Source organism: Thermobia domestica, chromosome 5, assembly GCF_964235325.1.
Source record: "Thermobia domestica chromosome 5, izTheDome1.hap1.1, whole genome shotgun sequence".
NCBI classification, from domain to species: domain Eukaryota; kingdom Metazoa; phylum Arthropoda; class Insecta; order Zygentoma; family Lepismatidae; genus Thermobia; species Thermobia domestica.
The window spans coordinates 35,905,544-35,977,632 of record NC_137458.1 but is presented as its reverse complement, the minus strand read 5'-3'; the positions used below and the strand labels follow the sequence as shown (position 1 = coordinate 35,977,632).

The 72,089-nt window shown below is 34.2% G+C and overlaps 1 protein-coding gene across 5 annotated transcripts; it reads right to left on the bottom strand.

Moving 5' to 3' along the window:
- Positions 1–27,685: 27,685 nt before the first annotated feature.
- Positions 27,686–70,279, bottom strand: LOC145685858 (glutamate receptor 1-like). 5 transcript variants are annotated; one of them, XM_081758498.1, is made up of 7 exons: positions 69,963–70,279; positions 59,892–60,004; positions 55,558–55,734; positions 48,065–48,300; positions 41,629–41,846; positions 32,961–33,211; positions 27,686–30,251 (listed from the first exon to the last, which is right to left on the bottom strand). In XM_081758498.1, the coding sequence occupies exons 3-7, from the start codon at positions 55,656–55,658 to the stop codon at positions 30,011–30,013; spliced, it is 1,047 nt and encodes a 348-aa protein (XP_081614624.1). In that variant the 5' UTR covers positions 55,659–55,734; positions 59,892–60,004; positions 69,963–70,279; the 3' UTR covers positions 27,686–30,010. The 5 variants fall into 5 exon arrangements, with proteins under 5 accessions (XP_081614624.1, XP_081614622.1, XP_081614625.1 ...); XM_081758496.1 differs by lacking the exon at positions 69,963–70,279 and adding an exon at positions 61,150–61,797; XM_081758499.1 differs by lacking the exon at positions 69,963–70,279 and adding an exon at positions 60,689–61,138.
- Positions 70,280–72,089: the final 1,810 nt, after the last annotated feature.

Below are 72,089 nucleotides of genomic sequence, written 5' to 3'. Positions count from 1 at the left end.
CAAACTCTAGCTGACCTACGTATCCTACACAGTCAGTGGATAAATAATCCACATGTTTTTGCTCTATGAATTGCGAGCATTTATTTAGGATAAATGAGCAAGTTAATTGCATAATAATTTAGTATTCGTATATAAACAACCTAATTCAATTAACGTAATTAACATATGAAAGCAGCTACAGGACATATTAGACCAGTGGAAACACGGAAATAACAGTCATTACATGGAGCAATTAGCCATTGAAGCTTATAGGTTTAAAACAGTGGGATTTCTTATATGTATTTAACACGGATTTACTTGCAAGAAAAGCTTACTTAATATAATGTCGTTAATTATGTAGATACAAGGTTTATATAATTTTATTCCAGCAACAGTTTTTTATGTATAGAATCATTCGAATATAAAGAAAAAATAATTAAATAAAAATTGAGTATTATTAAAGTTTTAAAAAATCGTCTGAGACATACCAAAAGGTAGATCTCACTGAATAGAACAAAAAATGTACGCCAGTGTGGAAATTCATGCGTAGTTTTTGAGAACTCTTGAGAAAACTTAATTATTTTGTAAATCTCAAAATTGGCACTGATCGACAATGATTTACCTATTAAGGTGAGACTGATAATGAAGTATACTCTAAAGAAGCTCTTCATGATGACGTAATAGAAACATGTCAGTACGTAGAGTGGCTCCGCAACGCTCTTGCCTGTGGTGCAAGCAGTCCCAGATTCGATTCCTCCTATCGAAAAATCTTTCAATTTAACTTCCTACCATTATGCCCTTAAAAGCTAAGGGAGACGAATGATTAAGACAAGTGAACGTTTATGGAAGAATTGGTGGAATGAGAGTGTGAAAGGAAACGGGAATATCGTGAAGGGAAAACTCACAGACATAATAATGTCCATCACAAACTTGCCTCGCTGGAGATCAAACCGGGAATCGGACTCACCAGAGGTAAGCGGTCTCCCACTGAGTCAGTCACCGTGGTACCTTCTCCTTCGATCGGAAAAGTGTAAAAATCTTTTCTGTTCAGTAATCCTGAGCGAGATTTTTCCTGGGTTTTTCTCATTCACAACAAGCAGGTGCAGGGGATGGTATCAAACATACAGGTCCCAGGCCGCTTCCTTTCTTTGCCTCTCCCCGGATAGTGTGTGCTTGTAACGGGCTTAAGGCCATAAATGCCCGTAATACACAAAAAATAGAAACGATTACTTTTCTTACTTCATTAAATCGGCCTTCAACATTAGCCGGGAAACAGACATGCAGACAGAGCAGAAAATTGAAAAAAATCAACGAAACTGCAAACCTAAGATAGAAATGCATTGAAGAGACCTTTCCCATCGCCAGGAAATCGATTTGCTGAGGTATGGACGCTTCATTGCTCGAAGAATGCCATACGAAGCTACAAATAGGACCAACGATTTGTAACATTAATCTTTCTGCCTCCAAAACTTAGTCGCGCAAGATCTCCGAGTGCGAGCTCATCCTATTTCCTTAACTACAGCACCGAAAGACAAATTTAATATGAGGAAGAAGATATCCAATACGTAAAAAGACTGTTTTACAATTCTTTGGATCCTTCAGAGTATTTAGAAGATACCTCGACGTCCTCCCAAAAAGAGGAAAGTCGTCGGAAAACATCGCCCTCACAGAAGAGAAGGGAAAAGACGATTGCTAGCCGCCTATGATGCTGGGACCCCGACTCCTCATTGGTCACCGCACAGGATTGATCTTCTAGCAATTTTGATGTCCAATGAATTAGAGGACTTTCCATTCATCTTTATGGACTAAACAAGTGCCACCGAACAACTTCTACAAACTGTGCAGTAGTGAAGTGTTTGTGTGAGTGTTTGTGCCAATTACGACGAAATGGAATCGAAAACTTTAAGTCCGTAAGTAGTAAGCATTCATTGACATAAATCTGAATCTGTTGCAGTTTCTTTACAAATGCCTATAACTCTGCTCTCCCGTCTGAATGTCTGTTCTGAGGCTAAGTGTTGTTTTCAGTCCGACACTAATCAAAATTTTCCTAGAAACTAAATTCCAATTTAGATTCATTTTAGAAAACAAAGGTACTCGTATTGAGCCTCACACATTACCTTTGCTATTAATGAATGTTTCCTTTTGCTCACAATTTCCTCCACGAAATTTGTGTACCCTTTATTTACTCTAATAATCTCCCTCGTAGAATAAACATGAGGATACGTTCTACACTTGTAGGTATGGAAACCTCATCTGGAAAAGAGCGTTTAGTGTGCGCTGTGCCTCTGAGCCCAGTAACCCTCAGCAGCATAGGCACACAACGGTATTGTTAGTGTCACATAGCCGTAAATTATTATTAAATCTTAAGTTTTAATTTCAATTGAACTGAAATACTATCAAAAAGTAAGACAGAGAGGGTGTTTCAAAATGAATATTGAGGTTTTAAGACTTTGTGGTATTTATTACATTTAACGTACAATTAAAAATAATGCATCAAATGAAAGAGGAACTCAAACAGCTTTTGATACAAGAGTTCAATGTGAGCACCATTCGTCAGACGGCACTCATCGAGTCTATAGACGAGAGAGGCCCATTAACTTTCCACCGGGATATGGCACAAAACACATTCAATGTAGGGAAGATCTCGTTGCAACTGTACCATCTCGTGGGGATTATGTAACCCCGGATGCGACAATTATGAGTATTCATCGCCACTTAGGGGTGAAATGTCGATCCATTAGGGATGCCCACGAGACAAGATTTGTGGCTGTCTCGACTCAAAAATGTGCTGTAAAAGTAATGTCTCTACTCGAAAAATGTATATTTCTCTATTGGAAGAGACGTGTCTCAACTCGAATTTTGTCAGGAAAATCCTGTCTCGACTCGTCTCGTACGCATCCCTACGATTCATCACTGAAAACGACACAATCCAGAAAAATCTTCATCGTGACGCAGCAACATTTCATTTGCAACTGCAAACGATAAGGACGTAGTTGTAAGGTGTCTCTTTAAAATTCTCCACACAGACAGTTACTGTGTAACTACAGACTCAGAGTTTGCAAAATGTAAAACACAAAAAGCTTTCTGCTCTGTAATCGCCATCTTTGCTGCTAGCGCTTTCTAACGGCAGACAGAGGAAACAGTTTATGTGCATACATCCGTACAAAATTGATTGAGTTGCTCTTTCGTTTGATATATTATTACAACCAGGGGCGAATTAAGGCTTTTGGTCGTCTGTAACCAACTATTTCAAGAAGGGCCTATGTTACGAATAATTCCAGTGCATAAATTTCGTTTGTTGCCTTCCACAACCTCATAGGCTTATCAAAACAGCGAGAACTATGCTGTTATATTTTAATGTGCTCCAAGTTCAAAATAATTAGTTCAATTACATTCATTATTAACAGTCAAATGCTCATATATTGCAGTGCAACACACAAATGCCAAATACAAGTCAAACGGTCAACTACAGTCCCTGTAGAAACACTAATATACTAAAAAGAGAAAAATCATATACAAGTAGGTACAGCTGTACAAGGCTACATTGTTAGAAAAGTTTTCTTCCTATATTTTTGCTCTTGAAAGGATTCTATTATCTCATTAAACGACATTGAAATGACAGAGATATTTCAAAGGAATTGTCATCCCAAGCTAATAATTTGGTTTGTAATAAGGCCCAAAGTAGCTCATTCCTTCAGAAAATAAGTATCGTGAAGACGCTGGTGGAAAAAGACTTAACTCTAGTGATACCGCGAGCGTAACGAGCGGAAAAAATAGCATGGGTCTGAAACCTATAATATCATAAGTTGATTACTATATTTTAGTATTAAAGAAAGGGATTTTTTTGGTGTCACCTGAGCCTGGGGGCCCCAGATCCTGGGCTCCATTGGGTCCGCCCTTAATCCGCTTCTGATTATAATTATAAGTTAATTGTAATAAATATTACACAGCCTTTAAACCTCGATATTCATTTTGAAACACCCTGTACGTTCGACTATTGGTCGCATCGAGGTTAACAAAGACCATGCTTAAGAGTAAACTCTGATGTGTAGTTTTTGAGGAAATTAACAAAAATGAACTTTTGTGGCGCTAAAAAGTAAGTCGTTCGTTACTAGTAGTAATTCATTGTTCTGCTGAAACAGATTGTTTCTTTATTTATGTTCTGTATATGCACATAAAAATACGCTGTTAACTATCACATCACGTCTTCTAGCACTCACATACACACACACTCCTAGCCAGGGACGCATCCACAGGACGTCCACCAGGTCCCGACTTCCCAGAACTTTCTAACTCAGCATACATTTGCACACTTTCTCAATAAAACCATATTTGTTTAACAGGGAAATGCTTGATAAGTATGAAAACTTGATCTTACACTTGATCGGTACTCTTTCTCTTATAAAAACAACCTATTATTTTTTTTCTGAAAATATAAGTGAAAGTATTTTATAATACTTATCGGCTACAGAAGTTCAATACTACATAAATAAGTGACTTGTACCGGTAGCAGCTGTTGGACCCCCTTCGAAGCTAGGACTTCTCCGAACAACAATTTCTGGATGCGCTCCTGCTCCTAGTATTGACACGCATATTTCTAACTGTTACTAATATAGTACCAGTAAGCTGTCATTGAGACGTGCATACGGCATTTAAAAAAAAATACCTCATACAATATTCATGTGTTCAGTAACTTCTGTGAAAAATAATGGAAATGTATGGTTTCCAGGTACTAAACGGTGTGACAAACATCTTGGCATTTGAAGGCGGCGCTCCAAGTTCCCTTTAAATGCTACTAGCAAATGAGAGGCCAGCGGTATTGCCACGTTTATTTTGTGCACATCCACGTCTATTCCCTGTCACCTGATCGCGCTGTAGTTTGTCTGCTTAGCCATAGCCACACCGCTTTACCACTTGGCAACGTCGCGCCGGAGCTTGCGTTTTATTCGTTTATCTGAAATGCCAAGATGTTTGTCACAGGCTTTAATTTTTATAAATTGCAATATAGATATGTGAAAAATAATTATTGAAAATTAGTAGAAGCTACCAATTAGAACAATGTCCGTAAAGTAATGAGACTGGCCCAACGCGGCGCCAGCACTATTCGTCAACAGCGCGCTTCACGGCGGGGGGATTTGTAATCAACGCACCAGGAAACAGTCGCGTCCGAACTCTGACGCATTGAGGGTCACAAGTAGCGGAAAAGCTGTTTTTGAGTTTTTGTCACAGCAGAGAATGTGTGAAATGGGGCGTTCGCTGGAGCAGCGATATGGGATTACAGATCGGAGCCCAGGGGATTTTTCACTTTGGCTACATTTTTTTTTGTCCAAACACTTGTTGAAGGACGTTCAGATAGCGAAATATCTTCAACGGTCTCCTGTCCGCTCTTGAACTCACTGAACCACCGGAAAACATGAGCCCTTGACAGGGCGTCGTCGTTGTGCGCCTCTTTGACCAAGACAAGCGTCTCAGAAGGGGTTTTGCCAAGTGAAAGCAAAATTTAATCACGTAGCGCTGCTGCAGCGTACCTCCATTTCACACGTTCTGGCTGTGGCAAAAAAAAAAAAAAAAAAAAACAAAAAAAAAAAAAAAACTCAGAAACAGCTTTTGCACCAAACATGGACAAACCCTCTATATTTAAAAAGTTTATTTTGTTTTGTCTTCGTGTTCTGTCCGAATGCTGATACTAACTTATTTATTTAACAAAGTTAGTTGTTGCCACTGAAGTAACAGAGTAAGAGTAGAATGATCAGTTTGTTAGCATCACGCAAATTGGACCCATTACATTGTAATGTAAGCACTTCCGTTACTCCACACGGTAACTCTTGAACGAAAGCGAATGTTTGATTTCTTTTGTAACAGATACCTAGAGCGATTGTCTCGGAAAAATCCGTTAATGGAATAAATCCGTTTACATCTTTACGAGTAACGGTGATCTTAACGGTTGATATTCATCTGCCATTTTCTACTATTAATACAAAATCTGTTTCGTATTAGAAGCGCCCTCTAGTAGTTGACACCTACCAAACGAAGCTTACCCATGATCTTTATTGAATTTAGCAGAGTTCATTTTCTCTGTAGCTATAAATGGAGAACTTTTAATTAAATTAGGAAAAAGGAGAAAGGTTTAAAGTTAAGATAAGGGATAATACGAATACAAGAACTGATTAGCCACACACAGACACACACACACACACACACACACACATATACACGCACACAAAAGACCTTCTGTTCAGCAGACGCCACGGTATGGATACGATTTATTTTGTTACACAGAATCCAAATTTTGAAACCCTAGAACGATTGATCGTGTCATTTTTTATTGGCGAAAAATTCGAGCGATTTTTGATACGCGTTCTTCGCCCATAAAACAAAATTGCTACTGTCAATTGTCCTGACAGTGAGGTTTCGAAATTTGGATTCTCTGCAACAAAATACGTATATCGAATCCATACCCTGGGGTCCCCTGAACATTTTTTTTGTATGGGTGTGTTACGTGTATCCTCCCTATCCAAAAACCGCGCAAACTTTTCCTCTATAAAAGGAATTGGCATGGTCAATGGTCCTGGCGTTACCCTGTGTGGCTGACGAATCGATGTCTGACCTTGAGCGCTTACCTTCACGTCCACCAATCTTTTTACAGCAACGTTGCCAATGTTGTGATGTGGAAATCCGATTCATCCGACAAAATGTTTGTTGTTAGAGACACGATAACGTTATCAACCTACCGCAATATTCACCCGCTGAAAGCAACTTTCAAGTGGAGATTTGGTAACAGCGTGTTACGTTCTCATTAGATCACACCAAACAACAATTCAGCTGTCGCGTAGCATGATGATTTGGTTGTCTCCTGAAAATAGATCCTTCATAACGGTTAGTGAAATGTATGTCTGAACTCGAATCGGAACATTATATATATATATATATATATATATATATATATATATATATATATATATATATATATATATTGTACTGGCAGCCCCGTAACGTGAATTCCTTTGGGGACGAAGCATACTATTTACTTAACGAAGCATGTATAATTAATATTCCATGCAATATACCTATGTTGAAACTACGTGAAAAAATCTTCATAAACACTTCGGTTTAGAATGATTTTGAACATTGAAATCTTCAACGGAAAACGGTTATTCAACCATTTCAACCATATTTTAAATGTTCAAATCTTCAATGCAACATGACTATTCAACCATTTCCAATATACAGGGTGTATCAAAAAAGACTTTACAACTTAAAAACTCATATTTACTTATTTCATTTATTTAGCTTCTAGACATAGTTTTGATGTCATTTTGTAGCAAAATACATAGTTTTTGTTAAACCTTATATCTAAAGAGATTCAATGTGACTTCCATTGGTGATGGGGTACTCATCCCGTCTGAAGTCGATTTCTTGTAGCGTTTGCACACAAAATTCCTTACGAACAATTATATCAGTGTCTTTAAATTGTTGCATCATTTGTAATTTTTACAGTTTGAGATGCAACCGTTCTTTCAACACACGCTAAACGGTCATGTGTGGGACGCCCAGCTGTCGAGAAGCACGCCAGGTTGATTTTGTAGGACACTTTACAAAGCTTTGTCTCACTTTCTCTACAATGTCTTCAGACGTACGGGGAAGACTTGAAGATTTGTTGTGTCTTACCGAATATCCAGTTTCAATAAAACCCTTATGCCACTGAGAAATAGTAGGCCTACTGGGAGGATCTTTAGCATACTTTTTACGAAAATTACGTTGCATAGTTGTCGCAGACTTGGATTCTTCAAACCAAATCACACAGCTAGCACGCTCAGGAAGAGTAAAGGCAACCATCTTTACTGCAACTGCCGCTAGCGCTTGCAGTGGCTTGTTTCTGAACTAGCGTACTACGTGAGTCAAAACTTGATGTATTTTGCTACAAAATGACACCAAAATCTGTCTGTAAGATAAATGAATAAATCAATATGAGTTTTCAGAGTTGTAAAGTCCTTTTTGATACACCTGTATTTCAACGTCAAGAAAACGTATGTGTGCTACATGGAATGACGAAAAGGACGGATTGGTAATTTAGTACAGCGTGGATTAAGAAGTTAGTGCACCAAATATATCATGGATCCTTTTCCTTGAGAAATATGTAAAGATAGCTCTGACTGCCTTTTACTTACTAGCCCTAAATAAAAGATTGGAGAGATTGGGAGGAGACGGAATAGCGGTGGAAAATAGGATAGTTGGGCTTCTGGCTCTGATAGTTCTACCATATTGCTGGAAACGTCAGTACTACTGGGAGAGATAGAGAAGAAAGCTTCATACAAGCAGAAACCATCTTAAATGCTTATTTTAGTTTCTACATGGGTTTTTCGCTCAAGTTGCCTAATTTCTTGTGGGTGTTTTTTTTAAGTATGTGGTTGCAGTTTGATGCTCTATACACATAATGTTAAGTTGTTAATTAATAACACCATATTAATTAATAACACCATATTAATTAATAACACCATATTAATTAATAACACCATATTAATTAATAACTGAAAGTTATTATTTCTAATGGTTAGTTTACATAGGATATAATTACTCTTGGTCCAAATCTTACTTAAATTGAACAAACACAACACAACAACTTGCCAAGGGAGGAACACGGGGTTTTGTCTGTAGTTCAAGATGAGATAAAGTTTTCTGATATCAGGCGTATATATAAAGAAGACGGATCGAGGAGGATGGTGTCCGTTGCCAGTTCTGTTCCTCTGGGCATTTTACTCACATAAAAAAAATAAAAAAAAAACTTGAATGTTACAGACAATGGAAAGGAAAATGGTGTAATGCTGTTCAGTTTTCCACTCCAATACACTCATCGTTCACAACCACTTGATGTAAGCTTTGGAAGGTCCTATGCGTGTTCTATGACCAGGAAGTATTCTGCTGGCTGAGGGTGTTGTCTCCTTCTTCCACATTGCTACATTGTATAAAAATGTAGTTGTAAAAGCAGCAACGATGTCCACTGCAATCAATGAATTTCTCTCAATTGTAATTTGGTCAGTCAACCAAAGAGTTTTTAGTGACCACGATTAGTTACCATCAGAGATTACAGATAGGCCGTTAACTGTCATTGTTAACTCGTCCTCAACTTCAGCTCTCTCTGATACTTCTCACCTTTCTGCTGCCATCGGAACTCCCCAACGAGCTACTGCTATTTGAACTTCCCGGTCTCCTGATATAAATGTCAAGCAAATACTGGGAAATATATATTTTACTCTAAATTTTTTACACCAGAACATATTTTACTGATTTCCTCTTGCAGTGATCTTCATTTAACAACAGAGAGTCAGAAACACAGCAAGACTACAATTTTGACGCTCGCTCCTCAGAAAAATGAACTTCAAACAGAAATAAACACATAAAAACAGAAAGAAATGAAGAAAAAGGAAGGAACTGATAACAATGTGGCAAAGGGTTCCTCTCAAACGATAAATAAAGAAAGTTAAACAAGCGAAACAAACACGGCTAATGAAGAAACAACAAAATAAGGGTAAAGAAAATAATGAAACAAATTAAGGGGGAAAATGTTCGAAATCTTCTTCGTCATCAGAAGCTTTAGATGTTAAATACCTTTACAGGAATATTTATACTGCAGTCTACTGAAGATTTCAATATTGGAAGTGTAAACGTTGTGCTCATTGCTGCTTCGCAGGTGGAGATCATGAAGATGATGAAGCATTACATTTTTGTGGACTATATCAAGATTAACCCCATTATGCCCAATCTAACTGTCCCCTAGATGCAAGGGTAATATGAAGCTTTGTTCTTCAATTAAAAAGTTACCTTTCTAGTTACTAAAAAAACAAAATGAGATTGTTTGTATTTAAATTTAAACACAAATAGTGTACAGTAAAATATCATACTTTTTCAAAAATTCCTAATCATAACTGTTGTTTTTATAATCCCCAAAGCACTAAGTATCCCATCTTCTCCTATTCTCCTCTACTTCCCACACGTTCACACAACCTCAGCTAACTTACATGACCGAACTGAAATATTGTATATACTAAGAGGTTGACCTATGTTACTCTGGTATTGGAGCAGTGTTGATGCAATAGGTAAAACGATTCATTTGAGAAAAACTTAGATATTGTATTACAGTTTTTCTTTTTATATATAGGTGAACTAATATTGTGAAAGTCTTTTTTCTCGAAGTATCCTGTGTTATTTCCATATTTTCTTTAGATTAGAAGTTTATTTTCATTAAAAGAAGAACATTAAGCATGTTCATTGTTTCCATCCTCTCCAATTCGAAACTAATATCTAGATATCAGCGAATTAGGAAACTTGACAATAGATTTTTAAGACAGGGGAAATACAGGCAAAGGTAAACAATGCCTCCGAGGTTTCTCATGGGTAACGCGGAAGTAAGGCTACATATTTGACTTCAGAACATACAAGAGTGATGTAGATGTAGTAAGAAAGATGCTCTGGTTGCCTCTATTCCCAGGTTTTCCTAGAAGCCCATTTTACAGAGGCTGGAGTTGTATTGGAAAGACGGTAGAACTAGAAAAACAGGTAATGACAGTATAAAGGATCACGCTTTAAAAGTTTCAATTTCGTCCGGTAGATCCTTACCACTGGAGAATGTTTGCTACCATCTAACGGCGATATGTGTAACTTGTAGCATTCTAAACTGAAACTGAAATGGAATCTTTCAGTTTAACGTTCCACGGTTATGCCTATTAGGCTAAGGGAGACGCATGATTAAGATAAGTGAATGATGAGGGAAGAATTGGTGGAATGAGAATATGGGAGGAAACGGGGGTTTGGCGAGAAAACTCACAAACACGATGTTGTCCACCACAAACTTACTTGGCCTCGCATCGAACCAGGGACTTGACACACCAGATGTAAGCTTCCTACCACTGAGCCACCGTGTCCCTTATTGTACAATTGTGTGGCAAATGGTAAGCGCCACTCAGGCCGGTAGCCAGCCCAAAAATGTAGGGAAGGGGCCGGTAGAAGTTAGGGTTGCCCGATCCAACCATATTATAGTTCATTTAAAACCTATCGTGAACATTTTAGGAGGGCAATACCGGGCCCCCTACACCTCCGTGGATACCGACCTGGTGCCACTTCCAATGAAATTGAGTTAGTAGGTTTGAGTAGGTTGAGATCGAACCACGGAAGAGTGTGTAGGTAGTTTAATTTCCGAAACGTACCTGTAAACAGCAAGCGAATCTTGTTTGGTATGCGTCATTGAATTGAATTGCATAGGAATGTTGAACCTTCGAGTTTACTCCAAAGTCAGAAAAATGTTACATACCATTTTGTTTCCCCGAGCTGCTCAATTGTACACTTTAGTTTTAGTACTAGAAAATAGGATATGGATAGAACCATCGTTACCCAGACAGGTGTGAACACTGTATTAACTCTATTAACAAACTAGGCCGAGGCAATTGCTCTGGTTGTCTATTACAAAGCAACATAATTCAAAAATTCACATTGCTTGAAGAGTCATCCTATGGAGTAACGGACGGACGTAAGTCACCGTTACCCGTTACGATGTTAACGGATTGTCTTCATTAACGAACTCGGCCAAGATAATTGGTCTAGCTGTGTATTGCAAAAAATAAAATAAAATAATATAAAAGATAAACATCAAAAAAAAAAAAAAGATTGCTTTCGTTCAGGAATTATTGTGTGCAATTTGCAATCTTAAAAATCCCATTTGCACGATCCTAGGTAATAAATTCCATCTTTACAGAGGATTTAAGACGGGCCGTTCGGCCAATACACAGACAGACGCATTGCCCTAACACGCCTCTTTAATGTATAGAGAATATATAGAAGTTTTAGAAGAGTAATTATGCTACTATAGACAGTAGTATCTTGATAATTCGAAACTAAAGGGAATAGGTAAAAATTCGAATTATCGAGTTTTTCGAGTAAACAAAGTTCGACTTATCAAGGTGGCCACAACAAAAGTTCGAGATAACCAGGTTCCGTGTTGATCATAAAAAGTGACTACCTAACTTCTATAACTCGAAGTTTTATTAATTTAATCTCTATAACTCAAAGTTTTATTCATTTAACCTCTATAACTCGAAGTTTTATTCATTCAACCTTTATAACTCGAAGTTTTATTCATTCAACCACTATAACTCGAAGCTTTATTCATTCAACCTCTATAACTCGAAGTTTTATTCATTCAACCTCTATAACTCGAAGTTTTATTCATTCAACCTCTGTAATTCGACGTTTTATTCATTCAACCTCTATAACTCGACGTTTTATTCATTCAGCCTCTATAACTCGAAGTTTTATTCATTCAACCTCTATAACTCGAAGTTTTATTCATTCAACCTCTATAACTCAAAGTTTTATTCATTCAATCTCTATAACTCGAAGTTTTATTCATTCAACCTCTATAACTCAAAGTTTTATTCATTCAATCTCTATAACTCGAAGTTTTATTCATTCAACCTCTATAACTCAAAGTTTTATTCATTCAACCTCTATAACTCGAAGTTTTATTCATTTAACCTCTATAACTCGAAGTTTTATTCATTCTACCTCTATAACTCGAAGTTTTATTCATTCAACCTCTATAACTCGAAGTTTTATTCATTCAACCTCTATAACTCGAAGTTTTATTCATTTAACCTCTATAACTCGAAGTTTTATTCATTCAACCTCTATAACTCGAAGTTTTATTTATTCTATCTCTATAACTCGAAGTTTTATTCATTCAATCTCTATAACTCGAAGTTGTGAAATTTCCTTAAATTAAATAAGATGACTAGTAAAAATACAATAGTAGACATGAACACACATTTATGTTCGGGGGGCACACATTTGTGTTCTGAAGGTTCACTGCTGGTATTTGTACTATTCTAGTTATTGTTATATTATAGATGTATTATTTTGGTCTCCTCCGGGGGGCAGTGTCTCTCCAAAAACATGTCTGGAAGAAACACTGGACATGAGTAAAACACAACTACAGTACACATTAGCAACAATGACAATTACGTAAATGCATAGAGCTCAGTGTTGTCACAGTCTTAGCTCTGGAGTGGGCTGAAAAATAGTACCAAATTGAAGCAAAAAGGGCTGAATTCATTATTTTGTACCAAGGTAATACATGGATTCATAACACGAAACTAAAAGAGGTAAAGTTCTAGAACATTCCCCCCTCTTCCAAGAGTCCAAATCAAGAAAGTACTATTTTTAAAATTAACATTTTAAAAACACCCACCTTAGCCCGGTAAGCCGGCAACTATGTCAATGTATTATTTCGTGCTACTATCGTTTAGTGTACAATCCAGGGGGAGCTCGGGGCGAACTGGCCCCCCAGAAGAGGGAACTTTCTTATTTTATATATAAATAAAACCCATCCCAGAGTTCGGAGCTTTTAAAAGTAGCTCTAAGTAGCAGTATTACAACTCACCGCCCCTCCCTCAGAAGTTCGTCCTGGATCCGCCTCTGGTACAATCTTGATGTAGAATCTTTGCAATGACACACAAATTATAGATTTACGTGAGCACACTCTGATCATCTTCAGAATATTCAACATTTGATTCAACGTGTGTGTGTGCTTCTTCTCTCTCTCCCTTTTTTTTTTAAAAAAAAGCTAAAAGTTCCACCACACTGCTTCTTATCTCCTTCATGCGCGGCGCGGATGCGCCCATCTAGCGTCATTTGTTTCCCGGTAAAGTTCGAATTATTAATTTGCCACACAAAGTTCGTAGCGTTATGGGGTGAAACGTCACAAACTAAATGTTCAACAGCATTTGTAAAGAATCCAACAGGCAGTAAAAGTAAAGTGAGACTTAGAAAAAGTCTTACTGATACTGTTGAAAATGTGACTTGTTAAATGATGCTGAATTGGGTAGAATTGTACCAATTTTCTCGCAAAAGGGTCTGAAAATGCCAACGTGGTACCAACGGGCCGATGAGTGACAAAAAGGGCTGAATTTGGTACAATTGTACCAAATGTGGCAACACTGATAAAGCTATAGCTTCGAGTTATCGAGGTCACATCAAGAGAAATTCGACTTATAGAGGTAAACTTCGATTCGTAGACGTTCGCAAATACGAAAGTTCGAGTTTTTAAATATGATTGTGAAACTCTTACATCTGACGCATCAGGTCCCTGGTTCAATTTATCGAGGTTGTAATTTTTAAACAGTCGACTTACAGAGGTTATTTTAACATTGAGTGTTATGAAGCAGTGGCGCCCGAAGAAAATTTTCCAGGGGGCTCATCTCCATGGTTGCTATATTACATCTGACATTTCTGCTATTTAATATACGGTACGTGGTTTGCTATATTACATACACATTTTGGTAAGCCATGGTTTGCTATATTACATACACATTTTCGTAAGCCATGGGGCGGGCCCCACCATGCCCCTTTTCGCGCCCATGTTATGAAGAGTTCAAGGAATCTGAAAAAATTCGAATTATCAAGGAAATCGAGTTTTCGAGGTTCGAGTTATCGATGCTCAACTGTATATTGTTTTGTTACAAATTGTACATTTTTTGCTGTGCGTTTTAGTTCCTTCAAAATAAAACAAAACAAAACAACAAAGGAGCGGTTGATCTTTGTCGTTGACTAATGAGCTGTTTACCTGTCCTGGCAATAAACGCTGTGAAGATATAACCAGTTCCATTTTAGCAAAAAGCATTTGAGTAATGGTGACATGGAACTTCCGCTGGTAAATGCCAGAGCAATTAAGCCAAATGGAAACTTTCCATTTAACGAATGAGTTAAGCTGTCTCCCAGCCGTTTTTTTTCTCTTTACTCACTGAAGATTACGGTTAATGCACCTGCATTTTCTAGATTTGAGAATGATGGGCTGATTTGTTTTGAAACCCTTTTATTATTATTATTATTTGTCATGGCAGCATAAAATTACTTTAATTTTTGCTGATTGTGATTTCTTGTTAATTCTTTTCAATTTTTTTAAGTTTAAATAAATTAAAATTGATAGCTTAATGCAGCGATTCCCAAACTATTTTCGACTGAGGACCATTTTCATTAGTCAGAATGTTCTGCGAACGACCTACTGTTGTCCAGCTTGAATGCAAATTTATCATTCAAGTTAAACCAGTTGAGAACGCTCCAAGCAGCGCCGTAACTTAGATTTTTTTTTCTGGGGAAGGGGCAAGCATTAATATTTGGGCCCCCTAGAAAAAGTTGTTTTGGGACCTCTCGCAAAATTCGAAAATAGGCCCCTTCTTTCCATCTTTCTCTTACTTTTTGTGGGCCCCCGGAGTCTGTGGGCTCTCCTGTACGCCACTGGGCCCTTTCCATACATAACAAATTAATTAAGGGACAACATTGAGAAATCTCAAAGCCATACGAATAAATATTATTTCTAGGGTCTCTAATAGTAGACATTGTTACTGAAATGAGTCCACGACTTATTTTCGTTTTATTTACTTTTGTGTGCTGTTTTGTTTATGTAATGTAGTGAACCTGTTTGATGCTTCATATATAAGTTCATGTTCGTATCATATATGGACTAAGAAAATTTTGTCTTGAACTGGGCCCCTTCGTATGGCGTGGAGATTCGCTGGGGGCAGTTACCGCGTGTTCCCCCATAAGTTACGACCCTGGTTCCAAGAGCATCGCCAGAACGAACTTAAAAAGAATTAGTTTTTCTTATTAATTTCTACAGGCTTTATACTAATTGTTCTACGTACTTTATTATTATACTCATTAAACAAGTCTTGTAATATATCTACCTATTTATAATTTTCTTGAGTACTAAATTTTTTCCACATTTTTAAAGAGTTCTGTTGAAACGTTCTATGATATGCTGCTTTACGAAGACACATGCTCAAAATGGAGGGATCAAAATTTTAAAACTCGCAAAATATCACCTCCCTATGACTTACGGTTCCCGAAATATGACTCCTTTAATTTCCCGAAACCCGAACTTCTTTTGGCCAATATCTGGAGAACGGTTGCCAATTGGCCAGTGGCCACCGGCTACTATTTGATACCTAAATGTTTACTATCCTCTTAGGTATTGATCAACACCAATATGATCTCTATATGACTTATGGTTCCCGAGATATGGCTCCTTAAATCACCCGAAGTCAGAACTTTTTTGGCCAATATCTCGGAAACGGTAAAAGTGACGCGAAAAATTCCATCACTTGCCCAGATAGTTTTTGATGCTCTATTAAATGAAGGGATCAAAATTTAAAAAAAAAAAAAAATCGCAAATAACAGCCACACACACACACACACACACACACAGACATACATAGAGAATTCAATAACAAACTTTTTAAGTTCATTGAAAATACAGTATTTTGATCATTATGTTAGTACCAGTACGTTTATATTTTTAAAATACTGTCAACTTCAATTCCCTTACTTTTATATCGGTGTTAATGAGAAAATGCATATGTTAAAAAAAAAAAAGAACTAAAGGACATCACGAATATTTTTATAACAGAACAACTATATAAGCTTTTATAATTTGTATACCTTATTATAACTGTATTATTGTTATAATCTACAGGGTGGTCTAAAAGTGTTGAAATGCCTTAATAAGTGGTAAATACTGCAGTATAACCAAAATAACAATGTAGACAGAGAGTAGGGAGGTGGAAATATTACATCCGCCATCTGAATTTCAAGCAATTCTCTTAAACGGAAACTATAGCATGTTATACGCCACTTTAATGTAAGATTTTCGTAGAAATTGAATTGCACAATTACGAAATTATGACAGTTTCTTTGTTTAGATCGTTTCAGGTTGCAGATGAATATAACCTTGACGCATGCAGAGCGCCACATGAGCATGTAATCCGTGAAAGCAGTGTTAGTCACACCTCAATCATGCGACTTATGTCACTGAATAAGTAGCACCCTTATAAGCTGCAACTTCACTAACAACTTATAGAAGATAATCCAGATCGTCGTCTTGAACTTATTTAACGGACCAAAGAGCGGATACAACAAAACCAAATGTTTAGCTCTGACATATTGTTTACTGATGCAAACTTTTATGTGCTGGGCGAGGTTAACAAACAGAACGTGCGGTACTGATAGGATAGTACTCCGCATTGGTTTAACACACCCGCAGGTGCTCCTGGCAAGGTAATGGTGTGGTGTACCGTGTCTGGGACTTGAGTTGTGGATCCATTCTTCATTGATATGACCCTATTAGCAATGAGTTATCGGCGCATGTTAGAAGACGATATCTAATCACTACTGTCGGAGAATGGGCCATTTTCTAAGTTTTTCCAGCATGACAACGCCCCACTCCATTGTGATACCTGTGTTCGTCAGCCTCATCAGCAGTTTGCAAACACCCAACGAGATGATGTTCAATGGCCCCCTCATTTCCCTGACCTGACTCCACTGGACTACTACCTGTAGGGTCTTGTGAAGTACGTTATGTATACGGTGAAAGTAAGGAATATTCAGTATCTTAAGAAACGAATTGTGGACCTATTTTGCAACATTACATCCGACACTTTGCGGAAAGTTTTGAGACTGGAAACTCAGAATGTATCTGAAAATCAACCGGAATGGAGAACCCATTGAACACATCCTGTATGCTCCTTGCCGTATGACTAACCTCATTTGTTGGGAACACAACAAAGAAACAGCCATAACTTTGTAATGGTTAGCGCTAGAGCAAAAATAACAGCGCCATTCAATTTCTATGAAAATTTGCTATTAAAATGGCATATCACAATCTGTGGTTTCCATTTAAGACAATTGCATAAAATTCAAAATGGCAGACGTCATTGCAATGTGACCTCAAACGTTTCCCCATCTCTATTCCCCACTTGCATTATTACTTTGTTATATTTTGCAGCGTTCACCACTTATTACGGTGTACTTTTGGGCCATCCTCTCTATCTGTTTAACATTCTCAGCTACAGTATGTGATACGCGAATCACTTGATTTATATTTTTTCTGTATTTTTTTACTAATGTTCAATCTAAGAGGAACACATTGGCAAACCGCGACTACCCCTGGAAATCCGCGGATTACACTTGGAGAATCTCCAGCTTAATAGATGTGTAAGGTAATTTTTTAAAAGCAAAAACAAGTGAAGATCGAAAATACAATTGTGTAAAGCTTTATTTTGACTTACCTTCTATTATCAGTACATGGCACTTTTGAATATGAATAAAACCATCAATTCTATTTTGACAGGGCACCAAGACCAGTACGCCAACCTACGCCATTGAGCTCTCCTGAGGAAGAGCGAAAATTCATTGGACAAACCCCTCAGCAAATGTACAGCGTCCCAACTAGTGGCTAACAGTGTTAGACGAAGGATGAAGACCCCATGATGTGTACCTTACTGGCTTCCCGCCTACTTCCTGAAGCAGGCCCAAAAGAGTTCTTCAAGCCTGCTCAAGCATACTCTGTCAATTATTTTCCATTAGGGTTAATAAAAAATACCGTGAATATCCATCCTACTATGGCAAAAATAATAATATTGTCATAATGTACGCAACAGCGACACTCAAGGCAGGCTAGACAATCATGTAACATATCAGATTACAAAACGAAAATTTATATAAAATTCAAACAAATTTAAATTTAAATTTCATAGCTGCTATTTAAAAATAATAAAAAAAAAACATTACATTTATTATGAAGAAGTAAATGTGAATCCAATTGTGTAGTGCGTAAATTTCTTGTACTGCTAAAATAGAATTCCTGGAAGCGATGTTTGTAAACAAGAAAAAAATGCATATAAAATGCCCAAAAAGCTATGTGTTTGTAGAATAAAATTGTATAGAAAATAACTTAGCAACTTTGCAAGAAATTTAATGTGTTTTTGAAAAGGAAATACATAATATAAACATGTTTAAGATTTTTTTGTACAAATATCTTCATATTAAATTTAAATTGAAAATAAAACTGTCTCAAGTTCAATTTATGGTTTAGAAAGTCAAAAATTCTAAAAAAAAAAAAATTAAATAAATAAAGAGTTTTCATATGTATATATACTATGATACTATCCTTATATAGTGTTACATTGTAAATATTATAATTTGACATACCTAAGACATAGAAGATCCTGCCATACTAAAGGCAGGGGCATAAACGAAAGTTAGAATTCCTAATTAATATAAAGTTAATAATTCAGTATTTTTTAATTAATACCAATTACGGTTCTGGTTCCTTTCCTAATTTTATCTTTAGACTGATAAAACTACAACGATTGTATTTTACTTTTGAATGTTATTTCTATAATCATTTTATAATTTAAAGTAGGAAAATGCTATACTATACTTATATTGTGATAGAGAATTTATTCTATAAAATATCCTAATATAGTATGGTCTTTAATGCTGTAATATACTTAACAGCGTTGAAGCTAAATACTGTGTAGATAAACCAGATGGAGTATCTAGCTTGAAATACATTACTCGTTTCTGGAGTTAGAATATCTGGGATAGTAAGAACATTTGAGATATAAAAGATCTCAGTATTTCGGAGTATGGTTGCGAAAAAAATATTATAATTACATCCATGCATAACTATACTATATACTTTCCTTAAAATTAATTACTATTTTAATGCAAAATATACAGGGTGTTATAAAAATTGTCGCAATGATTTGGGAATTCATTCCTCACATGAAAATAAGAAAAAAGTTTATATGGTCCTGTGGTCGGAAGTGCATAGTTTCGTAGTTCTAGAGTGAACTTTAAATGTTCATAGTTCCACTATTTAAGGACCGATCGTAGTCTGGTCAAGACATCACTGAGGAACTGGTATGGGAACTATCCAAATACCCATCTTTCAGAGCCTCCGGTAATTGCACAATCATTTTTAGAGAGGCTGTTTGGGAGTACTTGATCACTCTCCACCAACCTCTCTAAAAATTGATGTGCAAATACTGGAGCATTCTCAAACTTGGATATTTGGATAGTTCACATACCAGTTTCTCAGTGATGTTTTGACTCGACTGCGATAGATCCAGGGCCCCGGTGGCTCAGTGGTAGAGCGTTCACCTCTGGTGCTTGGGGTCTCGGGTTCGATCCCAGTCCCCGCCAAGTGAACTTTGTGGTGGACAAACACCGTGTGCGTGGGTTTTCTCGGGGTTCTCCCGTTTCCTCCCACTTTCTTCATTCCACCATTTCATTCATTACTCATCATCACCGTCTCCTTTAGCATAACCGGCATAACCGTGGGACGTAAAACTCAAAGATTTCATTTCATTTTCATTTTCATTTTGCGATAGATCCAATAGTAGTGGAACTATGAACTTTTAAATTTCGCTTGTTTCACGTTTTCCGCACCCTATATCTCCAAAACGATCCACTTTTGAGCGTAGGTCCACATGAACTTTATTTCTTATTTTGATGTGAGGACTCTATTCTCAAAGCACTGTGACATATTTTTGTAACACCCTATATATAGAGTACTGTAAATGTAGTGAGAAAATGTTACTGGTTTTTGTTTGTCCATTCGAGTGAATATAATATTCTATTGTCATTAAATTTTGTGAAATAATTGACAAATTCATTAAAATATAATACCAATAATTATAATATACTTTAAAACAAATACGTAACATAAGACAAAAGACAATCTCAAGTTGAAATATAGTCAACGTATTGAAAACAAATAAAAAACAGAAATATAATAATGGCGGACTTGATGATTATCCATAAAATTATCAATGGGAAAATTAACTCTGAATTATTGGTATCCGTTCTCAATTTTCGCATTCCTTCTCGCCTTACTCGCAGTAATACGTCACTTACATATGCAACACCCAGATTATCAATTATACAACGTTCCTTATACTTCAGGATTTCACCATTGTATAATAGTTTATTGTCAGATGTTATTTTTGACTATGAAAATCGTTTTAAAAACAAGTTAAAGTCTCTGTAAATATTGTACCTATTTTATGTATAGATAAATATATTTTTTGTTATTTTCTATTTTTTTAAAATTTTTCATCTCTTTTTTTGTTATTTCTTATGTACGTTGTTCCGTTGTTTCAGTGTATAATAGACATTGATCTGTATCTGAAACATTTATAAATAAATAAATCTGAAATGATAAATTTACCACAACTTACGTTACAGCTTCGTATACATTAAATTATCCATAGAATATAGCAAATTTAGTCAGTTATGTGATATTTCTTTATTAACTTTTAGCGTGAATTGTTCTATTACATTTACTAATGAACCAAACATCTTTGGTCCCATGCCTAAGTAACTACTTTAGAGTTCAACTAGCTACTGAAAAGAGATTCATATTGAAAAAAAAAACATGGTGTTGAGACTCATATCTTAGTATCCGCTATCAAGGAGAAATAAGCTATGGAATATAAGTGATTATTTACTTCCAAGGCAACATCTGGTTTATCGTTATTAATACTATTAATGATCTCTGTCAAATATTTAGTATGACGTTTACGGTGGAACGGATTAATATGCTTAAATCAAAAAGAATAACACACCTACAAACTATATGATGTGGTGGACAAAATTACATGAATTTCAAACAGGAATAATGAAAAGACAGTTATTTTTTAACATTTTCCTTTCAAAATAAACAACTTACAACAAATTTTTAATGTTTTCTTGGAATAAAACGATCTTACCATTTGTTCTAAAATATTTGCACACATCAATTCAACTATTTGCTACTACGTTCTCATCAATATCGCTTCATTTATTCCCTGCTACGATTCAAAAACGACTAATATAGCATTTCTGAGCGTAAACCTTCAAAACGTTTATAAATATTTATACAAGAATAGTGACATTTACTTAGTGAAATTACCATAAATTGATCTGTCATTTGACAGCTAAAGCAATCAAGTATTAAAATTAGTCTATAATGTTTTATAGTGATATCAGATAAGTAACTGCTTTGTTCAATTGCTTAAATTGCAGTTATGAAGAATGTGTTCATTCTTCTTCAAATTTAGTTTCCAGAACGTTAACTATTTACTAATTTTGTTTTGATATTTGTCAAATTTCTACATTTTCTTTGTATTTGTGTACACTGTTTAAGTACTCGAACATTACGTGTTTATACGTTTCTGTATATACATATTTGATTGTGTAAATAAATGTATAGTTTTTTAACTTTATCATGTTTCTGGTATTACAGTTAAGCGTGATTAATATATCAACACTATTTAAAATATATTTTTCAATAATTGTAAAATATTAACAAGTTTCAAATCTTATATTTCTTGTAGTAGAGTGATATTTTTAATATTGCATTGACTGAAATCAGACTATGATCCGATTATGTACTTTGTAATGTTTTATATAAATTTCATCATAAATTACAGTACTTATACTTTCTTATGCAATATATGTGATAGAATGCAATTAACTTCATTCTAAATGAAAATTTCTAAGACGTATTTAACTATTTCTATTAATAATTACAAATTTATGTACCATATTGTCAAATGAAGTGAATATTAAACAGGTCAGAATGGTGCGATCGCGGGGCACATGACAAGAGTCAAAAAGTGCAAGTATTAGTAATAGCATATCGCAATTTGAGTAAAGTGCTACAATGATGTATTTTGTGTTTATCTTTAAAGATAGACTTGATAGGCTCTATTTCAAAAATGTTTATAAATGTTAAAAAGAAAACTTAATTGAAGCACAAAAGTTTTACATAGTCTAAAACTTATTGAAATTATATTTTAATTCTGAAAATGTTATTTAGACTCTTGAAGTCTCCAAAATTTCCGAAGAAAGTGCGTTACAAGTCCTTGTAACAATAAAGTAATTCTAACAAATGGATAATATATAACTTTTTGTAAACATATGCTCATCTGTAATCAGGGTCGTACACAGGGGGTGGGCCTTAAGGTCCGTACCCCCATAAATCCAAACTTTTCTGTAAATTTATTCTAACTTTAATGTAAATTATGTAGTATTGAAGTTGGACTTCCCAAAAAGCTTTACACCCTTCCCGCAATAAATTCCTGCGTACGTACCTATCTGTAATACATAATGTCATTGCACTAAAATTCATTTTGACTTGTATATATATTACTATGAGTTTTTCTCTTTGCATTCGATATAATAACATTTATTGAAAATATAGTTTTCAATGTGCACTACATTTATCCTTAGAAAACAACGTAACTTTTTATTAAATTGTACATTTTAAAATAGTGTGTTTCAGACCATACAAAGACTTCAGTTTTTATATTCTAAATAAAACTACACATTCTACTCTATCTATTAAACATTAGTTATCGTGAATGTGTAATATTATTTTGTTCTGCATTTACTACTAATTACATGATTCATTAATGGTTCATATTCCTTAAGCACATAAGTGAAATGGACCTTTCATTGAGTTTACTATTTATTATTTGCTAGTAAATGTACAAGAACATGGATGAAAATGCATATTTGAGATCAGCGATTCACAACCAAATTGCTCATTTTTTTTACTCAATTGACACAAATCAACAGTTCAAATATTCATCATATCACAACATAAATCATGAAAATTTAAGAAATAATCCCAGAAAGAATGAATATTTTAAACGGAAGCTAGTTTTCAAAATAATGAAATAAATGTCGAAAACATAAAAGATATAACGAAAGTTAACTGTGTTTCCTGATTCTGTTGACATATTCGAATAAATTATTGAAAGAATTAATTCGTTCGAATTATCGAATTTTAGTTGCATCTACACATATAAATACAGTTAATTTTCCATATGAAATAAGCTTCAAGAAAAATGTTTTAAAATATTTGAATGGGATGTATCAGCATGAGGTTATCATACAATGATCTTAAAAATGAATTAACACGGAAAACTATTTGGATTTTGACATAGGATAAGGCATGAATAGACAAACTTATATACATAAATTTGATGAAGAAAAATGTTACGTAACACAATAAGTTTAAGGTTAGTTAAGGTGTATAAACTGTATTAAATTGAAGTTGAAAATGCTAATTGAATTAATTTTACCTGGCAATATTGAAGTTTGCTTTACGCAGAGCAGTTTGAGTTGTTCTACATAGCTAATAATATCACATGTTGTATAAAACAGTAAAAATTGGACAGTTTTTTTCCACACATTGACACATGTTATATGATTTCTCAATGATAATATGCGTATAATTCTTTACTATTTATGCTATTCTTACATCAGTGATATGGAAGGAAAGAACATAAGTATGAATCAACTTAAATATCAAAAACAATAACAAGGCTTCAACCTGGTTTGTTTTACTAAACAGGTAGAAATGAATTTACTAATTGTTCCAAACAATGATAACTTATTCGTATTAATAACTTCATCATTAAAGTGATATGAGAACAAGCACAACTTTCGTGATCTCGAATATTAGATATAAAATGATTGTTTAGCATAAATATACTGTTCTAAATATTCTGTTTTGAACGGAGTACATGGTGGCTCAATGTACATTTATATTTAGGGGTATATTTAGATTCAAGGCAATGAGTTTGCAGTAAACAACATCCTGTCCTTCATTTTTTCAAAAATACACTTTCCCTCCATTTTTCTTATTCCATTAATCCTTATTATTCCTTTGCATTTATCATTGTTTCTCAGCACACAAACAAATTTGTTGGACGTTAAATTAATTATTAATTTTATTTTCCATCGTACTAGTAGATTTGATGTTATAAATTTTTTCATCTATTGCAGCTATTTCTCAACGATTTCTGTTATAAGCTGTTCTTATGCTATCGGTCTCGATAAACAAAGTGTTTAAACTTTATAGATATTTTTTATAGAATATTACGGAACAGAAACACTAAAATGTAAGTCATATGTAAATAATAATATCGTTATCAATAATTTGTCATTTACAGTTGTAAATTTATATTTTATATAATTGTAAAAATAGTGACTTATGAGTTCTACATTAGTATTACAAGATTATCTCCATTAATTAAACATGCTCTTTATAATAACGTTTGAGAAACCTAAACATCTTATTATACGTTTCCTAAACCGGAACTGCTAATTTTAGTTGTTTTGTGATTATACATTATTGTAATGATTGATTGTATCAGTGAATTTTTTGTTGTAGTTATAATGAATACTATTATATGCAGATTTACTTTATGCTTGCATAAGTTTGAAAGTTTTATAGTTATATTTATTATTATTACTATAATACAAATATGAATTTCCCAAAAAAATCAATTTGAATTTGCGATTTATTTCGAAGACACAAACAAATAGATGAACCCTAAAACAAAGAATTCTATAATACAAAATTAATGAGCACATAAAGCACTGTTGAACTAGTGTAGAAGAACAGTAAATAGTCAAACACAGTGTGTGCCATGTCTCTGTCGGGAACTTCTAACAGAAGTTGAGTCCATATAAAGTAGTATTATTCTATGAAGGGAATATATTGTATAGTTTGTTAGAAGCATTGGCCGAAACACGTCAAATTGTCATATATAATAGGGAAATACAAACGGAAGATGAGAGCTCCTTCGTGGCTAAGAGGTTAGCGTACGCGCCTTTGGCGTGGGAGACCCGGGTTCTATTCCCAGCGGGAGCTCATGTAGTACGGATTTCACGTTAATCAGTAGGTCATGTCGCATATAGCCTTGCTGCTCAAAGGCATGTAAATACCAAAATCATATAAACTCAACAAACGGATAATGAATCAAACATTAATTCGTTAATTATTTGGTTCAATACACGTTGAAAATAGTTAAAGAGAGAATACTGTGTTTACAGTATTTGATATTATTAAAAGCAAATATTATAATTGTTGGAAACCATGAAACTATGCACAAAGGGAAAGGAAATAGCATATAGATCTCTACTTAATCGGAAATAATTCTACTCAACGCTACTTTATATTGCTCTATTACTAACCTAACTCATACTATCTACTCTATTCTTCTATAATTTACGCTTAATCTTTAGTAGTATACGTCTTGTTAAGGCGTTAAGAAATTAAATAAACGGCGTTTATGAGTCATTCTTTTTTTAATATGGAACTTCAGGTTAACATTTTATTTAACGAAATTATTGAAAAACAACAAAATTGAATTTTTACTGACTTATGTGCTATAGTTGCCTGGTATTTACATAGTAACAGTATTACATTTATAGTTATGTATAATGAAACGAAAATATTAATTGAAGAAGATACAAGATATTAGTTTAGCAGCTTTCACTGCACCTGGGTCCATCTTTTAAGTAGAAAAGTTATGTATTCTATGCCAAATTTATTATTGTACTTCATAAAAGAAATATTCTTATGAAAATAATGATTACTCCTTTATCATACACTTATACACTGTTACACAGAATAGTAACAGATAATACAAATTTAAAATTTTTTCTTATTGATGGTTGATTGAAAAAATAATTTTATTCATCTTCTATAACACCTAACACATCACGTTTCAAGAAGTTAATAATTTATTATAATATAGTGATGATGTTTACTATTCTGAATGACGGATCTAAGATAATCAATTAAGTGACGTTATGTTAAAGATATAATATCTCTCATAGCTCCGAGAAATTATCCAATGAACAATCAAACTGAGAACATGAAATCAAAACAAGTTTCTTAGTTTATGATTAATATCCTAGTCTTTTGTAGTATTTCCGAATGGAAAGTTAATATCAAAATATTAATAAAATGGAGGAAATTTGCAACTCTTGTGACCAGTGCAAATTAGTGATGTTAAAATTTAAACAATTCATTATTTGATTAATCGAATAATAGATTGTTCGAATCTTTGTTCATTTGAACATTCGAATACATTTTTATGCAGATAATATTTCGAATAATTACTCGGATAACGAATAATCATTCGAACAACTCTAGAAAACTAATATTTGAAAATTCGAATAATAACAACAAAATTAATAGAATAAATTTTTGGATGTGAATATTCAAATAACTAACAATATTATTCAAATTATGTTTCTCAAGCTATGGAGAACACTTTACCATCAAAATTTAAACCAGTAAGGGCTAAAGTTTTACACTGTATTAATCACTTAATTGTATATTTAATTAATAGTAACAAGAAATAAGATTGTAACATATAACAGAGATAAGTAAACACATATCTCTCCGTTCATACTAGAAGTAACAAAACAATAAGTTTAAAAAATAAGAGCTACTGAAAAATATTCTTTTATAGGCTATATATTTTAATTGTAAAATATTAACATGAATTTAAATTAATTAAGTATTTGAATTTAAAGATCAAGCATTACATGTAATTTAATGTATTCTATGAAATACCCTTTGTAGTCCTTTTTTTATGCAGGCATAAAGTAAATGTGAACATTAATTTAATGGGTTATCTTATAATTGATCTGTAATGGGTTATCTCCGCTCTATCTCTAGTTTAATCTGATGCTGACAGATATATTTTCATACTTTTTGGAGAAAATACTCCTTTACATATTTTGAAGAAATAAAGAAGGAACAACAGAACATGTGCAATAAAGTACGGTCAAAATACATTTTATACATAGATTGAAAATATTCTAGATGAGCAATGTTTCTCACTCTCAAATGTGAAGTATAATTTATTTGAAGCGCCAACCAGTTTCGGAGCTATGTTCCCTTTGAACATAGAAAATATTACGTTCTTCTTTCATCTCAATGATCCAAAATAGTATAAAAATGAATTTATTAACTTTATTTGTTACTAGAACTAACGTCATATATTTCGTCATTTTCGATATCAAGAAAAGTGAAGTGTTGCAAAAGTTATAGTTAGATATGTAAACAACATGATGATTGCTAGTAAACAAACTTGGCATGGATTTCATAATTATTTTAATCAAAACCATGTGTATTTGCTTATTATATTTGATATTCTTTGAAGTTTTTCTTTCTTTTCGGGAATTTAAACAAACAATTAAAATTTTCCTTTCACTATAATTCTTACAGGTCAGCTCAAAACCTAACAATCATAACTTCCTGTACATTTCTTTGAAATTGTCTAGGAAGTTATGATTGTCAGAAATATTGAAGTAAGTACGTAATTCTTGACAATTCTTAGCTCTGGCGCTGAGCAGAAGATAGAGGAAAGGGAAAGACAGATATTTTGTTACCTCTTGAAATTCCTGAAAAGATCTATCATCATGAACAGAAAGAATTAATTATCAACCTCTAGTTTCTGAAATTTACCTGTACTTTAAAATTATGATACTGAAAACGATGATTATAGATTCAAGACAGTAAACAATGTATATTTTAATATGAGATTTACTCGATACAAATCACGATACAATCTCTAATAACTGATAATCGTTGATTTCTGCTCTATTGTTCAACCAAGCAGCAGATTAAATACAATTAAACCAAGCATTAATTGGTTTACGGGTTGCCACATGTTCTTCCTATGAAAGTCTTTAAATAATATATAATTTTGTAAATGAGATTATATACAATTCAAACGTGTGGTATATTTTGGACATCAGATAAGTAACTGAAAATCTCAGCTGTACACTTAGAACTCTTTTGGTTGTGAATGTACATTCATAATACTTATGCTGAACGTTAAGTATCATACATAATAAAGAAGTCGGAATTTTCTAAGCAATATTCAGATTCACGATAAAACTTGAGAACTTAAGTTTACTGATATAAGGGCAAAATTACAAGTTTGTGAACTGATTATATGAAAAACTATTTTCTTCCTATAATGGAAACTAACTGTTCAAAAATAAACATGTAGTTTTAACTGAAGTTCGAAAGGATATATATATATATATATATATATATATATATATATATATATATATATTTTTTTTTTTGAGACAACCCTATGTTCTAGTATGTTGATTGTTGTACGGTTATCATCTGACGTTTATGCGTAATGTATTCTAGATATATAACTTCATCTAATTTATTCTACATCTATGATTTCATTAGTAATTAACTTGCAGTCTATTACTCCGAATATTTAAAAAACAAATTTATTAAAATCTAGTTTTTAAATATATCTATCAATACAGCGTGAAAATAAATTTTAATATTTCGGAATATTTAAAATGAATCTTTTTCGATATTTTAATTATTTTTCCAAACCGCTCAAGTCATAAAACTAGTCAATCTTCCTGACATATATAACATCTAGAACGAGAACTTTGTCTTCTTGTAACTTAAATTGAACAATCTATATATAATTTCTTCGTTCTTCAGATCTTTAATCATTAATCTACTAATATTTCAATATATATATGTACAGCATTGACATGTAATTAAAAATGTAATAAAAATAACACTAATTGTATTGCAAATTAAAAATGTTAATGGAAACTTGAGGTACTATTTTGTAGCTAATTATGTAAGATATGAATTATCCGAAGTGAAAATTGATATATTTTACTCAATCATTGTAAAAGAAAGTAATAAATTTGTGATGAGAAAACAAACTAATTTTGAAATTACTATTTTATACTTTTCTAAAAGGAAAATACTACTAATGATTTGGAAAAGAAGGTAAGTAAAATAAACAAAGTTATATGGAGGAAATAACATATATTTGAAACCAGCATTCAAAATATAATAAATAAGGCATAGAGAAATCTGAGATTTATATTAAGAGTTAATGGAGCATTTAGTAAAACATCATATTTTCAAAGATTATATTAAACGATGTTTGTTTCAAAACTTGAACATGTGTCAATTACACAGAACACAGAAAAAAGTTCCAAACTTCTAGAATACATATTTACAAACAAATAGGTCTTTTCTTTACATTTATTATTCATTTAGTAGGAGTTTTGAGACAACAACTCTTAATCAAAAAAACATTATAATGATATACTATATCCATAAAATTTGATTAATCTTCAATTAAGTATTTTTTAGGATTGCAAATAAAAGTATCCTATGTCAAACACACTTAGACAATAATTATAGCTTTTTTATTGTTTAGAAACCAGAGAAAACTTTAATTATAGTATGCCACTAAGTTACAAGATAGTAAAACTTTTATTACAATTCCTCAAAAGATGAATAAAGTTTATATACGCATTTTAAAGGAAGTTTTGTATGACATAGTCAATCAATAAACGGTTTGACAATATGTCTATCTGTACACGATCGGATATGCCAGTGAGAAAGTTCACCTGCAAGGGTAAATATGGATAAGATTATGCCTAACAACAGTAAAAGCAAGAGTGGTATTACATCTAGTAAGCTGACACTGGTAAGCTCCTCTGTAACCGAATCTTCAGTACGTAGAAGTCCTCGAGTAATTATCAGCCTATACAGAACGCCATCTTCCTTCATTCGTTTCAAACTGAAAATAAACAATGTTTAGTTAAGGTTGGCAGAAAGTTTTATGTAAGTATGTATTGTGTACTGTATCTTACTTAAAACAAAATTGTAAGGAAGGAGAACTATATTATTTAAAGTATATCTGATTTATTCATAGGGTACAGGGTGCATATTAACTTCTTGCTTTCCAGGTGTCATTTTTCTATGCGTGTTCTGTAAAACTGGTTTCATTTACTGATAAAAGACTGTCTAGACCGTCACGTAGGGCATAGATATTGTGCATACCTGAGGAGAGCATTGATATTACTGATTTTAAAAAAAATATTTGCATTGTGAAACATTTGGACTGAAAAAGGGAAATTCTGATGTTTTGAAGGGATTTTATGTTGCTTCAGGTTGGCAACACTGACCAGAGAAAAAGACAAAGGGTTTTTTTTTTTTACCGATCTCGAAATAGATCTCGAAGTTGCTAATTGTTCATTGTCAAAACAAATACACGTGTGTTTTAATTGAATGCTTCCTTAGGCCTGCCATATATTGAAACAACACTTTTTTTGTCTTTTCTGTCAGTAAGGTGCTGTCACCTAAGAAGAAATAGCAGAACTAAGTCTTGTCTTGCATCCACTAACAAATTTCAGCATCTCCACGATTAATACCTCTTAATAAAGGATACATTTTCATGACATCCATATGGATGTCACTGGTACACAAGGGGTTAAAGAAAAGTATAAAACATTTATAGTGGACAGATTGATGCAACTTATATCTATCTATCTATTTATCTGTGTGTGAAGGATGTATATTTTTCATTTCTGGCGGACCTGGAAGAGCTACAATTGTACAAAACGTGTTACTACCTTTTTCGAAATCATAAATATCAATATGCTACCTTGTTGTAAGGCAAGAACTCTTATCGGTTTTATCCATCATTGAGTGGATATTATCTACCTGATAGGTTGTTCTCATATTTCTGAGAATTTTACTCTCCAAGGGTGCCTCAAACACTTCTTGCCATGAATTATGTTTATAATTGTTTCATTCTTTACAGTACCCTCAATTATCTTGTACTTGCGTTATCCATTGCTACAGTACTGCGAATATTAATAATGCACGACAGAACATATGATGCGTAAACTCAACATCATTCGAAACATTCGGAAATATCAAAATGAAAGGAAGAATCTTATTAACTGTTAGAGGTGATCTCTCATTCTCTGAGATTTATAAATAAGTTGTATTCTTAGATTGTTTTCGTAACGTGCGTGATGAAGGTAATGATATATTGCGAAGCCAACAACTCTAGGATTCAACGTAGACTGCACGGAAAATTCCTTCCTGTCTTATATTTATTTACGAATTTATACACAATATTGATTTCAGTGTGCCTGTGCGCATGTATATGCTTTGAAAGTACAGAAATGAATTCATTATTTTTATGGTCTCTTTCACGTTCTCTCATTCTAGCATCTACGAATCACTCTTAGTCATTCCGTATTCGTTGTATTCATATACGATCTCTTCTAAGTAAACGTATGGTGTAAAGCTGAGAAAAATGCAAGCGTAGAAATCCAAACTGCATTGAATCCAAATGTCTTTAACTATCAAATAAATCACATACCGGAACTATGATAATATACTAGAACTTATAACTGAATAAAAAGAAAAATGTAATCATCATACTTATAATATATACAGTATCTATTTCAGCTTCATATTACACATGAAACTATCTTCTCAAGATCTTGTATATATAAGAATATGCAGGATTTTCGGTGACCCTGTATCTTCGTCAAAGTCTATTGGTTGAGAATAGATCCGGATTTGGTAAGTTTTGGGTTAATCTTGTAGTGTAGGGGATTGCCTCATAACTCTAAAATAAATTGGGGTCGCGGTGGCTCAGTGGTAGAGTGTTCACTTCTGGTGCATGGGGTCCTTGGTTCGATCCCAGATCGTGCCAAGTGAGCTTTGTGGTGGACAAACACCGTCTGTGTGGGTTTTCTCGGGGCTCTACCGTTTCCTCCCACTTTCTTCATTCTACCATTTCATTCATTTCTCATCATCACCGTCTCCTTTAGCCTAGCCAGCATAACCGTGGGACGTAAAACTCAAAGATTTCATTTCATTTCATATGCTAGTAAACAATTGAAAATTTTATTTCTTTATCTGATATTCCATTGAATTTTCTTAATAACAGATTTTATAGAAATCACCAACTAAACCGCTACCTGTTTACTGTAACTTTTTATATCTTCTACATGTTGCCAGGTTTTGAGAGTTGTCGATAAGATAAATATTGAATGAGTCCGTTTTGAAATGAAATTAAATGAAATCTGTGAGTTTTACGTCCTACGGTTATGTCGTTTAGGTTAAAGGAGACGGTGATGATGAGAAATGAATGAAATAGTGGAATGAAAAAAGTGGAATGAAACGGGGGAACCCTGAGAAAACCCATGCACACGGTGTTTGTCCATCACAAAATTCACTTGGTGCGAGCTGGGATCAAATCACGGCCCCCAGGAGTGATTTTGAGTTTAACGTCCCGTTCAGCAGCAAGGCTAGGCTATATGAGACATGGACTTTCTGATTAACGTGGAATCCGAACCATATGAGCTTCTGCCGGGAATCGAACCCAGGTCTTCCACGCCCAAGGCAAGATAAATATTGAAGAATATGAGTTTGTGCAGTACTACAAAATTGACTGAAACGACCTAAATCATTAAAATATACTTACTAATAGTTTATAATCTTTCTGTAAGGAAATCTGAGCTTCATGGGCAAGGACACAGTGGTCTTGAAGTAATCTGTTGACGTATCAACAATAGGACAAGAAGCACTTGGCAGAGTCATCGCAGCAGAAAGAGTAGACATAATAAAAGCAAATCGTTCGTTACAGACTCTGTTGAGGCCTTCTGGTATTGTTAATGGTTGTTCGGTCTCATGTAACTTACCCATCACTTTATTAAACACAGCATCATTTGTACTCTGAAATAATAAAAGATATTTGTATAATGTCGACATTTTGCAATATGTATTTAAAATTAGATGAAGCTATTGAAACAAATGCTTAAATTTGTCATACCTTTTTACGATACACAGAAATGTCAATATCATGATGATGATCAGATGACAATAAAATTACACAGTAAAAATTAGTATTAAATTATATACAAGAAGTATTTTCATATATCAATTAGCACATACAATTAGGTCGGAGGAAACGGAAATGCTACAGAAAAAATAAGCAAGACTATTATATGGTAGAATTACAAATTGAATTAACTTTTCTCTAAGCAGCAGCAAAACTTTCAAAAGGGCACTGTAGGACTGTCTATGAGACAAATAGTGCCGCCGTACAAAGGATTAAGATTTCTTTAAATGAATCCCAAGTAAAGCCCGGGCAGGAAAATTCTTGTCCACGAGCTTTCACGTCAAGAATGGACTGAAACAAGGATATACGTTGTCGCCATTATTATTCAACTTTGTTCTGGAGTACGCTATAAGAAAAATCAAAAACAGCAACCAGGACCTAGAACTGACTGGTATTCACCAGGTTATGGCGTATATTAATGACGTAAATTTAATAGGGGATGATAGGGGAACAATAGAAAGAAATGCAGAGATCTTATTAAATGCTTGCAGGGAGAAAACTAAATACATGGAAGTTCGTCGGGATCGTAACACTGTAAATTATGATGGATGCATTAAAATATCAAATAATACTTTAGACTTTAGACAATACTTTATACTTTCAAATATCAAAGATCAGTATTAATCCCAGGCCAAAATCATATTCACGAAGAAATTAAATGTAGACTGAAGCAGGGAATTCGTGTTATTGTTCAGTTCAAAATCTTTTGACGTCACGAATTCTGTAGAGGAATTTGAAGCTCAAAATATATCTCTTGTCCTTGATGATTGCGAAACATGGTCGCTTACTCTGAGAGAAGAACATAACTGAAAATATTTGAGAACAAGATCCTAAGACGAATATTCGGACCAAAAAGGGACGGGAATGGGGAATGACTTAAACTTCGTAACGATAAATTGCACAATTTATACTGTTTACCAAACATTGTTAGGGTCATCAAGTCTAGAAGGCTCAGGTGGGCAGGTCATGCAGCCAGAATGGAAGAAAGTAGGGACGTTTTCAAAGTGTTAACTGGAAAACCAATCGGAAAACGACCATTAGGAAGACCAAGGCGTAGATAAGAGGACAACATTAAGATGGATCTTGCAGAAATAGAAATACAAAGTAGAAACTTGATCCAATTGGCTAAGGACAAAATGTGAACGCGGCACTGAACCTTCGAGCTTCATAGGTCATTGAGTTAGTTAGTTAGTTATTAATCAAGCTGATTTTGGCAATGTCAGCACAAAAATTGAGGGTGTTAACAAATTGTATAGTGAAAAATAGATAGATCGAATTAACGAAAATACTTTCTGACCTTCTATTAAAGAATTAGTTACAGGTACGGCGAAATGAACATCATGTCAAAAGAGTATTCGAAATCATAAAGTTTAAGAATCGTTACAATAGCCATTCCTTATTATTTTAATATGAGATTGTAAAGTGCAATAACTGTAGAGTACAATAATTAATAAAGGCAGCCGAACGTCATTGAATCTTCGTACTCTAACATTTATACTAAGAACCGAGATTTATGCGTCATTTTTCATTATCAACCCTCGTCAGGGACGGTTCTAGATAATTTGTCGCCCGTACAATGGCATTATTTGCCACCCCTTCCTCTTTCTCCAGAAAAAACAAATCTTAAAAGCCACGATTTTAAGTATAATACCGCATCATGAACAACAAAGGAGAGGGAAAGGGCACTCACACCCAGAAAGGCCTAAACACTACAAATACAATCTCGTTGTGTCTGTGTTTTTCCTTTGAATAATAATATATTATGTTAGTGAAAGATAAAGCAAACACACCTGCAGAGCAGGCACATAGTCAGAATTTCGTAATAGAGGGAGCGTGACAAGAAATACTATGGTTACATAACAGGGGCTCGATCAATCTAAACTATTTTACTGGCAACATACTCAAATTCGTTTGTTAGAACAATAAAATGAGGAAGTATTTTAATAACAATGAAGATATCTTGAGGAAAATATCTAAAAAAAAAAAAAAAAAGAAAGAAAAGTATTGAGAAAGATATTCGAGGTCATTCGAATTCGGTTGTTCTTGTCTTCTTTCTTCTTATCTTCGTTTAATGCCGTCAAGGATAGCAACAAGATTTCTTTCAACAGTAAAGACATCCTATAAAATGGATTAGTGTTGCTGTGAAATTGAAAATTTCATTAACAAGTGTAACTGGAATCTACATATATTGCCAGGCTCATATTATTGGTGATTGTGGGCATTCCTTAATTTCTACCTGAGATTCTATTTGATTGGACCAGTTTATCAATCTCCATTTGTAGTGCATAGAATTAGCATGGAGCTAGATGGGATTTGGAATACTCCGTTCCAATAATATCTATTTTTAACGCAGGAACCCCCCTCCCGTAGTTTCCTCCACACGAAGCTCCTCATCAGAAAGAGTAACTAAACGTTTGCTGTAGGTTTTCATTTCTAACGCTGCTTTTTCTTTTTCTGTTTGTTTTGTTTAATCCTTCCTTAATTTTTTCATTTTTGATTTCGAAGGAGGGCGGACTCCCCGGACCCACCCTTTGGCTATGTGCTTTTGCAGAGGAACGATGTTCATAGAATTCAATATCGAGCTTCAATCTCAATTTATCAGGTTGCAATTCCAGCGCAACTAGCTCTTTAATCTTTATTTCTTGATTATTTTTCTTCTACATCTGTTAAAAAAATTTAAAAAAAAGTGGAAACGAATAAGGAAGAACTAGTTTGTGACGAAGACAAGGCTAGTTTTCATATCAAAACTGTGATAACTAAAGCCCGGAAGTTGAGAAAAAATCCTCCTCTTTACGAGTGCTAAAAGACGAGGCTTATCATAATATATATGTTCATTTTGGGTCATTGTAGGTCAGAAAATGGTGGATTTTATTTGTCTTTTTTTTCTTTTTTCTTTTTTTTTTCCTTTTTCGGCGTTTTTTTCTTTTTTGCTTAGCTTTTTATAGGTCTTAACGTCTTTTTTGGCAATTTATCTTTCGATAATAAATTTACTGGCCATTAACTCGAATCACCACCACCTCTTAAACATCTTTTCTTTAGAAAAGAAAATTCAAAAGATAAGAAATTCTTCAACGACTGGACTGATAAAAGCAGATCTGCAACAATCACAAGTCAGATAAGGAGGCGTAACAATGTCCTCAAGCAGAGGGTGAGGGTGGGGAAGTTTTCTTATTTCAGTTTGGACTTCAGTTTGTGGAAGGAAAGACCGTTAACATGTCTAAATTTAAACTTAAGAAAACTTCCTTTTTGCGTCAGTTCGTGTCTGAATTTGGAGCAGAGGGTTTTTCAACGGATGGAAATATTCTTTTCTGCTAAGTGAAAGTGAGTCTAGAAAGAACGATTCCATGTTCAATAGCACAGTGGACGTGAGAAACAGGTGAAAGCAGCTTCCCAGGCCGCGGACAAAAAGGAAAAACATCTTCTGTTAGGACAAAGTACTAGTGGACATTCTAAGTCGTCTCCGTTTAACAAAGATCTTTGCAGTGTCTTAGTTGGAGCAACTATACCGTTGGCAAAGATAGACAATGAAACTTTCAAAATGTTTTTGGAGCCGTATACAAATCAGAAGATTCGTGACTAGTCGACCCTCCGAAAGGAGTATATGCAACGCTGCACTGTTTCTTTCAACTGTATATTGTATACTACCAGAAGCTTGTATTTCTTGAGCATTATATTCATTAAATATGTAATTCTAATTACATTGGGTCTTAATTTTAAGTCCTTTTTTCCAGTTTTTAGGTCTTGTTACGGGACCTTTTTGGGCAATATTTAGGTCTTCAACTTCCGAGCCTAGTGATAACTAACTCAATGATACAGGTGCTCGCTACTGTTTGAGAATTGAGTTCTTGTATTTGATAACAATCAAGCAATTCATGTTGGAATTTTCTTGACCATTTGCTTTAGCACTGTCCATGTGATCTTAAACTAATTCGACCTAAACATGACTTATGAATGTAGTATTTAAATTGAAGGTCATCTTAATAAGTTTAACTACCATCATCATGAAGTCTGTTTCCAACAAGAAATATTTATTTTAAATAATATAATTATGACAGACTTTGGCGCCCCTCAAAACTTGTCGCCCCATCCAAATGCACGAGTTGCACATATGGCAGAGACAGCCTTGAGCTTCATGTTCATCAACCTTTACATTTAAATTACTATGCTATGAAAAATTATTAATGAGGTGATATACGTAGGTAGGTGAGACCTAGATCTGCGGAGGAAGACATAAAACCTCAAATGAAGTGATGCAAAAAAAAGTACGCTGTTTAAATAGAAATGACAAAATATTCGAATATTCAAACAGCATATTCTTCAAATCATCTTTATTAAAATATTCAAACAAAGCAATCATACAAACAATTGTTGGATCTTCTAATGAAATGAACAATTTTTCGAAAAATTATTTGAACAATAAACACTTTAGTAATTTTATAGGCATAAATGAAGCTTAATTTACTAATATTAAAAGCTATTGAAACATTTGTGTATAACTACTTACGGGAAATTTGCTAAAATACTATTTAAAAAAAAAAAAAAACTACATAAAATTTTCGCTGATTCCTCATCAGATAGAACAGGAAAGACATATGAGGAAGAAATATTAAACAGAAATAGTAGTGTCCCAGAAGTTTTCATGATGCCAAATCAAACGTTACTCAACTACTCGTCTTTACTTTAATTCTTCTTTTCTTCTACTTCCTCACTTTCTATCTGATGAAGTATTAGCGAAAGTGCTTATAACGTTGTAGTTTCTGGAGCTTCATTTTGAACGATTTTCAGTAACTTCTTTTCCTGTGTCTGAAACGTATCATGTTTGACACATAAGATCACACTAACATTCAACGTGGGATCTATTTCGGTTCAAACATGCATTCCAACGTGACACCGAATCGTTCATGCATTTTGCAAAGAAATGTTGCTCCAGGTTATCTAACCAGACAACCGTAGCCTATTGTGGCCCTTCCAGTTTATCGAAACGCCGCCTATCGAGGCGTTTCTTTAGGAGTGCAAACAAAGGGTAGTCGGAAGGGGCTAAATCAGGGCTATACAGAAGACTGTCAAGAATTTCCTAGTTGAAACTCATGATGTGTGTAGGGGACCGTTGGTCTCCATGTGGTCGTGCTTTATAGTGCAGTAACAATACCCTTCTCGTAGTGGTCCTTTTCGTTTCTTACTTATGGCTCCTTTCAGCTTGTCCATGGTTTGAGAGTACGTGTCCGCATAACGCTCGTACCCTTTGTCAGAAATTCAACATGAATGACACCCTGATCATTCCAAAACACAGGAACCATTGTGTTCTTGGCAAATGTTGTTGTCTTGAATTTCTTGGCCGGCGGTGACAATGGATGTTTTCATATCATGCTCTGGCATTTTTATTCAGGTGTTGGGTTTTCATCACCCGCTATGATGCGATGAAGGAATGAATTTCGTTCGTGGGCATATCGTGTGAGGTGGGTTAGGAAAATGACATCCGAAGGTGTTCTTGGTCCTCAATCATATGTTTTGGCACCCAACGCACATGCACTTCTGAAGCCAAGTTGGTCAGGGACGATACTCCTCACTCAATCACATGAGATTTGCAATGCATCTGCAACGTCATGCAATCTCACTTTTCTGTCTCCACGAATCATCACATCAACGTTACACACCTTTCTGTCGGTGATGGAAGTTGCTGGTCTGCCACTTGTATCATCATCTGTCACAGTCCTCCTACTACTTGCGAATGTGTCGCACCATATATATACTTGATTTTTCGACATAAAACTCTTTCTATAGACATCCACCAATTTTCAATTAATGTTATATGGTTCCTGTCCTTTGGCCCATAAAAAACGAATAACATAGCACACTTGGAGTAACTTCCGTTACTTTGATATCTGCAACATACAAAAATAAATAAAAAATAAATAATAATAATAATAATAATAATAAAATAAAAATAAAAAATAAAAAAATAGCTGCACAAAAAAGCGCTGGGTGTTAGAGGTAAATTAACCTTATTTTTTGATACACCCATATATATGCATATATTTAAAAGGAAATATTCTATTATAATAATTTTTCTTCATTTCTCCTTCAGAGTTGGACGAAAATCAATATTTGTGCGAAGAAATTATAGATGCGTAATTTGTAAATCAAGAAGCATACATATACTGAATTTCGCATCTTTATACTCAATGTCTCAAGAGAAAATAAAAAAAAAATAATAATATAATTCTTCCCCCTCCCTTGTATACTACTTTGATATGAAATTTTCTAAATTATTCCATGTCAATGAACTGCTCTTCTTTTGTATTAAAAAAGTCCTTACATATTAAATTCCGCACCTCAATATCCAATTGTTAAAAAGGAATATGTAATTATAGTGTAAACTTATCTCTCTTTCCCCTATAACTTCAGGATGAAATTAAGAAATTCGTTCAACTCAATTGAATGTTTATATTGTGTGTATCATAAAGTTTAGGTATCAAGTTTCGTTCAAATTCTTCCATAAATTGTAAAATTGCCTTTTATCTTTCTACAGATGTACCATATTGTTCGATTCCTGTTCCATACTCTTTCTAGATGGATTTTTGAAATATGTGCAAGTAAATGAGCTATTCGTACTCTGTGTAACAAAAGCCTCCAATCAATCTAATAATAAAGAAGCCTGTTAATATCACATTTGTATCAAAAACCTCTTCTTCTATTCCCTTACGTGCACCGTAATGAACTTTTACTCTTCAAATATCTCTCTGGGAGGAATTTCCAAATTTCTTGTAGGTAAATGAGAGGTTTGCATTCCATATATCCAATACCTTTCTTCTAAGTACTGCGTTGCTCATGCGGAGATAATTAAAAAAAAGTGCCTCCTTGTACGACTGTGTCCGCCATCTTGAATTCATAGAAGTGAACGATTTATTTCTATTCCCTGAAGCAATAAGATCCACACTTTAAATGTCGTGTCTTTATTTTGATCGGTTGAAAAGAAAGATTTCATAATATAAAACTTTTGTGCAAAAAATAGGTTTAAAATGGTAAAAGAATGATAAAAAATCACTTGAATAGTTTCAGAGGTTAACTCAAACAAACACACTAACTCATAAATCTTCTTACTTTATAATAGTTTTTATTTTGTAGTTTGTGATATAGTACTTCATAATGTATATATAAGTGATTGACAAGAATGATAAACTCATAGTTTTTAAGTATGTACTGTAGCGTTAAAATATTGCAGTTACGTAAAAATAAGATGCTATAATAAGGAACATAAGGTAACAACTATTATGGTAATTTTGACTTAATTAACTTGTTAAACATGATGTTAAAATGTCATACTACTGATAACTGAAAACAGGATTAATTCAGCTACTAGCATTGAAATGTTATTGAAACGAAAGGGGAAAAATATAGTATACTAATACGAATGATTCTATAACCTGGGACAACCTAACTTTTGACCCTGTATGAAAAATTAAGATTTATCTGTCTTGTAAGGAATTAAGAATAAACTTACATTGTAACAAAAAATTGAATTGTACTGAAAGCTTTTATTTTCAACCTTTCTGCAGTCTTTACCAAGTTCAGATTTGAATTTCTGCCCTTTCGTTGTAAAATGAGTGAAGGACACCAATGAACTTCGGTCAGACTGCAGACTGTCGTTCGTATTTAATCTCTGCAAATGACAGGAAGCCAAATTCTAATATCAAAGAAGACTATTTTAGTGTCTACTATAACTAGACACATAATTTCTTGAATGATTTGATCACTCATATATATAAAAAAAGAAAAGTTTACTTAGAGTTATTTTAATTATTTTAATTATTTTTTCTTTTTTCGTATTTACTGGGATATTCCACACTTCATAAAAATTGTTGTCATTTATTTGTAATATATATGTATGGACAAGTTGCAAGTCGATCTCCTGGTGCATCCTTATGACAGTTGAAAGTGTCTAATCCCTTGTACAGTGCCAATATTTAACTCATGGACAGTCCTAGGTTGTTCTAGTGCCCTTTTGACAGTTTTGCTGCTGACAAAAAACTTTACAATTTATAATAATTGTTTATGGTCATTAAGTGACATAGTATTTCAAATAGTTTATCTTCTTCAGTTTCTGCTCTTGGTATAAAGGTAAAAGATAATTACAACTAGATATTAATTCATAGTTTAGATATTAGTTTGTAATCTAGCATAAGTATGTAGAACTCGATACAAAATTAAAATATAATTTTTGTACTTTTCTTATATTCATTACAGTACTAACCTGTAAAATGTAATATGCAGCCGTACCAGAAAGAATACCAAGCTTATAATTCCGAAGACGTAAAAGTTCTTCCAAATTACGAAATGGAAGTTCCAGCTTCTTTACAGTAAGAAATGAAATAACAGTACTGGAATACACGGAGCTTAGGATAACTCCAACGAGGAATATCAACAGAAATACTGCTCTCGCTGATATAGACTCCGGAGGACGATAATGCCCTTATAAATAAATACAATGGAACAGTGTAAACAAATATTACTCTTGTATCTAGGATATTTTTTTTCGAATACAGCAAGATGTAAAGAATGCGTTTTATTTAAAATGTGGATATTGTGTTATTTCTTTACGTGTGTTTCGAAACGTCCTATTCTTTCATTTTAAGAACTGAACTCATTAAAATTAAAAGAATAAGGAAATTTATCAACATTATATTTAAATAAGTTTCGTATTACAATGTAAAAGTAAATTGTGGACAATCCGACAATATTGGTGCTAACGTAATGAATTTTACGAAGCTATCCCAGAAGCCTTACTGTTGAAATATCTCTATAGACTATTTTTAATTTATAGGTTTGCATATTGTAAAGTCGGAATTTAACGTTCTTCAGACCTCGAAGAGCTAGTAACATTAAAACATTAAATGTTGAAAACTTTTGGTAAGGTAAACGGGCCTGAATTCGACAGGTACCCGAATTCGACATACCTGTGCTTAAATGTTGTGAAATAAGCGTAAAATGTCATCCCTGCGATCGTGAATAGAAGTGGCAACATTATGGGAGTGTCTTTTCTTGTGTCAAAAGTGCGGTTACAGTAGATGAGTCATACGCATGGAGAAAAGTAGTACATTGTTGTGTGTGTGATACACTCTTCGAGAAAAAACACATAATCGTAAGGAAATCATAAGACGGCAAGTTATTTTCGTAAGACTTTTATTAAAGTTAGGTTTGCTTCAAGCAAATAGTGGTACTTCAATGTTGTAAAGGAGTTTCAATCAGTGCGTTTTGTTTTCTTCTGTGAGGACAAAGGTTGTGATGTAACATGAACGGGGGGATGTCGAAAACACGAGCCTTTATTTCGTAATATTTGACTTTACTTTGTACTTTAGTAACGTGGACCGGATTTCGACTAGGTTGTCGAATTCATGCTCAGTAGTGCAAATATAATTTTAACTGAATATCTAAAAGTACAAGTATGTTCAAAGTTTTTCATAAAGCTATTTGTTGCATAATTCTCCTATAGTTGTAACCTCAGTTCGACATGGAATGTCGAAATCAGGTTCCAGCATGTCGAATTGAGGATCATCGAAGTAACTACTCAGTTCAGAAAATTTAAGTTGTGTTCTTTTGCCCGTCTGATAATTTCTTCATAATAATAAAACAATATTTGAAGCTGAGAAGAGATTACTACTAATAATAATGCTGACTTAATGTTTTACATGGATATAATTGAAGGTGCCGAATTCAGATACCGCAACTGTCGAAACCAGGAGGTGTGTGTCGAATTCGGGTTCGATTGGCGAGTTCCAGTTTCATAAAAAATTTTAGCATTAGCATTTGAGCCTTGAAGTGACTTTTAGTAGAGTAGTGAATTAGTAGAGACTGTACATTTCAAGAAAAAAAAATGGACCAACACCGACCAATATTATGGCCACAATAGGCATATGATTTTGAAAAAGGTCCTTAACCTGTCGAAATCCGGTGCGTTTACCTTAGTTCTAAGGAGTCCTACTGTGAAATATACCGTCCTCTTAATAATAACGATGTGAGGTGCACGTCATAGAGTACAACAGATTTTGATGAGTAGATGATGATGCTGAGTTAATATAGTGAACTAAGTGAGCCAAGGGGATTGAACCCTGAACATAGGAAAAGGTAAAGTGATTCTTTAAGCAATATAGTGATTAGCAATAAGGCACAATAGTGCATGACAGATGGATTACAATGAATACAATAAACGATAAATGCATATAAATATATTTTAATAACTAACAGCCTACGATAAAATATTTAGTATAATTAATTAAAATAAATAATTTAAAAAAAGAGTAAATAAGATATGAAATTCCCCTACACCATTATTTGTAAAATTTATTTAATATGCTGATATGTCTAGAATATGAGATGAGATTCAAATTACATTATCTAAACATGATAAATTTGATATATCTGACTCATGGGAGACTTGGTCGAATAGCGAGGCAAAGCATGCATAGTTAGAGCATTAAACAGTGACAAACGAAAGATTAACACTTACAAAATCGGATCCTTTTCCTTTTCCTTTTTCGTTATCTATTCTAGATTATTATTCAAGGTCAATAAGTTAAAGTACTGAGTTACAAAATGCCTACTCTACCTGACTAATTATAGGTTTATCTAGCAGCGTTTTTTGCATAATGTTGTCGAATCCAAGAAATGGTCTTATTATTATTATTATTATTATTATTATTATTATTATTATTATTATTATTATTATTATTATTATTATTATTATTATTATTATTATTATTATCGCTCTCCTTGTATTCTCGTGAAGAGTACTTTTTCAATTTTGAAAAATTAAGAGTAAAATTTTGAATAAGAATACGATAATTTAAAAATTTAGTTTTTCACTTATATTTGGTATAAAAAATAAAACCACATAACAGATAAGTTTTAATTTGAAATTTGACTTTGATTAATCTTTAGCTGTTTATGAAGTATTTGAGGATTTTGCCCATGATGGATGGTTGTTGATAAGCGTTAAATAGAAAGTTCTATCCAGCATTAGATTGGCAATGGATGATGATAATATATTTTTAACAATTTTAAAAGTTGTTTTGTTACAGACTGACGGAAGGACATGAGAAATATGACATTTACATATGATGAAACATCAAGTAAATTCAACGGTAAAAATTAAACATTGTTAATTATTCTATTTCTTCTTGGTGGGGGAATGGATGTTTCCCCCCTTCTGTTCCAGGCGAACGTCATTGAACAAGCAATGGTAGGTACAAGTGTGATTGGCATACGAGGGCTAGGTTAGATTAGGTGCATGGCGTAGATATACCTTACTGAGGCTACCAGACAAAGAGTAAGAGATCGAGATTTTTTTTTAGGAGGAAGAGCTGCAGGAGATGATGCATATGTATATAAACATATATGACCGTAATGTTTTTCATAGATAGTATGGTACTGATAGGAAAAGGACCATAACCAAGTAGAGAATACAAGAAGCGAAGAAAAATGGAACAGCAGCGTTCTGTGAAAGTACAAGAATAGGTACAATGTTTGATATTACCAATGTCCTGCTGACAATAACATATTGGAGTGGCCCGAAGACCCTGACGGTACTTTTGTGGTGGGGTTTGAGCTGTGTGCAGTCGTATATGGTTATGTAAGAAATAATACGTATGAGTCCAGGATGGGTGATGATGGGGCCATTTTCGGGTATCATTAGAACATTACTTATTTAAACAAACATTAGGCCTTTAGTGCTACCTACAATAATAAGGTATTGTTACGGGATATGAAGTAAGGACAAGCTAGGACATCTTTATTTCATGTGGAAATTCAACCAGCCATCAATGGAAGCCAAGCAGCCTTCAAGAGTTCACTGCCTGATGTTATTAACACCAATATTCTGTTGTACGTCACTAGCTGACTTTACATCAAAAGATTAATTAACTATTGCTTTGCTGTTATTGAGGAAATCTTTGTACTTGTAATTTGTAATAAACAGTGGTAGCGACCTTCAGAACTTTCACCCTTTAACAGTCTCACACGTGACGTTTGTAATTTGGCTTTGTTAGATCAATTGCTTCTCTCAATTGGTTCGACCTCATTGGCCCCTCATAGTCAGGCTACTGCAAGACATTGTCCGTTTCGTTCGTTTACCCACGACACGATGTTACAACAAGGAAGTAATGAATATAGAAGTAAGGACTTTGACTCAGGTGAGTCTCCTTTTAGTTCATTTACCTGTCAGCGTTAGCAGTCTCAGGAGCAAGTTTGAGAACTTTGTGTTGAGTCGACGACATGTAGAAACATGAACTTGGTCAATGTCAGTTTTGGGTAATCGACCACGCTCAGGAAACTCTGTGGTGTCACCATCATCTTATTCTGACGTCAGAGGGACAGTCAGGTCAAAAGCAATTGAGAGAGCACGATCTGGGTCTTTGGATCTCAACCACGACGCGAGACACATCGGAGTCTCTCTGCCTTTGGGTCCGGCATTCAATGCCATGGTTGACTGTCGGACAAGTTTTCATCATGGACTTCATCAGGACAACCCAACCTGCAAGTCACTGGAACTTCGAGGACAGCGCCTAAACATCACCTATGAGTAAGAGGGAGAAGATTGGAACTACTTCGAATTAGGGTGAGACTGTTCAAAATTAGTTGCTATTCCCTTGCTCTACCATCTATTCCTTAACGCCCTTATTGCTACCAATTCTCAATGAAAATGCGTTGGTTATTTTCAAATTATTTTAACACTAAATTCGTATTCGTTACTCTGTCTAATTTTGCTCATGGTTCTAGTTGCCTAAGACTAGTGGTGGAGACGCCCCCATTTAGCATGTGCTTTACTGCTAAAAATTTGGTATTGTTATCCCGCACCTCTTAGGTGCCTCTCGTTTCTATCCCGACAGTTAAGTGGTGTCGGAACAGTATAGTTAAATTATATCACCAACCTTGACTCCATTATTTACGAGATGCACAGCAAAAGTACATGCCATTTGTTTTCTGAAGTCTGCGTTTCTTATGATTTCAGGGAAGCAACTACAACGTCGGGGACCTTCATCCATCGTCCCAAAGCAGCAGGGCCGTAACTTGTGGGGGTGAGGGCAGGGAGCAACTGCCCCCAGGCAAGCTTCCAACCGTTCAAGGGGGCCCACATTAAGAAAAAAAAATCTTACTCCATATATGATAAGAACATGAAATTATAAATGAAACATCAAACAGGTTCACTACATTACACAAACAAAACAGCACACAAAAGGTAAATAAAGCAAAAATAAGTCGTGGGCCCATTTCAGTAAAAAAATGTCTACTATTAGGGTCTCTAGAAATAATATTTATTCATATGGCTTTGATATTTATCAACATTGTCCCCTTAATTAGTATTTCATTATGAAACGGGCCCAGGGGCGTAACCAACGGCCCCGCAGGCCTTGCCGTGCGGGAGGGCCTACAGGCTCCGGGGTGTCCATAAAGAGTAAGAGAAAGATGGAAAGAGGGGCCCAAGAATTTGAAAAACAGCTTTTCTATGAGGCCCAAATACACGTATTAATGCTTGCTCCCCCCCCCACTCCAGAAAAAATCTAAGTTACGACAGTGCAGGTTTTGTTTACTAGGTGACAGGAATTGACCCACAGTGCCTGAATGAGTAAGACGTGTTTCTGATACTGCCCCGCAACGTGGAATTTTTGGTTGAAAAGCAACAGGTAAGTCTGAAATTCCGCACCGTAAGTGGACGTTGTGCAGCCGATATTCATATTCAATTGGAGGGTGTGTGTGGTGATAGTGCTCTTGCAGAAAACACTGTTAGGAAGTGGGTGCGAAAGTTCAAAGCAGGACGACCGTGTGTGAAAGGTGAGCAGAGGTCTGGACGTCCAAAAACAGAATCAACTAATGCTAACATTGCCCATGTTGAAAATTTCATCGTGAGAGATAAGGAGTGTCACCATGCAGGAAATTTGTGATATATTGAGGCTAACATTGGGAACCGTAGAACGAATAATTACAAACGAACTGTGCCTAAGGAAAGTTTTTTTTTTTTCTCGAAGGGATCAACGAATGCTTATTGACGATAACAAAAGAGGCAAGGATTTGGTTATGTGTTGCAAATTTCACACGCTTTAGGAAAGAGGAATGCAATTATTTAGAAAATGTTGTGACAATGGATGAATCACATATTCCATTATTCAACCCAGAAACAAAAAGGCAGTCGATAGAATAAAAACACACAGATTCACCCCCGCCCCCCCCCCCCAAATATCATCAGGTGGCATCAAATGAAAAGTGCTGTACGCTATCTTCTGGGATTTCCAAGGAGTCATATTGTCCCACCACTCTTTACTGTCTTGAGCATAGTTATTATTATTATTATTATTATTATTATTATTATTATTATTATTATTATTATTATTATTATTATTATTACTACTATTATATAATAATAATAATAATAATATTGAAAGGTACTTATCCACAATTCCTAATTAACCCTGTGACATGCTTCAGTTTTGTTTTCAAACATGAAAACGTAGAAAGTATGTAAACTGCTAATTTACTATGCTTACCTTATGTTATTTATTTATTTGTTGTAGTGAATCCCTTAAATACGTCAGTACTATTTTGAAACAAAAAAAAAACAAAAAAAAAAGTGAAAGAAGAAAAGTCGAGAACCAAACACAACAGAATTATACATAATGTACTGTAATATTCTAACATACCTTGTTGGCAAATAGCTCCAAGAACGCAAAGCACCGACTCACAAAATGCCGAGAAATATGAATGAAACACTGCTTCGTCCAAGTAGCTATCTTCTACATGATACAAAATCGTTAGAGAAATCGCTGTTGTCACTACAGTCGCTGTTATCGTCCACCATAAGTGCTCGTTGAATGGTTTCAGAAAACTCATCCAATGGATTTCTTCATCGTTCGTTCGTTTGACATAAATACGATAGCTGAAAAGAGTCGTGTAACCGATTACACAGGTAAGTTGTTAAAATAACTCTAACTGATTATGTGAAAGAAATGCTATTTTGTTTTCATTTGGTAGAAGAAGTTACATAAGCATAATACAGTACATTGACAAAGTTAGTTTCCAGTTTCTAGGAAATATTTAAAACACATATACAATAACAAGAATTTTAGGAACGATCCAAAAAAATGAATTAAAAAATTGCGATCTTGGCCAAGAATTTTAGGAATGATCGAAAAATGCATCAAAAGATTGAGATCTTGGCCAATAATTAGTTTTGGAACAGGGACCACAAAATGTTTGAATGGCCCCTAAATCCATTGTTTTTTTTTTACGGAATAAGCACATGATACTAAATGATAGTTTGGGTTTGGCTGCACTATATGTAGTTCTCTAGATATAAAGTGTACAAAATTTTTATGATTAAAATATATTGGATCTTTTGATGCATTTTTGGATCAGGGCCCACAAAAATTTTTAACGCCCTTTAAATCGATTTTTTTTAACGAAATAAGCACATTATATTCAGTTAACTGATTGTCTGGATCTAGCTACACTATATGTAGTTCTCTACATATAAAGCGTACAAAATTTTTATGATTAAAATATATTGGATCTTTTGATGCATTTTTGGATCAGGGCCCACAAAAATTTTTAACGCCCTTTAAATCGAGTTTTCGTTTTTTTTTTTTTTTACAAAATAAGCACATCATACTCAGTTAACTGATTGTCTGGATCTGGCTACACTATATGTAGTTCTCTACATATAAAGCGTACAAAATTTTTATGATTAAAATATATTGGATCTTTTGATGCATTTTTGGATCAGGGCCCACAAAAATTTTTAACGCCCTTTAAATCGAGTTTTCGTTTTTTTTCTTTTTTTTTTTACAAAATAAGCACATCATACTCAGTTAACTGATTGTCTGGATCTGGCTACACTATATGTAGTTCTCTACATATAAAGCGTACAAAATTTTTATTGATTAAAATATATTGGATCTTTTGATGCATTTTTGGATCAGGGCCCACAAAAATTTTTAACGCCCTTTAAATCGAGTTTTCGTTTTTTTTTTTTTTACAAAATAAGCACATCATACTCAGTTAACTGATTGTCTGGATCTGGCTACACTATATGTAGTTCTCTACATATAAAGCGTACAAAATTTTTATGATTAAAATATATTGGATTTTTTGATGCATTTTTGGATCAGGGCCCACAAAAATTTTTAACGCCCTTTAAATCGAGTTTTCGTTTTTTTTTTGTTTTTTTTTACAAAATAAGCACATCATACTCAGTTAACTGATTGTCTGGATCTGGCTACACTATATGTAGTTCTCTACATATAAAGCGTACAAAATTTTTATGATTAAAATATATTGGATCTTTTGATGCATTTTTGGATCAGGGCCCACAAAAATTTTTAACGCCCTTTAAATCGAGTTTTCGTTTTTTTTTTTTTTTACAAAATAAGCACATCATACTCAGTTAACTGATTGTCTGGATCTGGCTACACTATATGTAGTTCTCTACATATAAAGCGTACAAAATTTTTATGATTAAAATATATTGGATCTTTTGATGCATTTTTGGATCAGGGCCCACAAAAATTTTTAACGCCCTTTAAATCGAGTTTTCGTTTTTTTTTTTTTTTTTTTTTTACAAAATAAGCACATCATACTCAGTTAACTGATTGTCTGGATCTGGCTACACTATATGTAGTTCTCTACATATAAAGCGTACAAAATTTTTATGATTAAAATATATTGGATCTTTTGATGCATTTTTGGATCAGGGCCCACAAAAATTTTTAACGCCCTTTAAATCGAGTTTTCGTTTTTTTTTTCTTTACAAAATAAGCACATCATACTCAGTTAGCTGATTGTCTGGATCTGGCTACACTATATGTAGTTCTCTACATATAAAGCGTACAAAATTTTTATGATTAAAATATATTGGATCTTTTGATGCATTTTTGGATCAGGGCCCACAAAAATTTTTAACGCCCTTTAAATCGAGTTTTCGTTTTTTTTTTTTTTTTTTTTACAAAATAAGCACATCATACTCAGTTAACTGATTGTCTGGATCTGGCTACACTATATGTAGTTCTCTACATATAAAGCGTACAAAATTTTTATGATTAAAATATATTGGATCTTTTGATGCATTTTTGGATCAGGGCCCACAAAAATTTTTAACGCCCTTTAAATCGAGTTTTCGTTTTTTTTTTTTTTACAAAATAAGCACATCATACTCAGTTAACTGATTGTCTGGATCTGGCTACACTATATGTAGTTCTCTACATATAAAGCGTACAAAATTTTTATGATTAAAATATATTGGATCTTTTGATGCATTTTTGGATCAGGGCCCACAAAAATTTTTAACGCCCTTTAAATCGAGTTTTCGTTTTTTTTTTTTTTTTACAAAATAAGCACATCATACTCAGTTAACTGATTGTCTGGATCTGGCTACACTATATGTAGTTCTCTACATATAAAGCGTACAAAATTTTTATGATTAAAATATATTGGATCTTTTGATGCATTTTTGGATCAGGGCCCACAAAAATTTTTAACGCCCTTTAAATCGAGTTTTCGTTTTTTTTTTCTTTTACAAAATAAGCACATCATACTCAGTTAACTGATTGTCTGGATCTGGCTACACTATATGTAGTTCTCTACATATAAAGCGTACAAAATTTTTATGATTAAAATATATTGGATCTTTTGATGCATTTTTGGATCAGGGCCCACAAAAATTTTTAACGCCCTTTAAATCGAGTTTTCGTTTTTTTTTTTTTTTTTTTACAAAATAAGCACATCATACTCAGTTAACTGATTGTCTGGATCTGGCTACACTATATGTAGTTCTCTACATATAAAGCGTACAAAATTTTTATGATTAAAATATATTGGATCTTTTGATGCATTTTTGAATCAGGGCCCACAAAAATTTTTAACGCCCTTTAAATCGAGTTTTCGTTTTTTTTTTTTTTTTTTTTACAAAATAAGCACATCATACTCAGTTAACTGATTGTCTGGATCTGGCTACACTATATGTAGTTCTCTACATATAAAGCGTACAAAATTTTTATGATTAAAATATATTGGATCTTTTGATGCATTTTTGGATCAGGGCCCACAAAAATTTTTAACGCCCTTTAAATCGAGTTTTCGTTTTTTTTTTTTTTTTTTTTACAAAATAAGCACATCATACTCAGTTAACTGATTGTCTGGATCTGGCTACACTATATGTAGTTCTCTACATATAAAGCGTACAAAATTTTTATGATTAAAATATATTGGATCTTTTGATGCATTTTTGGATCAGGGCCCACAAAAATTTTTAACGCCCTTTAAATCGATTTTTTTTAACGAAATAAGCACATTATATTCAGTTAACTGATTGTCTGGATCTAGCTACACTATATGTAGTTCTCTAGATATAAAGCGTACAATTTTTTTTTTATTAAAATATATTGGATCTTTTGATGCATTTTTGGATCAGGGGCTACAAAATTTTTGAAGGACCTTTAAATCGAGTTTTCGAAATAAGTACATCATACTGAGTTAAGTGAAAGTTTGGGTTTGGCTACACTATATGTAGTTCTCCAAATATAAGGCCTACAAGACAATTTTTGACTTTAACATATTGGATCTTTTGATCCAAAAATTAAATAAATGAACAGTTCCTGATAATAGAAAATATTTGTTTCAAACACACATAAATTAACAACATACCAAATATTTATTTTAAAATAAGATATTTTACTCGACATTGTACCAACATTTATCTATCTTTTATATTATATTGATAGAGATGGTTATCAAAATAATGAACACGCCAGATGTCTGGGTTAACAACGATCAGGCGGCTACCGGGTCGGGTTGTTGTTGGTAGTGTGTTAAGGCAAACTCCGTATTACGGGAAGTAGTAGGACGTCAGTGTAAAAGAGATTGCTCCAGAAAGTGATTGCTCAGAAGATTGCATCGCGAAGCTCGACCTTGGGATTCGACCATACCACATCCAAGTCTTTCGAGCTTTAACAATGGCACAGAAACGTATTAGAGTGGAACGCTGTCAGATTTTAGCTGAAATGCAGAATATACAAGAAAACATTTTGAATGTAATGGCATTCAGTGATGAATTCACTTTTCATATAAGTGACCTTTTCAAACAACGTAATTTTCTGGGGCACTGAAAACCCTCGAGTCATTTGAGAGCGTGAACAGGACTCCGAAAGATGAATGTTTAATTCACTGTGACTACTATTGTAATTGAACCTACTTACAAAAATTATCCACAGTGACGTTACACGTGTACTTAAGAATATTGCAACAGTATTCTATTAATAAAGTACCACTACAAATCCGTCTTACAGGAATATTTCCAATAAGATGGCGCACCACCACATTATACTCTTACTCTTCATGCCTATCACGACCACACATTTGCCGGTCGATGTATTGGTTGTGGTGGACCACTGTGCTGCCGTCCATAATCCTCAGATTTGGTACCCTGTGATTTCTGGTTATAGGGTATGGTAAAGGAGTGCGTGTATAACAGGAGATTTCTCGACATCAATGACCTAAAGCATTTGATACGAGATGTGATATCTCCGATTCTCAGCGAGTCTTTAAATGCTATTGGTAATCGCTGTTTTTTTGTGTGTTGAACATGATGGAGAAGGGTGAGACCGTCATGTAAACTCTTTGTTACATTTGATGAATTGCAAGTTTCTACCATTTCCGTGGTAACATAATTCTGATTCACCCTAATATAGTTAATTCTCAGTTTCTAGAATATTTAGGCACTGTATAACAAAATAAACTTTCAAAGTCGATCATTGGTATCTTCAGATCTCATAAAAAGAGGGAAAAAATGCAAAAAGCATAGAGAAAGTTAGCGAATAATTCTTAAAAAGCGTAAATTCGCTTTCCATTAGCCTTTGACTAGAAATGCTTCAAATCTAACTTCTTTTAAAATCTTTCTTCTATATTTGTAAAGATAACAAAGTCCTTTTTTATTATTATTTATTTTATTTAATAAATAGTATACCTAATCCTTATTATAATTTTGCACTTACCATAATCTAATCGTATTCTTTCTTGAAGAAATTTTTGTGTTTATTGAAATAATTAAATTAATTCTATTTTTAAAATAATGTTTCTGTAGTAACTAACATATTTTAATACTGAGAAAATATAACGAACAAATGTCATTTTTCGAACTTTGATTAAAAAATCACGGAGACAGTATGTTGTATGTGATCGATAAAACTAATTCGATCTTGATTAAATTTATCATGGTGGTAGACTTATATGAACTTAGTATATATATACAACCTTATGATATGCAGAGCTTTTCACTGGCCATAAAATTTGAAGTTTCGACTTTTTTTTTTTTTTTTTTTTTTGACTAAGCTCAAACCTCAATATTCATGACCAATAAATGGGGAACCTAAACACTCCACAACAGAACATTACATACGTATGTCTACCAAGCCCATTAAGGTCTATAGCCAAACCAAACTACAGTGAAGTGGAGACATTTGATTCCTTAGTCATTGGCCATAAAATTACGGTTTTGGGCTTATTTTTCCACTAGTTCAAACCTCAACTTTGATTTTTAATAACTCGGAAGCCAAAAGCCTCCACAACACAATATTTCGTAGTCTACCAAGCTCATCAAGGTATATTACCAGAACAAATTACAGTGAAGTGGAGACTTTTGATTTCTTAGTCATTGGTCATAAAATTAGGGCCTTGGGCTTCTTTTTTCACTAGTTCAAACATCAACTTTGATGATTAATAACTCGGAAGCCAAAAGCCTTCACAACACAATATTTCGTATGTCTACCAAGCTCATCAAGGTCTATAACTAAAACGAACTACAGTGAAGGGGAGACTTGATTCCTTAGTCATTGATCATAAAATTAGGGTCTTGGGCTTATTTTTTTTACTAGTTCAAACCTCAACTTTGATTATTAATATCTCAGAAGCCAAACCCGCCACAACACAATATTTCGTATGTCTACCAAGCTCATGAAGGCTATTATTAGAACAAATTACAGTGAAGTGGAGACTTCTGATTCCTTAGTCATTGGCCATAAAATTTGGGGCTTGGGCTTATTTTTTTTGACTAAGTTCATATCTCAGCTTTGATGGTTAATTACTCGGGAGCCAAAAGCCTTCACAACATAGTATTTCATATGTCTACCAAGCTCACTAAGATATATCACCACAACAAACTACGGTGAAGTGAAGACTTGATTCTTTAGTCATTGGTCACTAAATTTGGGACTTGGACTTATTTTTTGACTAAGTTCAAACCTCAACTTTGGTGACAAGTAATTTCGGGAGCCAAGAGCCTCCACAACACAATTCATACATCTAGCAAGCTCATCAAGGTTTATTACCAAAGAAACTCCAGTAAAATGAGACCTTTGGTTCCCAAGTTATTGAGGATAAGAGTTGAGGTTTACTTTTAATGAAATTTTCACCAAAAAGTCAGGAATTGCTATGTAGACGCTATCGGAGAAACTCATTCAATTTTCACCAAGTCTTACATTGTAGTAAATATAATATGTGCAGATGTTTGATTCCCGAGTTATTGACCATCAAAACTGATAATTGGACTTATTTTAGTCTAAACCTAAAATCTAATGGACAATAATTCGAAAACCAAAAATCTGCAGTTGTCCAAATTTGAAACATCAAATCGGAAATCTTAGGAATAGTAGAATAGAATGGAATAGTATTAGCCTAATAGGAATTTATAGTCACTTAATTAGTAGTCTGTGATGGAATAAGTGACATTCATGACACGAAGACTTTCTCGTCTTCAAACTTTCTACAGAGACAATAAATACTTCTTTAAAGCACAAACGTCACTTCCCATAGGAATTTAATTAATATTTTGGTAATCAATTATTTCAAGTGATGATAATTTGGCTACAATCAAAGTAAATGACAAAATAACCTGTATAGCCTGAGGTTTATTAATCTTGCTACATGAGAAATCTTCCCACACCCAACACGAGCCTTGTTCAATGATCTTCATGTAAACCTGTCACTAACTTCTGATTGCTTCAACTCTATTTATGTAGATAAATAACCTTATTACGTTATTAATAGCGAAATTGTGATATTAGATTGCATTTGTACAGTTTGTTATTAAATTTTCATAACTTACGAAAGCTACTCTGTAAGAATACGTAACTCCAGTTAGTCATACCTGGTTCTATCAATTGCGGCGCTTAAGTCAACAATTGAAGAGAGAAGATTTGTTACAGGCAAACCCACAAGACCAACATCAACCCTTCTTCTTCTGACCATATCTATTACTTCAGGCCATGAACCATTAGGCAATCGAGAATCATCATAGGTTAACTTCACACTTTCAAATTCAGTGCTACAAATATGAATTTTAGAAAAAGAATACAAAAGTATTTACTTATGAGAAGTGTCCGAGAAGTAAATGCCGTTTTGAAAAATACTAAAACAGGTTTGTTCAAGCCAAATTTATTTTTACATAAAACAGCACACTTTAAACTATTTTCCAACATAGTTTCTACCAATGTTCTAACACTTGTCACAGCGGGTGACCAACTAGTCCAAACCTTTCCCAAAGAAACATCCGTCAAGTGAAGACAACCATAACTCCACAGCGTTTGTTCTGTCGTCGTCACTTTCAAAGCGCTTACCGCCGAGCTCACCCACTTCCGTACCATTCCCTCATTCATTGCATTTTCACCATAAGTCTCTACAGTTTGACGATGAATTTCGGCCCTTGCATTCAAAAGCCGGATAACAAAACGAATCTCACAGTCGGCGGGTTCAGCAGTGATTTTAAACATTGAAAACGATCACAAGATATAGTATAGTCACAATTTAGAGGCAATGAATCAGTGAAACTAGTGCGCATTAGCGGAACACCGACACTAGCACTGCGGTAACGTTCAAACGAAACAATACGTACTTGCCGGACACTGGTGGAAAGTTTCGTTGAGGAAAGTTTATACAAGTTGGTCATCCACTGTAGCAAGTGTTTGAACATTGGTGGAAACTATGTCGAAAAATAGTTTAAAGTGTGCTTTTTTTCATGTAAAAATAAATTTGCTTAAAACAAACATGTTTTAGTTCCTTTTATTCAAAACGAAACTAACTTTCCGAACACGCCTTGTACTTATTTCGAACACAAAACATATGTAATATCTACTGACAGTGTTTAATATATAAAACCTAAATATATGTATAAATATTTTAAGAGAACATCTAACATTAAACTTGCAAAACCTTGACAAGCCTTGTAGATAAAATCGATGTATTTCTTGTCTTGGGATCTTGACAATACTTTTAAGGAACCAAAATGATGTGGACGAGAACAAATCCCTATGCGTAGTTTTTCATAAAATTGAGAAAAAACTAATCTTTTGAAAACATAAAAATTGATGCTATGATAACCATAACATCTTTTAAGATGAAGCTTATTGAAATATATCCTTCTAAAGCTTTTTATTCTGACACTGCCAAGACGACAGAACACAGTATGGCTAATTAGGTGTAGCCCAATATTACGATCAACTCTTAAACTTTAGTTTTTAGGTAAGTATAATATTATGCAAAGATGATACGTATATCAGCCGATAGATGGCATTAGGTAAACAGAATGATATACTCAAGGGTAAATTTTCTTGCCTAATTTTCAAGAAAACTAAAAAAAACTCATTGTTATGGCGCTAAAACCAAGGATGTTATAAAATAGAGGATCTGCCCATATGTATCTTCATCCTGTTAACTCAATGAAGCCAAAACAACAACCGAGCATCTGTACGAGCACCGAGTTTGATTGGTTACTTTCGTTTGAGTCATGAATGTTGGCTCAAAACATTGAAATCTTATTGGGTGGAGTGGGCAGAGTGGGGGTAGCGAAACTATGACATATTGTTGACTTCACGATTTTCTTAATAGGCCTAGACACTAGACAGTGTTTCTTCCAGACATGTTTTTGGGGGGCTCTGCTCCCGCAGCTCTGAAAGTGCCCGCCCGGAAGAGATCAAAATAATATGTCTATACCAGCAGTGCCTCCCGGAACATTTTTTCTGAAAGAATGACTGGTCCTAGATTCTATAACATCCTTGTCTAAAGCCTATGTCGTTCGCAGCATACGTATTGGAATTTGTTTTTTTTAATTTTCCTGGAATAGATTGCTTATTTATTTGTGTACTATATACGTAAAAAATACACTGTTAACTACAGGACGATTGAAAAATAATGAGATAGTTTTAATGCTCTATAAACATATAATATTATTGATTTCAAGTTGAAAACAGTGCCATAATATAAAGTAATAAAATTTATAAAGATTTCACAATGCCTGCTTCACTTAGTTCAATCGTTGACCGCTGCAAGCAGCACATGCAACGTAAACAAACATGGCAGACCGCTTGTTTGTTTATGAGCGAGCTCAGATCGCTACGCTGGACCTCACTGAATGGCCAGGAAGAAATCCAGATCTCACTCCGTGTAATTTCTTTCTTGTGAGGATCCACTAAATAGATGGTGTACAAATCTAAACCTCACGCAGTCGAAGCATTCACTGATTCAAGAGTTATTGCTAACAAATTCCATGACTTCCTTCAGAAAAATATTAATCGCATCCCTGACCATTTGAAGAAGCTGGTTAACAACACAGGTGCCTATATTGAGATTACACGAATTGTTTTGTTTTCTTACGTAATGACAGACGTGTATATGTTTTTCTAATAAATAACAATCAAAATTACAGAATTAATAAGTTTTATTTTTGATAACCTAATTATTTTTCAGTTATCCTGTAGCACTTTCACTTAGCCTATGCTACGTACTGTCGACTTGCTCTTGTCGTAATGAACAATTTAATGAGACTATGTTTCGGTATCAATTTCATCTTTGTGGTGGCGTGGTTTTCGTTCAGCATCAATTTTTTACGTGTGCAAAGTAATTTGATTTTCTAAATTTTTCTCAGAAATTACGCATGAATTTTTACAATGAACCATATAATTTTGTTGTATTTCGTGAGATCTATCGACCGACGTATATCTCATCTTTGACCATTTTTTCCCTTAAAAACTATTAGTAGTTAGAAGCCTGAGTTTTGCACAGCTAAGCCGTAAAGTCTAAAGTTAATTCATGTGTACTCATATTAATCTATCCTTATTAGTTTTTGAACTATAACAAAATGGAGCGTAATTTTAGTATGCATCTTGCAAATAAAAGTTCGTTTTTACAAAACGTTGGAAATTTAAATGAGCTTGAAGAAGGAAACAATAAAATCCCCTTTCATTTTTTAAAGAAGAATACTTCTCCATATAAACAAATGGGTCGAAGACGAACATGTCGCAGATAGCCAACAGCCTTAAGAGGACATTTACGATAACACAAAATTGTACTGAAACTATTATCTTTTACAGAACATTGGTTTTACGAGATCAGTCCAAGTTTTAAGATCTCCTACACAGCGTCTGTACCATGATTCCATGGCCACCATAAACGCTTGTTTAGGGATTTGTTTTGACTAGCAAAAAAAAATAAATAAATAAATAAAAAATAAAATAAAATAAAATAAATAAATAAATAAAAAATAAAATAAAAGATTCCAGAGCAATGACTGGAAAATAAACGTGAGAGTGTTTATTGTTGGAAACAACCAAAAATCGCTAGGAGTGAGGTTTGCTCCGTATTAAACATTGGGCACGACTTCACAGTTGTTACAAAAAAATGAAGATGATGAAGAAGAAGATTTAAGACTGCTTAGTGAGCAGGAGCGTTACTTTGATGTAAAAATCTGTCGTTTTGTTGGCATTACTGGAATGAACTTCAAAACATATTCATAAGATGGAGCTACCATTGTAGTGTTCTCTGGGATACAGTGAGTGAGGATTACGCCTTCTATTTTCCAAAACATACCACATCACTTTCTGAGCATTAATGGAGGGAAGAAGTCTGCGTAATTCCATTGTAGTAACTACCGTTTTATTTCAGAATTGGAAAACGGTACCCACGTCTTATTCATTGTAAAATTGACTTAAAGAAAGTACAATACATGGCGCCATCATATATTAACATTGATTGACGTATTGTTATATCTCCGATCCACGAACACACACTTTTCACATTAAAACTATCACTTTATCACTGAGTTGTCGATGAATATCGATAGGAGCTACACCATGCAAGTGGAGAAAATGGATAATCATACGCTGCTCTTGCATACTGAACAGCGCCATTTGTAGTATCAAAGACACTATTTACTCTAACGGCGGCTGTAGAAACTACGGGCATTGTTCGCGGATGTCTTCTATATCACAAATCCTAAAAGGATTGTCTGCATATTTTCAAATGCATCCTTCCATCTGCTCATAGTTACTAGAAAAAAATAGACCGTAGAACATGAATGTACCTCGTAGAAAATTCTATTGTTAGAGGGTAAGAAAGGAAAGAGATAGTAAATGTCTTTCAAAAGATGTAAGATAAGAGAATTAGTCTCACCAGAAAGTAAATTTTACTTTATTTGTTCTAAGCTATTACCTGAAATTCAAGCTTCTCTCTAATTCGTCCCACAAAAGTCGGTACTGATTGAAGGTTTTTGCAGTTAGCTGTTGAACCGTGAGCTTCTTATCAGTCTCGATTAGTTGTTCTTCCTGGAAAGACAAGTCATTGTTTCTGACTATCTTAGAGTTTGAAAAACTTTAAGTAATGAAATGCACCTCCAAAAAGTTAATTGCAAGCGTAAATGTTTCTAAGTCCCTTAAAACAGCTACTTTTTCAACAACGCATCGTACACAAAAAGTAATGAAGCATTCCCAACCGACTTCTCTATTTGCTGTTTGAAATATTCGGTTCCTATTCAGTCACTTTATGCAATCTGACATTTAGAACAAAATAGTATTTTGGCAAATGCAGGAAAAATGTTGTAGTTTATAACACGAGTGGTTCTTGTTCTTGTTCGGGAAGGCCATTCTTATAACATGGTGGGGTTCGATTCCCACTTGTCCTCTTTCGAGAAGACACTCTCATGACCTTCTGAGTTCGAGTCTTGTTCGGTACCCCTTAATAATAGTGATTTTAGTGGTTAGAATTCGTATTTGGAACTGCACCAGATGCGACTTGAAATCAGTCCCAACCAAAGTTGTATACGCGCGTACCCACCTTCAGTGACACGCCTGCTTCGCATACACTCAAGTGTTGTAATATTAAGTACAGAATTCTTACCGTTCTGGTAGTGATCGATGCGAGAAACATGGATTGCAACTAAAAACATGAAATATACACAGAAATGGTTTTACTCAAGCACAAAATGTTACACTTTTCATATACATACTTACTACTGCATTTTGTTAATATGATTATAGTTGACACCTTTAGAAGTTTGTATTTCAGATTTTTTCTTTTATCGTATGAACATAGTGAATTTAGCCCTTGTATTTATTAATAGAAGAATAAAAAAATAAAAAAAGGAATTTTAAAAGATTAACTCAAAATATGATGTAACGACGAAGCCGGCTCATTGCGTGACAATAGAAATAATTATTTTACACACGTTAATCACTGAGCACTACTTCTCACGATACTTTGATTCTGGGTATTTCACAAAGAGAAGAGGAGGGTTGGTGGGCTATTTAGGAGGGCAATAACTTATTGGATTCTTCTTCCCAAGTTTGGATTGGTTTTGAATTTCCTTGAATAACTCCAATTTCCATTGTACGGCTGGATAGTCGGCAATAAAATTACTCGTGGTGCACTGATGAACAATTGAAGAAGTAAAATTATTACTCGTTTTACTTACGTTATTTCATTGCTAATACGAGCAAAACTCAGCAATAGACTTAGTATTTGTTCGAAAAGAGTAACCTTTACAAAGAATTGATATGACGTGGCGTCTTCAATCGTAGACAAATTAAGTTATTTTGAAGCGTTTTCATCGTTATTTATATTGACATATGTATATGACGCAATTATACAAGTTCCACACTTTACTCGTACATATTTGAATACAATATCATAAGTGATTACTAAATAAACGACGGATTTCTTTTCTGGGTCATATACATCATTTCTTCCTGATGGCGTCTTCCTACACACACACACCAGTTCCCGCCTTCTCTCTCTAGCGTCGGTAAGCTTGCGCTAGTCACACCAGAGGATTACTTTAAAAATATCCATAAGCAGTATTGTTTACAAGAAATATATATATCATAAGGCGTTAAATGATCTTGCCATTAACATATCATAATTAAAATATTGAAATTAATAAAAACGTCTTAGGATTACTTTTGAAACTATGGCACTATATTTCGTAACATCACCACATCACATCCTTTTTGTTCGGTCAACAGGAAATACAAGTCACCACTCACAGCGCTGCCAACTCATAGAGAAAGATAAAACTAACGAAATTTGCGTCGACATATATTACATGGAGCCTTATTCCACTTCAGCCAAGAGAAACTGGGAGAATTAAAATGGAATGGGAGTGAGGGGGGCCACACACTCACAAGTTAAAGAAAATACTCAGCTATTTCGATCATAAGTGAAATCAAATAAAGAAATAAATAAAAACGTAAAGAGTAGCGAAAGTTGCTAAAAAGTTTATTGGTTATGACAACAACTGAACGATAATTGTACAGTTGTTTCGATAGCCGTACATATTAACCTGTTGGGATTCAATACTTCTCAATCTAAATCGAATCCCACTGTTTGGTTGTAGTTTCTAAAAACCTTTTCCGCCATTCTTACCCTATAGTTTTTTTTTTAAATTTTATGACTCGTTTCCTTCTTTGTTTCTTCAGAAGTCACATTTTAGAAAGTCGCCAATTGATCTAGGTTTGTTTCTGACTATTTCTCAAACACCAGGAAAACGAATAATCATAGCATTTAAAGTATGACAAAGAAGAATTTAAAGAATATACAATAGATCAAATTGGAATGTTTTTTTCCTAAATATTGGTATATTGCAGGGGCAGATCCAGGGGGTCAATCGCCCGCCAGAAAAAGAAAACTTTTTTATTTGATATATAAATAAAAACAATCCCAGAGTTTGGAGCTCTTAAAAGTAGCTCTATGTTGCAGTATTACAATCCACCGCCCCCCAGAACTCCATCCAATATCCGCCCCTGGTATATTGTTGAATAATTTGGGAGCAAATATGCTAAGATGTTGCAGATCAAGACTACAGATTGCTCCATGATGATTGTTATATGTACTGTATATATACATAAACATTATGAGGTGTATTGTAATACTATACGTTAACCCCCGACTTACGCCAATTGACAGTGATATAAGAAATTTAGAAAGTTGTAACTATTAGCACATATGAACATGTTTGCGGCTTCGACGTCTTTGACATCTATTGCAGAATGCAAACATGCATATACAGAATAAATACATGTTCAGAATAAATACAGAATAAATAAATACATTAAAAACATGTTACATTACCCAATACACATAAGGGGGGGGAACCTCATCTCCATGACTTGGCATATATTCTTGCTAGTTTTTCCATTACTTCGGAAAAGAAAATATCAGCGGCCATCTGGAAGTCGCATAGCGGGTCACAAATACCTGCATATATCATATGAAACAACTTTCTTTTACACTCCTTGTACTCTTTCACTCAATAACACATAAGGATTTTGTAAGTTTACCAACGCAAGTTCCAACACATCAGATGAACACAGATTTTTACAGTACAGAAAATTCAAATACTTGTCAACATCTAGCAATTTCTCTAAAATTTTATGTATTCGTTGCTTATTACTTCTTGATTGAACACTTTGAGACAAACATACTGGTGTTGTAGTTAATGCATTGCAAAGAACAGTTTCAACACTACTTTCTAAATCTGAATTTTTAAATTCGCTTGAAATCATGTCATGGTACTTTTGAGAACTATGTTTTACTGCTAGGTCTAACCAGATCTTACGAGTTTGTTTCGTAGGTTTCCACACCTTAAGTCTATCCACTGAATGTGACCCAATTGATTTACCAGTTAAAGGATCTAACAATTCGAACACTTTTTCTGAATTGGATGGTTTGTAACGCAAAGATAGGGTCCTTTGAACACATTGAAAAATTTTGAGATTTTCTTGTCTGTTGCGGAACTTAAGTTAGTTTGTTTCAAGAAAACCAGATCGTTCACCTGTATTTTGTGTTTACTCTCCTGTTGTGAGTTATACCTTTCATTTCGCTTTCGAATCACTTCTTTTCTTTTAAAATCTGCCATTACCAATTTATTGTCCAACTCTCATTATCGTTTTCGTTCGTATCATTCATAAAAATGCCAAAATGTTCGAAGATTGGTTTTTCAGCCTGAATGTTCAAATGTAAACTGGCTGGACTCGCGCCAAGACTGCTAGATATAGAATAGTTCAGCAACACTACAACTTGCGGTATAAACTTCTCCCAAGAACCATGATCATCTTTACAAAATAGTCTGAACAACCTGTTCGTCTCCCGATGGATTCTCTCCACCGCGTTCGACGCCGGATGGTAGGACGTTGAATAAAATATTTTAACACCATATTCTTCCATTTTCTGTTTGAAATTTTTAGAAATAAAGCAACTACCATTATCCGCCAATATAGCTGAAGGTATTCCTAAGTGCACAAAGTACAATGTTTCCAAACATTTAGCTACGCACTTCGTAGTAGCGTTCCGGATCGGATAAAGAACAAGGTAACGAGTAAAGACATCCAAAACAGAGAGTATGAATTTACACTTTGAAGGAGATGCCACAAGAGGTCCGATAATGTCAATTGAAATTAATCTCCTGGGGCCTTTCACCTGTATGGTTTCTAAAGGTCTAGCTGGGGGTCGAGTATCGACTTTAGTCCGTTTGCACTCGAGACAATCGTTAATATAGTTCATCACGTCTCGCCGCATAGATTTCCAATAACAGATCTCGCTGATGAAGCTTACAGTTCTTTCACACCCGAAATGTCCACGGTTGTTGTGCATTTCTTCAATTACCAGATTTACTAAAGATGGTGGGATGCAAATTCTCCAACTATTGGGAAAGTGAAAGTTCTTATACAACAACATACCATTTTCTAGTTTGTAGAATTTTTCTACATTTCTGTTTTGCATCTTACTGTAGGGATCGTTTGGTTTCTCTAGAAATTTGATAATTTTACTGTACTCAGGATGTTCCTTTTGTTTTTCGGTTAACTCTCCTGGTGTGAGGTTTCTAAAAAACGATGGTAGTACTTCTAAATTATTTATGTCCAAAATTTCACTAGGAGAGGCTAAAACTATCCTGGACAATGCATCACTGGCAACATTCTCACTCCCTGAAATGTGCATTATTTCTAGATTAAATCCCTGTAGTTCGAGACTCCACCGAGCCAAACGAGAGTTCCAATGGCGAATTTTATTCAAAAACACTAATGAGTTATGGTCCGTGTAAACTTTCACGTGATGGCCAAATAATAAATGTCCCCATTTACGTACGGCTGTAACGATTGCATACGCCTCTAATTCCGTGATAGTGAAATTTCGCTGTGCACTATTCAGAGTTTTACTGTAAAAACCAAGTATGTGTTTTTCACCGTTAACTTCTTGGAATAATATACTTCCCACTGCTACCAAGGAACTGTCTGTCACTAAACAAAAATCGTGATCTAACAGCGGATGATTTAACAACACTTCTTCAGCTAACGATGCTTTTAACTGGGCAAAACTTTGCTCACACTCGTCAGTCCAAACCCATTTTTTATTCTTTTTCAGAAGTTCAAACAATGGATTGGCCAAATGAGCGAAATGATACACAAATTTTGAACACCACTCGAACAAACCTAACACTCGCTTAAGTCCCTTTACATTTTTCGGACGAGGCAATGTTCGAATTGTTTCTACGTACGACGGATCCTTTTTCACGCCTTCAGGTGTGACTACGAAACCAAGAAATTGAAAACTCGTATTGCAAAATGAGGATTTCTTTAAATTTACAGTCATATTGGCTTCTTCTAATTTTGTAAACAATAGGTTTAAAATTTCTAACTGTTCATCAAAAGAAAATGTTGGTACAGAAATGTCATCGATGTACGTAACTAATTTATCAAACAATGCATGACCTAACACAATCAAAAGACAAGCCATTAATCCTACGCCTCCGTTTGCGTATCCAAAGGGAATAGATGTAAATCTATACATTTTCCCATTCCATGAGAACGCTGTGTAATCTCTACAATTTTCAGAAATTGGAACTTGTGTATAACTTCCTACTAAATCAATATTTGATACGTATTTAGCACCCTGGAACTTTAACAACAGATCATCAATTTTATTCACCTTCAATTGTTTTATTTTTACATGCTTGTTCAAAACAGTTAAATCGACTACTACTCGCATTTTACTAGTATTTTTCTTTGGCACGCAAAAGATTGGGTGTGAATGGATTGACACACAAGATTCTATTACGCCACATTGTAACCACTCATCGATTTGCGAATCAATATGCTCTTTGAATTTATATGGTAATGTATATTGCCTTTTAACCAAAGGTTGGTCTGTGTCTACCTCAATTTCATATTCAAATTTGGTACAACGTCCGGGAATATTTTTAAAAATTTTCCTATGTTTCAACAACAATTTGAACAATTTCTCTTTTTCAAAATCAGACAATTGAGCTTCCCTAACCTTTTCTCGTATTTCTGAAATTGACACAAATTCACTTTCTATTTTACTATTAAATGTGTTACAGACTGCAACTCTATCTAACGATTTACAATGCGATTTTTCGATCTCATAATCTATTTCTGACATTTGCTGTGAATAGTAATCAAACAAAAATTTATCTTCATTGGCAACTTCTAAATTTAACACTTTCAGTTCCTTTTCATTACTACAAAAATTACGAATTTTATTATAAGCTTGATCAGAAAGAACAACATGATTAACCCATTCTTTTTCTAGTTTTTGTTTTTCACTTACCAGATTATTTACTATGGGACACTCTACATTCACTTTTCCAATCTCAAATAAAATTTCTGATTCATCATCACTGTCGTTAGTAGCATTCATTTTAGTATCAATACCAACTTGAGATACGAAATTTACCTTTATCTGTACATCACCTTTAGTCAGAATTTTTGTAACTTTCATGTTGTCAGCTTGACCACCTAGCATAGGTACGTTAACGATTTCTCCTTCCTTTTCAACCGTAATAGAATTATCACCAAAATCTATCTTTGCCTTGGATTGTGTGAAAAAATTTCTACCCAACAAGCATTCAGTATTCAAGTCAGAGACAACTAGCACACGTACGTCAAAACTAACCTTCCCTATTTCAATACACAATATTGTTTCACCTTGCACCTGTTTCTTTTTCTTACCTGAAAAATCCACCAACAGAATATGTGGAGCTGGTCGCAAGTGAGGATGGGAGATGATTGACGCTATACGTTTCCATGTCTCTAAAGACAAAATACTAACAGAAGCTCCAGAGTCACACAAGGCTACTACTGGTTGATTTAAAATCTGTACTTTAATTTCAGCTGACCTAGCTTGACTATTAAATTTCTGTTCTTCATCACTACTTTCAGATGAATCAGTGTCCCAACTTACAACATTCACTACGTTCTTTCCAATTACAACAAGCTCGCATTGCGAATCATTTTTGAGTGCATTTTGACTTTCAGTACCAAAATTACCATTTACGTTACCAACTCTACCAACCGCACTCGCGTTGGAGAGCACATTTAGTTTAAAGTTTGATCTTTGTTTTGAGGAAACATAACTCTTGGACTATAATACGGAAATTGTGGTGCAGATTGAGTATATGTGGGCATTGGCTGTGTTCGATTCATACCTTCATCATGGTTACTATTAACAAAGTTCACCCTTTCGCTTTGGTTTGAATTCTCGTACTCGTGATCATCTTCGTAATTACTACAATTACTACCTTGACCTTCATTGCGACCATTATCTCTTCTATAATTATTCTTACATTTGTTCCAGTGGAACTTTCTCTTGTTCGGAGTTCCCTTTCTTTTGGGACCGTCAAACTTACCCCTACCTGAATTTTTGCGGTTTTCATTACTATAATTTCCCCTTTTATTAAAATTCTCGTAATTCCCTTGCACTTCATCTACCTGATTGACACGTACAGTTCTACCATGAAAGTTGTTTCTATCGTTGGTATTTCTGCTGTCATAATACAGTGCTTCAAGATTTTGTATGGCTGTTAAAAATGAACTGAAATCTAAATTTGGGAACAACGCTAATTGTCGTCGGTAAGAAATAGGGATCAACTGTTTAATTGTATTCACAATGAAAGTATCTGGTATATTAGGTGATAAACCTCGTATCTTATTGAACCTTTTGTGAACAAAATCAGTAACAGTACCATCAGTTTTTGGGTTGAACGCTTGCGATTGCAACACTGAAAGTTTACTTGCGATGACTTGTTCAGAACCAAATTGAGCTTTGAATTCTTTAGTGAAATCTTTAAATGAACGAAATGTACCTAATTTTGACTTGTACCACTCACGAGCGTTACCGGTAAAAATAAACCCTAGTACATCTAAGTATTGGGATTCAGGTACGTCTACAGCGTGCGCTGCAATCTTAAACTGCTTTAAAAACGAAGATGGTGACTCATCATCTTCTAAGCCAGAAAACTTTGGGAACATTTCAATGTCACCATGACGCAATATTCGTCGTTTAACCCTTTTTACGTCACCCCTTTCTGATTTTCTCACTTTAATACGTTTCTTTAGTTTTGTTGTCTCACTTGCTGTTGACGAACTACAATCTGTTTGGTTGGCACTACTAGTTTCTTCCTTACTACTATACTTTAACTTATGGCTACTCCTATCGTCACCCGACATACTTAATGGACGCCAATTACGTTCACTTCCTTCTCTGCTAGCGTTCTCCGCTAATGAGGTTAACTTCGTTTGGGTTTCATCTACCTTGATTTCTAAACTTGACAACCTGTCACCTATTAAAGCAATATTTTGGTTCATGTTGATTAAATCAATACCGGGAGGGACAGTGTTCTGTGACAGAGTATCAACCCTACTATGCAATACTGCGACATTTCTTTCTAACTTGTGGGTCGTATCACTTAATCCCACTAGCATTTTTTCTTTATTTTCTAAATTACCTTCAATTTTATTTACTGACCCCTCGATTGCTTCAATTTTCTCAAAAGCTCGGTCCGCCTTTTCTTCACATTTACCCAAATCGACCGTAATGTTCTCAAGTTCTTGATAATTCTGAAGTGTTTTCCCCCATATTTTCTCACATTTATCATTTACCTTCTCACATTTCTCGTCTATTTCTTTCGATATTTGTTCATATCTACCTACGCATTCTTTTCTGAATATTTCTAATTGCACCTCAAGTTTATCGTCAATCTGCTTTTTTGTTATTTCAGAAACTTCCACTATTTTGTTTTCTAAAAACTCCCGTACATTATTAGTTTGTTCAACGACTTTTTCTATTTTTCCTTCCAAAGATTCATTTATTTCAGCTATTTTATTTTCTAATGATTCATGCAAAGTTTGCATTTCAATTTTATTTGCATTAATTGCCTCTAGCAATAACTTGACGTTACTTTCATCCATTTCGCAAAATTACAGAAAATTTTAAACAATAATAAACTATTTTAAACTTCTAAATACGAGTCAGAAACTTACCTTGAACATCAATATTTCTACGCATAAATCACTACTTTTGCTTTACGGTGCAGGAGTTCTGTTCCTGTTTCGGAGCGCCATTCTTATAACACGAGTGGTTCTTGTTCTTGTTCGGGAAGGCCATTCTTATAACATGGTGGGGTTCGATTCCCACTTGTCCTCTTTCGAGAAGACACTCTCATGACCTTCTGAGTTCGAGTCTTGTCCGGTACCCCTTAATAATAGTGATTTTAGTGGTTAGAATTCGTATTTGGAACTGCACCAGATGCGACTTGAAATCAGTCCCAACCAAAGTTGTATACGCGCGTACCCACCTTCAGTGACACGCCTGCTTCGCATACACTCAAGTGTTGTAATATTAAGTACAGAATTCTTACCGTTCTGGTAGTGATCGATGCGAGAAACATGGATTGCAACTAAAAACATGAAATATACACAGAAATGGTTTTACTCAAGCACAAAATGTTACACTTTTCATATACATACTTACTACTGCATTTTGTTAATATGATTATAGTTGACACCTTTAGAAGTTTGTATTTCAGATTTTTTCTTTTATCGTATGAACATAGTGAATTTAGCCCTTGTATTTATTAATAGAAGAATAAAAAAATAAAAAAAAGGAATTTTAAAAGATTAACTCAAAATATGATGTAACGACGAAGCCGGCTCATTGCGTGACAATAGAAATAATTATTTTACACACGTTAATCACTGAGCACTACTTCTCACGATACTTTGATTCTGGGTATTTCACAAAGAGAAGAGGAGGGTTGGTGGGCTATTTAGGAGGGCAATAACTTATTGGATTCTTCTTCCCAAGTTTGGATTGGTTTTGAATTTCCTTGAATAACTCCAATTTCCATTGTACGGCTGGATAGTCGGCAATAAAATTACTCGTGGTGCACTGATGAACAATTGAAGAAGTAAAATTATTACTCGTTTTACTTACGTTATTTCATTGCTAATACGAGCAAAACTCAGCAATGGACTTAGTATTTGTTCGAAAAGAGTAACCTTTACAAAGAATTGATATGACGTGGCGTCTTCAATCGTAGACAAATTAAGTTATTTTGAAGCGTTTTCATTGTTATTTATATTGACATATGTATATGACGCAATTATATAAGTTCCACACTTTACTCGTACATATTTGAATACAATATCATAAGTGATTACTAAATAAACGACGGATTTCTTTTCTGGGTCATATACATCATTTCTTCCTGATGGCGTCTTCCTACACATACACACCAGTTCCCGCCTTCTCTCTCTAGCGTCGATAAGCTTGCGCTAGTCACACCAGAGGATTACTTTAAAAATATCCATAAGCAGTATTGTTTACAAGAAATATATATATCATAAGGCGTTAAATGATCTTGCCATTAACATATCATAATTAAAATATTGAAATTAATAAAAACGTCTTAGGATTACTTTTGAAACTATGGCACTATATTTCGTAACATCACCACATCACATCCTTTTTGTTCGGTCAACAGGAAATACAAGTCACCACTCACAGCGCTGCCAACTCATAGAGAAAGATAAAACTAACGAAATTTGCGTCGACATATATTACATGGAGCCTTATTCCACTTCAGCCAAGAGAAACTGGGAGAATTAAAATGGAATGGGAGTGAGGGGGGCCACACACTCACAAGTTAAAGAAAATACTCAGCTATTTCGATCATAAGTGAAATCAAATAAAGAAATAAATAAAAACGTAAAGAGTAGCGAAAGTTGCTAAAAAGTTTATTGGTTATGACAACAACTGAACGATAATTGTACAGTTGTTTCGATAGCCGTACATATTAACCTGTTGGGATTCAATACTTCTCAATCTAAATCGAATCCCACTGTTTGGTTGTAGTTTCTAAAAACCTTTTCCGCCATTCTTACCCTATAGTTTTTTTTTTAAATTTTATGACTCGTTTCCTTCTTTGTTTCTTCAGAAGTCACATTTTAGAAAGTCGCCAATTGATCTAGGTTTGTTTCTGACTATTTCTCAAACACCAGGAAAACGAATAATCATAGCATTTAAAGTATGACAAAGAAGAATTTAAAGAATATACAGTAGATCAAATTGGAATGTTTTTTTTCCTAAATATTGGTATATTGCAGGGGCAGATCCAGGGGGTCAATCGCCCGCCAGAAAAAGAAAACTTTTTTATTTGATATATAAATAAAAACAATCCCAGAGTTTGGAGCTCTTAAAAGTAGCTCTATGTTGCAGTATTACAATCCACCGCCCCCCAGAACTCCATCCAACATCCGCCCCTGGTATATTGTTGAATAATTTGGGAGCAAATATGCTAAGATGTTGCAGATCAAGACTACAGATTGCTCTATGATGATTGTTATATGTACTGTATATATACATAAACATTATGAGGTGTATTGTAATACTATACGTTAACCCCCGACTTACGCCAATTGACAGTGATATAAGAAATTTAGAAAGTTGTAACTATTAGCACATATGAACATGTTTGCGGCTTCGACGTCTTTGACATCTATTGCAGAATGCAAACATGCATATACAGAATAAATACTTTTGTTCATAAAGGAATATTACACGAAATGTCAAAGTGCTGAATGGCGGAGTCATGGACCACAAGACTCGAGAAAACTCAAACGACAACCGTCAAGAACAAAGACAATGTTGATCGCATTCTTTGATAGTAAAGGAATGGTTCACCATGAGTATGTTCCTCCAGGTAAAACAGTGAACCAAACTCTTTACATCCAAGATTTTAAACGTTTGTGAAACAAGCAACTCGACGTCGCAGCCCTGATTTCCGGCATTCTCAGCGTTGGATCTTACCGCATGACAATGCAAGACCTCATACTGCTTCATCTATTAACGAGTATCTGGCCAGACATTCTGTTGTTGCCATCCCACATCCTCCATATTCACCCGACCTCTCACTTTCTGATTTTTTTCTGTTTCTGCTAGTGAAGAGGCGACTGAAAGATAGCTTCATTAAGATATCGCAGACATCCAACGCGCTGACAAATGAGCTTACAACCATCGCAGTTGAAGATTTCCTTGCTTCCAAAATCTCCAGAAACGTTG

Bases quoted from the DNA above. Each gene is read 5' to 3' on its own strand.
- LOC145685858 (XM_081758498.1), bottom strand. From the start codon at position 55,658: ATGGTCAGAAGAAGAAGGGTTGATGTTGGTCTTGTGGGTTTGCCTGTA. The intron at 41,847-48,064 runs GTATGTTAGAAT...TTTATTTATAAG, and splicing joins TGGAGCTATTTGCCAACAAG to GGCATTATCGTCCTCCGGAG. The intron at 30,252-32,960 runs GTAAGTATATTT...GTTTATTTTCAG, and splicing joins AGAAAGATTATAAACTATTA to TTTGAAACGAATGAAGGAAG.